Consider the following 72089-nt stretch of genomic DNA (forward strand, 5'->3'; position numbering starts at 1 on the left):
GAGGAAGAAGTATGTCGGTGGATCCCCGGGCTGTCCATGAGGCAGGGGACGCGCCCAGGGGGTGGGCGCACCCCCACCCTTGTGGGCAACCCGGGACTCTCCTGGTCCATCTCCGATACTCCGTGTGCTTCTTCTGGTCCAAAAATAAGTTCCGTGAAGTTTCAGGTCAATTGGACTCCATTTGATTTTCCTTTTCTGCGATACTCTAAAACAAGGAAAAAACAGAAACTGGCACTGGGCTCTGGGTTAATAGGTTAGTCCCAAAAATAATATAAAAGTGCATAATAAAGCCCATAAACATCCAAAACAGATAATATAATAGCATGGAACAATCAAAAGTTATAGATACGTTGGAGACGTATCAAGCGCGGGTTGCCGGAGTCCTGTTAGCCCTGTTGCTACAGCCTAGAGTCACACGCTGATGACCGACACGCTCGATGCTAGTTCATGTATGCTTGTCCCCGTAAGTCAGTGCCACTTTGGGTTCACGGCTAGTCATGTCGGCCCGGGTTCTCTGTCATATGGATGCTAGCGACACTATCATATACGTGAGCCAAAAGGCGCAAACGGTCCCGGGCTAGGTAAGGTGGCACCCGTGGGAATACCGTGCGTGAGGCCGCAAAGTGATATGATGTGTTACATGCTAGATCGGTGTGACTTAGGATCGAGGTCCTGACAGTTCAAAAAAAATTGTCAAACGAGTTTTAGAGTGAGTGATTCTCCCTGTTTGGATATCATTGAAGATTTGCTCAACGGGATGGTCTCGCGAAACTCTTTCTCGAACTCGTGAGAGCTTTTGCTTGGGTCGGGGTGGAACATCTTCTTCATCATCTTGTTCTTCCTCTTGGCCTTCTTCATTGTTGGTGTTTTCATTCTCTTGTCTAGGTGGAGAAGGAGGTTGATGAGGTTCATCTTGGTGTACTTCCTTGTTTTCTTCATCTTGGCGTGTCCCACTTGTGGATGCCTCCGTGTCAACTCTTGGTTCACCTTGTTGTGAGGTAGAAGCTTCCAGTTGGATGGACGAGGTACTCTCCTTCACCTTCGTTGGGTGTATCTTGCCAATAGACAAGTCTTGGATTGCTTCTGAAGGATCTTTGTCTCCTACATCAATTGGCAATTGCTCTACTTGCGAGCCGTTAGATTCATCAAACTTCACATCTACCGTCTCTTCAACCTTTCGGGTGAAGTTGTTGTAGACACGATAGGTGTGAGAGTTTGAGCCATAACCGAGTAGGAAACCCTCATGAGATTTAGGAGCAAATTTAGAACAATGATGCTTATCAAGAATGTAACACTTTGAGCCGAATACTCGAAAGTATCCAACTTTTGGTTCGTTACCGGTGAGAAGCTCGTATGTCGTCTTGCCGAGTAGCTTGTGAAGATACAAGAGATTTGTTGCATGACAAGCTGTCTCAACCGCTTCCGCCCAAAAGTGTTTTGGCGTCTTGTACTCATCAAGCATCATTCTCGCCATCTCAATAAGAGTTCGGTTCTTCCTCTCAACAACTTCATTTTGTTGAGGTGTGTACGTAGCTGAGAAATTGTGTGAAATCCCTTCTTCATCAAGAAAGGTATCCACATTTTTGTTCTTGAACTCCGTTCCATTATCGGTGCGAACGTTCTTGATCTTCACTTCAAATTAATTTTGGGCCTTCCTAGCAAAGTTCTTGAAGATCTTTTGTACCTGCGATTTATCATCAAGAAATAACACCCACGTAAATTTTGAAAAAACTTCGACTATGACTAGACCAAATGAGTTTCCACCGAGACTTTTATAGGCATTGGGACCGAAGAGATCCATATGAAGTAGCTCGAGCGGTCTTCTCGTGGTCATGATGTTCTTCATGGAGTGGCTTCCTCCAACCTGTTTTCCTGCTTGACAAGCACTGCACAATCTATCCTTGTCAAATATAACATCTTTTACTCCAAGGATATGATCACCTTTAATAAGCTTATCAAGATTTCGCATGCCCACATGACCTAACCTTCTATGCCACAACTAGCCTTTAGAAGATTTAGCAATTAAGCAAGTTCTAGGTTGAGCCTTTTAGTGAAATCAATGATGTATAAATCACCTCTACATATACTGGTAAAGACCATTTTATGATTATCTCTACGAAACACTTGGCAATCTACTTCAGTAAATAGGACATTGAAGCCAAAGTCAGCAAGTCTAGATACGGAAAGTAAATTATAGCCAAGGTATTCAACGAGCATAACATTTTGTATGGAGCTATCATGTGAGATGGCCACCTTACCAAGTCCAACCACCTTACCCTTTGAGTTGTCACCAAAAGTGACATACTTTCGAGGGTCGTTGTTTTCAGCAAGCTCATGAAACATATCCTTGTCTTCGGTCATGTGATCGGTACATCCACTATCAAGAACCCATTCCTTTCCTCCAACCATGTAGCCGCGAAGATTTGCCATAAGACCAAAATGTCTCATAGACTCATCAAGATCAAAGTCACTATCATCATCCTCATCATAGTATCCATGTTCAACATCGTCTTGTGATTGATTGATTCCTAGAGAGAGTGATTCATTAGATAAGTGATCATCAAAATGTTCATCTTTATGAATTCTAATGGCTTCGGAGATGATGTTGCTAATGATTCCAACATCTCCTTTGGCACGCATGAGGTTGGTAAGCTCAAATAAACAATCACCAAACTTAGGATCATTGGAATTCATCTTACTCAAAGCAATAGACTTGTGAAGAATCTCATCTAAGTTTTGCAAGGAATAATTTGGAAATCGTTCCTCAAGAAATCACCATCTGGTGTAAGCACAATCAAGAGCATGGAAGCTAGCAATCAAGTTTCTAGGTAATCCTCTAGTGATTAAATTGACAGTTATAAGATTACGGATCATGTCAATAGACTCATTAAGGGTAGGATGCAAGGGGTCAACAAGGTGCGCACAAGGAGTAGTAATGTACTTGTTCAAGTGATATTCATTGAAAATCTCAAGCATCTCAATTTTCCACTCATGAAAGAACTCTCCATAAAGTATAGGCACTCTACGTCTAAGACTTCCCAACGTAGACTCATCCATCTTCCTCCAATAGTGATTAAACCAAAGCAATGGAGACCAATGCTCTGATACCAATTGTAGGATCGAGAAGAGGTGTCTTGAGGGGGCGAGTGATTAGACCCTCAACAAAGAAAAGTTGCAGTTTTTAATTTCTTTAAGTTAAGGTGGAGTTTTAGCACAAGTTTAAACATTCACAATACATTTCAAGCAAGCATGGCAAGAGTATATGAGCAACAGAAAGTAAAGCATACAACTTGCAAGAAAGTAGAGGGATGGGATTGGAGTGTGCAAATGCAATTGAAGACACGGAGATTTTTGGCGTGGTTCTGATAGGTGGTGCTATCATACATCCACGTTGATGGAGACTTCAACCCACGAAGGGTAACGGTGTCGCGTGTCCATGGAGGGCTCCAGCCACGAAGGGTCCACGAAGAAGCAACCTTGTCTATCCCACCATGGCCATCGCCCATGAAGGACTTGCCTCACTTGGGTAGATCTTCATGAAGTAGGCGATTGATACGTCTCTAACATATCTATAATTTTTGATTGCTCCATGCTATATTATCTACTGTTTTGGACTATATTGGGCTTTATTTTCCACTTTTATATTATTTTTGGGACTAACCTATTAACCATAGGCCCAGCCCAGAATTGCTGTTTTTTTGCCTATTTTAGTGTTTCGAAGAAACGGAATATCAAACGGAGTCCAAACGGAATAAAATCTTCGGGAACGTGATTTTCTCACTGAACGTGATCCTGGAGACTTGGACCCTTCTCCAAGGAACAAAAGAGGCGGTCATGAGGGTGGGGGGCGCCCCCCCCCCCCTAGGGCGCGCCCCCTGCCTTGTGGGCCCCTCGTTGCTCCTCCGGCGTACTTCTTCCTCCTATATATACACACGTACCCCCAAACGATCAGAACAGGAGCCAAAAACCTAATTCCACCGCCGCAACTTTCTATATCCACGAGATCCCATCTCGGGGCCTGTTCCGGAGCTCCGCCGAAAGAGGGCCGTCATCACGGAGGGCTTCTACATCATCCTAGCCCCTCCGATGAAGTGTGAGTAGGTTACCTCAGACCTTCGGGTCCATAGTTAGTAGCTAGATGGCTTCTTCTCTCTCTTTGAATCTCAATACAAAGTTCTCCCCCTCTGTTGTGGAGATCTAGTCGATGTAATCTTCTTTTTGCAGTGTGTTTGTTGAGACCGATGAATTGTGGGTTTATGATCAAGTCTATCTATGAATAATATTTGAATCTTCTCTAAATTCTTTTATGTATGATTAGTTATCTTTGCAAGTCTCTTCGAATTATCCGTTTGGTTTGGCTAACTAGATTGGTAGTTCTTGCCATGGGAGAAGTGCTTAGCTTTGGGTTCGATCTTGCGGTGTCCTTACCCAGTGACAGAAGGGGCAGCAAGGCACGTATTGTATCGTTGCCATCGAGGATAACAAGATGGGGTTTATTTCATATTGCATGAATTTATCTCTCTACATCATGTCATCTTGCTTAAGGTGTTACTCTGTTTTTAACTTAATACTCTAGATGCATGCTGGATAGTAGATGCAGAATCATTTCGCTCTACTTGTCACGGATGTGATGCCTATATACATGATCATGCCTAGATATTCTCATAACTATGCTCAATTGTGTCAATTGCTCAACAGTAATTTGTTCACCCACCGTAGAATACTTATGCTCTTGAGAGAAGCCACTAGTGAAACCTATGGCCTCCGGGTCTATTCTCATCATATCAATCTCCATCACTTTAATCTTGCTTTGCTTTTTTTACTTTTCCTTTACTTTTTACTTTGCATCTTTATGCCAAAAATACCAAAAATATTATATCTATCATATCTCACTCTCGTAAGTGACCGTGAAGGGCTTGACAACCCCTAATCGCGTTGGTTGCGAGTAGCTATCGCTTTGTGCAGGTACGAGGGACTTGAGCGCGGACTCCTACTAGATTGATACCTTGGTTCTCAAAAACTAAGGGAAATACTTACGCTACTCTGCTGCATCATCCCTTCCTCTTCGGGGAAAACCAACGCAAGCTCAAGACGTAGCAAGAAGGATTTCTGGCGCCGTTGCCAGGGAGTCTATGCAAAAAGTCAACATACCAAGTACCCATCAAAATCCCTATCTCTCGCATTACATTATTTTCCATTTGCCTCTCATTTTCCTCTCCCCCCAATTCACCCTTGCCGTTTTATTCGCCCTCTCTCTCCCTATCCTCCCTCTCCATTTGCCTCTTTTTGCCCGTTTGCTTTTGTTTGCTCATGTGTGAAGATTGCTTGCTTGTCGCGATGGCTCAAGATACTACTAAATTGTGTGACTTCACCAATACCAACAATAATGATTTCCTTAGCACTCTGATTTCTCCTCTTACCGATGTTGAATCTTGTGAAATTAATACTGCTTTGTTGAATCTTGTTATGAAAGATCAACTCGCCGGCCTTCCTAGTGAAGATGCCGCTACTCATCTGAATAGCTTCGTTCATTTATGTGATATGCAAAATAAAAAATATGTCAATAATGATGTCGTTAAATTGAAGCTATTTCCTTTTTCGGTTAGAGATCATGCTAAAGCTTGGTTTTCGTCTTTGCCTAAGAATAGTATTGATTCATGGAACACGTGCAAAGATGCTTTTATCTCTAAGTATTTTCCTCCCGCTAAGATCATCTCTCTTAGAAACAATATTATGAACTTTAAACAACTTGATCATAAACATGTTGCACAAGCTTGGGAGAGAATGAAATTAATGATACGTAATTGCCCTACTCATGGTTTGAATTTGGGGATGATCATACAAAAATTTTATGCCGGATTGAATTTTGCTTCTAGAAATCTTTTAGATTCGGCCGCTGGAGGCACTTTTATGGAAATCACTTTAGGAGATGCTACTAAACTCCTAGATAATATTATGGTTAATTATTCTCAATGGCATACTGAAAGATCTTCTAATAAAAAAGTGCATGCGATAGAAGAAATTAATGTGTTGAGTGGAAAGATGGATGAACTTATGAAATATTTCTACTAAGAGTGTTTCTTCTGGTCCTAATGATATGCCTTTGTCTACTTTGATTGAGAATAACAATGAATCTATGGATGTGAATTTTGTTGGTAGGAATAATTTTGGTAACAATGCTTATAGACGGAATTTTAATCCTAGGCCATATCCTAGTAATCCTTCTAATAATTATGGTAATTCCTACAACAACTCTTATGGAAATTATAATAAGATGCCCTCTGAATTTGAGAATAGTGTTAAAGAGTTTATGAATTCACAAAAGAATTCTAATGCTTTGCTTGAGGAGAAATTGCTTAAAGTTGATGATTTGGCTAGAAACGTTGATAGAATTTCTCTTGAGGTTGATTCTTTAAAGATTATATCTATTCCTCCTAAGCATGATATCAATTAGTCTCTCAAAGCCATGAGAATTTCCATTGATGAGTGCAAGGAAAGAACCGCTAGGATGCGTGCTTCCAAAGATGCCTTTATTAAAGCGTGTTCTTCCAATACCTATGAAAATCAAGATGAAGATCTAAAAGTTATTGATGTGTCCCCTATTAAATCTTTATTTTGCAATATTAATCTTGATGAAACTGAATATGATCTTCCTTTACCTAGAAGGCGTTCTAAAAATTCGGAGTATTTAGTTCTTAATGGTGAAATTGATGAAAGTGGGATTGAAAGAAATAAAAATCTAGATGCTGCTAAACCCACTATATTGTATTTCAAGGAATTTAATTATGAAAGTTGCTCTTTAATTGATTGTATTTCCTTGTTGCAATCCGTGCTAAATTCTCCACATGCTTATAGTCAAAATAAAGCCTTCACTGAACATATTGTTGATGCCTTGATGCAATGTTATGAAGAAAAACTTGAGTTGAAAGTTTCTATCCCTAGAAAACTCTATGATGAGTGGGAACCAACTATTAAAATTAAAATTAAAGATCATGAGTTTTATGCTTTGTGTGATTTGGGTGCTAGTGTCTCTACTATTCCCAAGACTTTGTGTGATTTACTAGATTTCCGTAACTTTGATGATTGCTCTCTAAACTCGCATCTTGCGGATTACACTATTAAGAAACCTATGGGAAGGATTAATGATGTTCTTATTGTTGCAAATAGCAATTATGTGCCCGTAGATTTCATTGTCCTTGATATAGATTGCAATCCTTCTTGCCCTATTATTCTTGGTAGACCTTTCCTTAGAACGGTTGGTGCAATTATTGATATGAAGGAAGGGAATATTAGATTTCAATTTCCATTAAAAAAGGGCATGTAACACTTTCCAAGAAAGAAAATAAAATTACCATATGAAACTATCATGAGAGCCACTTATGGATTGCCTACCAAAGATGGCAATACCTAGATCTATCCTCGCTTTTATGCCTAGCTAGGGGCGTTAAACGATAGCTCTTGTTGGGAGGCAACCCAATTTTATTTTTATTCCTTGCTTTTTGCTCCTGCTTAGTAATAAATAAATTATTTAGCCTCTGTTTTGGTTGTGTTTTTTGTGTTTAAATAGTGTTTGTGCCAAGTAGAACCGTTGGGAAGACTTGGGGAAAGTCTTGTTGAACTTGCTGTAAAAAACAGAAACTTTAGCGCTCACGAGAAATGCTGTCATTTTTATTTTAAGAGTGCTATTTAGTTAATTATTTTTGAAGATTATTAATATATAAATTCCTCACGTCCAGAAATTTATTTTAGAATTTTTGGGGTTCCAGATCTTGCGCTAGCTACAGATTACTACAGACTGTTCTGTTTTTGACAGATTCTGTTTTTCGTGTGTTGTTTGCTTATTTTGACGAATCTATGGCTAGTAAAATAGTTTATAATCCATATAGAAGTTGGAATACAGTATGTTTAACACCAATATAAATAAAGAATGAGTTCATTACAGTACCTTGAAGTGGTCTTTTGTTTTCTTTCGCTAACGGAGCTCACGAGTTTTCTATTTTGAGTTTTGTGTTGTGAAGTTTTCAAGTTTTGGGTGAATTCTTTTGATGGATCATGGAACAAGGAGTGGCAAGAGCCTAAGATTGGGGATGCCCATGAACCCCAAAGATAATCCAAGGACACCAAGAAGTCAAAGCTTGGGGATGCCCCGGAAGGCATCCCCTCTTTCGTCCACTTCCATCGGTAATTTACTTAGAGCTATATTTTTATTCACCAACATGATATGTGTTTTGCTTGGAGCGTCTTGTATTATTTGTGTCTTTGTGTCTTAGTATGCCACAATAATCCTTGCTGTACACACCTTTTTAGAGATCCATACATGAATTAAAATTTGATAGAATACTCTATGTGCTTCACTTATATCTTTTGAGCGTAGTAGTTTTGCTCTAGGTGCTTCACTTATATCTTTTGAGCGTTATAATTTTGCTCTATGTGCTTCACTTAGATCTTTTAGAGCACGGTGGTGGATTTGTTTTAAAGAAACTATTGATCTCTCATGCTTCACTTAAATTATTTTGAGAGTCTCTTAATAGCATGGTAATTTGCTTAATAATAATATGCTTGGTATTCAAGATTTGTGAAACTTTCTTTTGAGTGTGTTGAATACTAAGAAAAGATTGAAGCATGATAATTGTTTTGAGATATGGAGGTGATAATATTAAATTCATGCTAGTTGAGTAGTTGTGAATTTAAAGAATACTTGTGTTAAGGTTTGTGATTCCCGTAGCATGCACGTATGGTGAACCGTTATGTGATGAAGTCGGAGCATGATTTGTTTATTGATTGTCTTCCTTATGAGTAGCGGTCGGGGACGAGCGATGGTCTTTTCCTACCAATCTATCCCCCCTAGGAGCATGCGCGTAATACTTTGCTTTGATAACTTCTAGATTTTTGCAATAAGTATATGAGTTCTTTATGACTAATGTTGAGTCCATGGATTATACGCACTCTCACCCTTCCACCTTTGCTAGCCTCTCTAATACAGCACACCTTTTGCCGGTATCATACACCTACCATATACCTTCCTCAAAACAGCCACCATACCTACCTATTATGGCATTTCCATAGCCATTCTGAGATATATTGCCATGCAACTTTCCACCATCTAGCTCATCATGACACATTCCATCATTGTCATATTGCATATCCCGGTACACCGCCGGATGCATTCACATAGAGTCATATTTTGTTCTAAGTATCGAGTTGTAATTCTTGAGTTATAAGAAAAATAAAAGTGTGATGATCATCATTATTAGAGCATTGTCCCAGTGAGGAAAGAATGATGGAGACTGTGATTCCCCCATAAGTCGGGATGAGACTCCGGACGAAAAATCAAATAAATAAATAAAAGAGGCCAAAGAAGCCCAAATAAAAATAGGCCATAAAAAAGGAAAAGGCCCAAATAAAAAAATGAGAGAAAAAGAGAGAAGGGACAATGTTGCTATCCTTTTACCACACTTGTGCTTCAAAGTAGCACCATGATCTTCATAGTAGAGAGTCTCTCATGTTATCACTTTCATATACTAGTGGGAATTTTACATTATAAAACGTGGCCTGTATATTCCAATGATGGGCTTCCTCAAAAATTGCCCTAGGTATTCGTGAGCAAGCAAGTTGGATGCACACCCACTTAGTTTCTTTTTGAGCTTTCATATACTTATAGCTCTAGTGCATCCGTTGCATGGCAATCCCTACTCACTCACATTGATATATATTGATGGGCATCTCCATAGCCCGTTGATACGCCTAGTTGATGTGAGACCATCTTCTCCTTTTTGTCTTCTCCACAACCACCATTCTATTCCACCTATAGTGCTATATCCATGGCTCACGCTCATGTATTGCGTGAAGATTGAAAAAGTTTTGAAAAAGTTAGAGTATGAAACAATTGCTTGGCTTGTCATCGGGGTTGTGCATGATTTAAATACTTTGTGTGGTGAAGATGGAGCATAGCCAGACTATATGATTTTGTAGGGATACGCCCCCTGCCTCGTGGTCCCCTCGTTGCTCCTCCGGCGTACTTCTTCCTCCTATATATATACACGTACCCCCAAACGATCAGAACAGGAGCCAAAAACCTAATTCCACCGCTGCAACTTTCTGTATCCACGAGATCCCATCTCAGGGTCTGTTCCAGAGCTCCGCCGGAAGAGGGCCGTCATCACGGAGGGCTTCTACATCATTCTAGCCCCTCCGATAAAGTGTGAATAGTTTACCTCAGACCTTCGGGTCCATAGTTAGTAGCTAGATGGCTTCTTCTCTCTCTTTGAATCTCAATACAAAGTTCTCCCCCTCTCTTCACTACTAGGGAAAACCTTATACACAGAATCTTAGCAGCAGCGCGGCATAAAAACAGGCGCTGCTGCTAAGTAGGAGCAGCGCAGCTACGGAAAGCTCGCTACTGGTGCAAACTTAGCAGTAGCGCGTGACGCTTAAACTGCGCTGCTACAAAAGTCCACCGACAGTACACAACGACATAAGTTTACCAGTAGCGCGGCGCCAGGGAGCTCGCTGCTGCTAATGCCATAGTAGCAGCGCGCTATTTTGTCACCTCACTGCTGCTAATTTTGAAATTGTGCACAGGGTTGGCCCGTTTAGCAGTAGCGCGTGACAGGAAAGCGCGCTGTTGCTACGCTCTTAGTAGCAGCGCGCTTTCTCTCCCGCGTTATTGCTAAGACGCAGCACCCACCACCTTTTCCACCTCCCCCTCCCCATCTCCTCTCCTCCCTTTCCCCTACCTCCCACATCCTCCCTCTCTCACTCTTCTTCTTCCTCAATACTTCTCCCCCCATTACTCTCCCTCTTCTACCTACCTTTCTCTCTCTTCATTACTCCTAGCTATAACTACACCACCTCCATTAATTCATCTCCTTTCTCTTTTTCCTCCCCCCTCCACTAGTTGAAGTTGTCTCCTCCAAAATAAGCTAGCTAGGTAGATGTAGCATTTAGTTAAGTGACCTATTTGCCCCCTAACTAGATCTTTCTTTGTCAAGAAGAGCTTTGTGCACTTTTGACCTCCCTACATCATCATCTCCACCGTGTGCTCGATCACGAGATAGAGGTGTGATTAATATTTCATGCATTTGCAAAATGGAAATATGTTTATGCATGTGTGTGTGATATTTTTATGGAAATTGTGTGTGTGGCATGAGTTGACGCCAAATTGTGCATTTGAGTTGCCTATGTTTTGCCGAAATGTCGATTTATTTCCGTTTCGGCGAATTCCGGGCAAACTCTAGATCTATATATGTACTATTTTTAAGGAAGGTCATGCCGAATTTTTGTATGACTTTGATGAATGCACGCATTTTTATAATCAATTTGTTTATTATTACCGTGCAGAGTTGACGATGGTCAGTGGAACGATGGTGGACAGGTGGTTGCGGTCGGCGGTGCAGGACATGAAGGAAAATAACCTAACAGAGGTTTTATGTCCGTGTCGTAAATGCAAAGGAATAGTTTGGCTTGACCCCCATGTCGATGGTCGTGTCGAAGCGCACGTGCTCATGACTGGTTTCATGGATGGCTATACTCGGTGGATAACTGAAGATGAGGATGACGATGTTGAGGATGCCGACGGGGCAGGCAATGATGATATGGGGCAAGACGAAGAGATGATCGATAATGGCAGCGGGGAAGAGGCCGGACATGGCGGCAGAGAAGGGGCCGGACATGGCGGCGGAGAGAACGACATGGACTCCACGCAGCAGAGTTCATCGGTACTAAGTTCAATCATGCGGGACCCTCATGTTCAAGCATTGCTTCGCAAGGAGACGAGTACTGAGAGAGCTGCTTCTAGAGAGGAGGCTAAGCTGGAGCAACTGGTGGTAGACTCGAACACTCCATTGTATGATGGTTGCAATCCTGAGGTGACCTGCTTGAGTTTCACGCTCCAACTGTTGAAGACGAAGGCTAAAAACAAATGGACCGACACTAGCGTCGATGAGCATCTCAAGTACCTAAAGGATGTTCTTCCCGAGGGTAATCTATGTCCTAGTAGTGTTGATGAGGCCAAGAAGATCGTGTGCCCTCTTGATCTGCCACACGTTAGATACCATGCATGCATCAACGATTACATAATTTATCGGAAGGAGCACGCGGAAAAAACAAGTTGTCCGGTGTGCAATGCTTCTTGATACAAGAAGGCCGGGAAGAAATGTCCCCAGAAAGTGGTATGGTACTTACCGATCACTCCCCGTCTCCAGAGGTATTTTGTAGATCCCAAGGAAGCAAAGCTAATGCGCTGGCACGCGGAGAGGAAGAAGCCCGACGATGGAGATGATCCAAAGCTGAGACACATCAAGGATGGAAGCCAGTGGAGAGCGTTGAATAGCTTCTATTGGTATTTTGAATGTGATGCAAGGAACATCGTGCTCGGCGCGTGTACCAATGGCATGAATCCGTTTGGCAACCAGAGCACCAACCATAGCACATGGCCCGTGTTTGTATGGATGTACAACCTCCCCCTGGTTGTGCATGAAATCGAAGTACATTCACATGAGCATGCTTATTCAAGGGCCGAAACAACCAGGAAATAATATTAATTTGTATCTGGGGCTACTTCAGGAGGAGTTGGACACATTATGGAAAAGACCGGCCAAGACATGGGACGCCAGCAAAGGCGAGTATTTCAACATGAGAGCCGCGCTGATCACGACAGTGCACGACTATCTTGGTTACGGATATGTGGCAGGCCAGGTGTGCCATGGATATTGCGGATGCACGCGGTGCATGGATGATACGACGTCTCAGCAGCTAACGTCAAGGAAAGATGGCGGGTCTAGGAAAATCTTGTACATGGGGCATCGAAGATGGCTCGAACAGGACGACCCGTGGAGAAACCGTGGAGATCTATTCAATGGTCACGCTGAGCATTGAGGACCTCCACGTAAGCGGAGCGGTGCCGAAATCGATGAGCTGTTAAAAAACGGGAAGGAGTGCCCCGCGCCAGGAAAGACCGTGAGAAAGGCGCCGGAGCCGCTGCTGAAGGTATGGAAGACGAGGTCTGTGTTCTGGGACTTGGAGTACTGGCACAAACTCGATACACCTCATTGCCTTGATCAAATGCATATCTGTAAGAATGTCCTTGAGAGCTTGCTCGCCACACTGATGAACATGCCGGATAAGACCAAGGATGGGCCGAAGGCAAGAAAAGACTTGCAAGATTTGAAAATCAGGGAAGATCTGCACATGCCGCCCCGTAAAATGTCAGACGAGACAGAGACGGAGACAGAGGCACGGGAGAAGAAGGGCAAGAAAATAAAGAATGAGGATTATTGCCCCCCTTCTTGCTTCACCTTAAGTCAGGCTGAGATCAATCAATTCTTTAAGTGTCTTACCGGAGTCAAAGTTAGTTCCGGTTACTGTGGCAAGATAAGTAGATATCTAGACACGGACAAGAAAAGGTTCAGCGGGATGAAGTCTCATGACTGTCATGTGATGATGACGCAGATATTACCTGTTGCCCTTAGAGGGATAATGGACAAGCACGTCCATGACACGCTTATTGGTCTCTGCAACTTTTTCGACGTCATCTCTCGAAAGTCGATCAGTGTGAAGCAGCTCCGAAGGCTACAGGAAGAGATCGTTGTGATACTGAATGAGCTTGAGATGTACTTCCCGCCCGCGTTCTTTGACGTGATGGTGCATCTGTGTGTCCATATTGTGGATGACATAATAGACCTGGGGCCGTCATTCCTGCACAACATGATGCCGTTTGAGAGGATGAATGGGATCATCAAAGGATTCGTTCGTAACATGTCCCGTCCGGATGGAAGCATCGTCCAGGGCTATTTGACACAAGAGTGCATCTCTTTCTGTGAGAATTTTCTATATGGCGCAGACCAGCCGCCTGGTGTTAGTGTTGGTTTGCCCGTTAACAAGCACGATGGGAGGCTCGAAGGAGAAGGTCACTGCAACGGTCGCAGGGAACTGCACGTGGCATACTCAGATCGACGCAGCGACTTTGACAGAGCAAACTTGGTAGTGCTACAACACCTAGACGAGGTAGATCCTTTCGTGGCACTGCACAAAGAAATTATCGCAAAGAAGTATCGTGACCGGGGGGTATGCAGGACGGACGCCGAAGTTACTAGAGAGCACAACTCCACTTTCCTGCATTGGTTCAAAGAGCATATTATTGCTAATCCCCCGGAGGAGGGCTCTAAGGACGGATTGCTCATATACGCCTTAGCACATGGCCCCTCGCCCAACCTCGTAACCTATCAGGCATATGATATCAACGGATACACGTTCTACACGGAGGCCAAAGATATGGACAGTGATGAATATCAGAACTCAGGGGTGACGATGGAATGCATGACCGGCAGCGACAACGGCGCAACTGAACGATTTTATGGAAGGGTCGAGGAGATCTGGGAGCTTGACTACTCTGGACTGCACAACACGACGATGTTCCGTGTCAGATGGGCTAAGAATGTCGAAAGAGAAAGCCGGATTTTCACTACCATGACTATACCCGACGCCAAGAGCGCTACCGTGAACGCTATCGCAAAAAACGAGCCATGGGTACACGCTAAGCACGTGACACAATGCTTCTTCATAACCGACCCATGCAATCCCAGTCGTGTTGTCGTGAGGAAAGGCAAAACAAACATCATTGGAATGGATGGAGTCGCCAACGAGGAAGACTATGATCAGTACGGCAACCCAATGAGGGAAGATGACGATGATGATGAAGTATACATCAAAAGAAGAATCAATACTACATTACCAAAGAAAAATCGTACTCCATGGAAAAGGCAAAGTCACAATGAGGGGCTCAATTATTCTTCGACGAACAAGAAGGGAAAGAAGCTGACTCAAAAACGAAAACATCAGCGCCGAGGAATCGGTCAAATGATGTAATATATATATATATATATATGTTCCTATTTTGTATACACACTTAATTAGCCATTATTATGCATGGGTCCAATGATGTAATATATATGTTCCTATTTTGTATACACACTTAGCCATTATTATGCAAGGATCCAATGATGTAATATATATGTTCCTATTATGCTGAGGAAAAGAAAAAAGGGAAACTGGTTATAGCAGTAGCGCTTTAGTGAAAAAGAGCTACAGCTAGTCAAGGTAGCAGTAGCGGTTTCTGCAGAAAATCGCTATAGATGCTCGTAATAGTAGTAGCGCGTTTCGTGTAAACGCGCTACTGCTACGTCCACTTAACCCAAAATTCTCCCTCTCCCTGCTTCATCCCGCCTCTTTTCCCCCAAATCCCCACTCTCTCTTCCCCGGCCCCGTCGCACCGCCGCGCCCGCCCCCGACCTCGGCGCGCTCGCCCCCGACCCCGCCGCCCCCGACCCCGTCGCCCCCGACCCAGGCGCGCTCGCCCCCGGCGCCGGCGCTCGCCCCGACCCGTCCGCCCTCGCCCCCCTCCTCTGCTTCCTCCCCTCCCAACCTTCGGCCGTCGTCGGGCCTGCCTCCTCGCCCTGCACCCTCTGTAAACCACCCCCCTCTCTCTCTCTGCTAGCTAGGGTTAATTTACTTAGGTTTTAGTTATGTTAATTAGGTTATCTATTTAGTTATGAATTTAGATAGGTTTCAAAATTTGCTGAATTTATATGCAAATTTGAACTGGACATGTGATATGTGGATATGTCATGTTTGGCATGTTTTGGTAAATGATCCGAGTTGCCTATGTTACGCCGGAATGTTGATTCATTTCCGTTCCGGTGAATTTCAGGCGCTCGATATGTCCATTTTTTAGCAAAGGTCATGCCGAAATTGTCCTCGTGCCTTATCATCCAAAGTAAGTCAGTTTCGAACAACCCTTTCATACATTTCAATCATTCCTTCTCTCTCTATGGGGAATAATTTGAGGTGTCTTTTCCCCGCAGCAACGGGCGCGCCGTCCTTATCGTTCTTTATCCGCAAGTCTCCCACGCCGTGTATTTTGACCCTTCCAGAGACTACGAGAAAAAAGACTACACCCACATAATGAATATTCTAGATGATGCTCTCCAAGGCTTCAGCTTTAGAGGTGGCCACATGCAGATCAGGAAACAAAGGAACAAGAAGATGGGTTTCGCGCATAAAACTAACTTCTCCTGCATCCAAGTCCCAAAACCAAGCAAGAAGGATGGATTCTACATCCTCCATCTCATGATTCAGTTCAACACGGATCACCAAAAGCTTCGCATGAGAAGCAGAAATGATGATCATATCCACAAGTGGCTAGAATCTCATGGAGAAGCGGATTATAAACTTAGAGATGACTTCTTTCGCATCCAAAGCGACATTGCGACGATCATCATGAAAGAAGTCGTCGATGAGAAGGGGATGTTCCACCACGGCCCTATATCGCGAGCTGACGTCCGAACTCGCATAGGCATGCAACGTCTAGACCTCACGCCGTTCAAGAAGCTAGGGTCCATCCTCGATGATATGGAAGGATGGAACTTCTAGTGATTTATGATGCCGATGATGATGATATGTGTCGGTTGAACTTGTATACTATTTGTAGCGATGCAACTTTGTGATGTCCATGATCCCTGCCGAACTTGCGTAACGCTACTTTGTTAGTTTGCGTACGATGACCTGCGTACCTCTGGTTAATTAATTTGCATACTGTATGTTGCATCTAGTTGCTAACCCTTTCTTTTTCGGTGTTCTCTAGTATATTTTGTTGCATATATATGATTGTACATCCTCTTCATGAACATGCATCTCTAACAGGTACCTAGTTTCTTGATGGCGAGATGGAACTGCTATGTCGTGTACAAAGGGAAGGTTCCGGGGGTGTACAACGAGTGGCATGAGTGTCAGGCGCAAGTGAATGGGTTCTCGGACGCCAGCCATAAAGGCTTCAAAAGAAGACAAGAAGGAGAAGCTAGTTACTTGAGGTTCATGCTAGCGCGAGAGAGGACTCGTAACCGCCATCTCATGTATTGCATAGTTCCGCTCTCACTCATAGTGATAGCTCTTCTCGTGTATACCTTTGTTTAGATGGATGACGTTGTAGTTGCAAGTATTCGAGACTTGCATGTATCGCTATTTTCGAGATGATGACAAGATACCACTTTGTGTTGGATGATGATTATGATGAGACTATTTGTATGTATATGCTATGATTACATTTGTGGTCTCGCAGGCATTTGTATGTGTATCATGATGAAATTTGTATGTGCTAAAGATTCTTCTATAAAGCCTGTTCAAATACAAAACAAATATGCCAAAAAAACAAAAAACTACTAAAATTAGTAGTAGCGAGTGGAGAAAAGTTAGCAGCAGCGCGGTTGTAGCAGTAGCGCGCACAGGGGAAGCGCGCTATAGCTATTAGCAGCAGCGAGGTTCCTTTAAGAGCGCTGCTGCAACACTTGTGTAGCAGTAGCGCGGGTGGACCAGCGCTACTGCTATACGTTAGCTTTAGCGCCTTATTAGTAGCGCTGGCCCCCGCGCTACTAAAAGGCTGAAAACCTGCGCTGCTGGTAGGCTTTTCCCTAGTAGTGCTTGTGGAGATCTATTCGATGTAATCTTCTTTTTGCGGTGTGTTTGTTGAGAACGATGAATTGTGGGTTTATGATCAAGTCTATCTATGAATAATATTTGAATCTTCTCTGAATTCTTTTATGTATGATTGGTTATCTTTGCAAGTCTCTTTGAATTATCCGTTTGGTTTGGCCAACTAGATTGGTAGTTCTTGCCATGGGAGAAGTGCTTAGCTTTGGGTTCGATCTTGCGGTGTCCTTACCCAGTGACAGAAGGGGCAGCAAGGCACGTATTGTATCATTGCCATCGAGGATAACAAGATGGGGTTTATTTCATATTGCATGAATTTATCTCTCTACATCATGTCATCTTGCTTAAGGTGTTACTCTGTTTTTAACTTAATACTCTAGATGCATGCTGGATAGCGGTCGATGAGTGGAGTAATAGTAGTAGATGCAGAATCGTTTCGATCTACTTGTCACAGACGTGATGCCTATATACATGATCATGCCTAGATATTCTCATAACTATGATCAATTCTGTCAATTGCTCAACAGTAATTTGTTCACCCACCATAGAATACTTATGCTCTTGAGAGAAGCCACTAGTGAAACCTATGTCCCCCGGGTCTATTCTCATCATATCAATCTCCATCACTTTAATCTTGCTTTGCTTTTTTACTTTGCCTTTACTTTTTACTTTGCATCTTTATACCAAAAATACCAAAAATATTATATCTATCAGATCTCACTCTCGTAAGTAACCGTGAAGGGCTTGACAACCCCTAATCGCGTTGGTTGCGACTAGCTATCGCTTTGTGCAGGTATGAGGGACTTGAGCGTGGGCTCCTACTGGATTGATACCTTGGTTCTCAAAAACTGAGGGAAATACTTACGCTACTCTGCTGCATCATCCCTTCCTCTTTGGGGAAAACCAACGCAAGCTCAAGACGTAGAAGTGATCTCCTTGCCCTTACAAACTCCTTGGTTCAACTCCACAATCTTGACGGAGGCTCCCAAGTGACACCTAACCAATCTAGGAGACACCACTCTCCAAAAGGTAATAGATGGTGTGTTGATGATGAACTCCTTGCTCTTGTGCTTCAAATGATAGTCTCCCCAATACTCAACTCTCTCACATAGATTTGGATTTGGTGGAAAGATGATTTGAGTGGAAAGCAACTTGGGGAAGGCTAGAGATCAAGATTCTTATGGTTGGAATGGAATATCTTGGTCTCAACACATGAGTAGGTGGTTCTCTCTAAGAAAATGTATGGTGGAAGTGTAGGCACGTTCTGATGGCTTTCTCCACAAATGAAGAGTGGGTGGAGGGGTATATATAGCCTCCACACAAAATCTAGCCGTTACACACAATTCACCAAACTCGGTAGGACCAAATCATGAACTCGGTCAGACCGATTCGGTTCAAAATGTGAATGTTAGAGTTTTCGGTGGGACCGATATGATCAACTTGGTGGGACCTATGTGCTAGGGTTAGGGTAAAACCTCAACTCGGTTTGACCGATTACACAAACTCGGTGGGACCGATTTTGGTAATAAGCAAAATAGAGAGTTGGTCAAGAAAACTCGGTGGGACCAATTGCATATCTCGGTGAGACCGAAATAGATGCAACAGGCAACAGAGAGTTTGCAAGCCCATCTCGGTGAGACCGAGATCCCATTGGTGAGACCGAACTGATTGGGGTTTCTGGCAATGGCTATGTCAAATGAACTCAGTGGCGCCGGATGGATCAAATCGGTGGGGCCGAGTTTGACTTTTGGTTTAGGACATATGTGGAAATGAGAAAGTGGTTGAGGGCTTTGGAGCATATCACTAAGCACTTTGAGCAAGCAAGCCATTAGGCAACACCTCATCCCTTTTTAATAGTATTGGCTTTTCCTATGGACTCAATGTGATCTTGGATCACTAAGATGAAAATGTAGAGTCTTGAGCTTTTTGAGTTTTTGCCAATCTTCTGTCCTTAGCATCATGAAGGGGTCCACATCCTCTTGTCCAAGCCACTCCATTGCTGAACTCATCTGAAATATACTAGATAAAGGTATTAGTCCAACAAGAGATATGTTGACATTAATTACCAAAATCACCCAGGGAGCACTTGTGCTTTCATGTTCCTTTTGTCTGTCGGTATGTTACTTGCCCGAGATTTGATCATCGGTATCTCCATATCTAGTTCAATATCGTTACCGGCAAGTCTCTTTACTCATTCCATAATACATCATCTCTTAACTAACTCCGTAGTCATTTTGCTTGCAAGCTTCTTGTGATGCTGTATTACCGAGAGGGCCCAAAGATACCTCTCTGATACACGGAGCGACAAATCCCAATCTCGATCCATGCCAACTCAATAGACACCTTCGAAGATACCTGTAGAGCATCTTTATGATCACCTAGTTATGTTGTGACGTTTGATAGTGATATGTCTCCAACGTATCTATAATTTTTTATTGTTCCATGCTATATTATATCCTGTTTTGGATATTATTGGGCTTTATTATACACTTATATATTATTTTTGGGACTAACCTATTAACTGGAGGCCCAGCCCAGAATTGCTGTTTTTTTGCCTATTTTAGGGTTTCGCAGAAAAAGAATATCAAATGGAGTCCAAACGGAATGAAACCTTCGGGAACGTGATTTTTGGAACGAACATGATCCAGAGGACTTGGACCCTACATCAACCAATCAACGAGGAAGGCACGAGGTAGGGGGAGCGCCTACCCCCCCCCCCCAGGCGCGCCCTCCACCCTCGTGGGGCCCATGTTGCTCCACCGACGTACTCCTTCCTCCTATATATACCTATGTACCCCCAAACTACCAGATACGCAGCCAAAACCCTAATTCCACCGCCGTAACTTTCTGTATCCACGAGATCCCATCTTGGGGCCTTTTTCGAAGCTCCGCCGGAGGGGGTATCGATCATGGAGGGTTTCTGCATCAACACCATAGCCTCTCCGATGAAGTGTGAGTAGTTTACTTCAGACCTACGGGTCCATAGTTATTAGCTAGATGGCTTCTTCTCTTTTTTTGGATCTCAATACAAAGTTCTCCCCCTCTCTTGTGGAGATCTATTCGATGTAATCTTCTTTTGCGGTGTGTTTGTTGAGATCGATGAATTGTGGGTTTATGATCAAGTTTATATATGAACAATATTTGAATCTTCTCTGAATTCTTTTATGTATGATTGGTTATCTTTGCAAGTCTCTTTGAATTATCATTTTGGTTTGGCCTACTAGATTGATCTTTCTTGCAATGGGAGAAGTGCTTAGCTTTGGGTTCAATTTTGCGGTGTCCTTTCCCAGTGACAGTAGGGGCAGCAAGGCACGTATTGTATTGTTGCCATTGAGGATAACAATATGGGGTTTATATCATATTGCATGAGTTTATCCCTCTACATCATGTCATCTTGCTTAAAGCGTTACTCTGTTCGCTTGAACTTAATACTCTAGATGCATGCTGGATAGCGGTCGATGTGTGGAGTAATAGTAGTAGATGCAGGCAGGAGTCGTTCTACTTGTTTTGGACGTGATGCCTATATACACGATCATACCTAGAAATTCTCATAACTATGCTCAATTCTGTCAATTGCTCAACAATAATTTGTTCACACCACCGTAATACTTATGCTCTCGAGAGAAGCCTCTAGTGAAACCTATGGCCCCCGGGTCTATTTTCCATCATATTAATCTTCCAATACTTAGTTATTTCCTTTGCCATTTATTTTACTTGCATCTTTATTTCTCTTTACCTTAAAAATACCAAAAATATTATCTTATCATATCTATCAGATCTCACTCTCGTAGGTGACCGTGAAGGGATTGACAACCCCTTTATCGCGTTGGTTGCGAGGAGTTTATTTGTTTGTGTAGGTGCGTGCGACTCGTGCGTGGCCTCCTACTGGATTGATACCTTGGTTCTCAAAAACTGAGGGAAATACTTACACTTCTCTACTGCATCACCCTTTCCTCTTCAAGGGAAAACCAACGCAGTGCTCAAGAGGTAGCAAGAAGGATTTCCGGCACCGTTGCCGGGGAATCTACGCAAAAGTCAACATACCAAGTACCCATCACAAACCCTTATGTCCCGTATTACATTATTTGTCATTTGCCCCTCGTTTTCCTCTCCCCCACTTCACCCTTGCCGTTTTATTTGCCCTCTCTCTCTCCGTCCTCCCTCTCTTTCTCTATTCGCCTCTTTTTGCTCGTTTCTTGTTTGCTTGTGTGTCGGATTGCTTGCTTATCGTTATGGCTAGTCCCCTATCTTCTCCGTTGTCTCCCGAAAATGAAGTTCTTAATTTTAAGCAAAGGGGAGGAGAAAACCTAAAAGACGCTTGATATAGAATTTGCAATGCTTAAAATAGATCTACCAGGAAGCAATCTAATTCTATTCTTCTTTGCAATTTTTATGTAGGTGCTATTCCTTGGCACAGATATGTCCTTGATACCATTACCGGAGGGAACTTTTTGGGTATCCACACTTTTGATTCCTATAATGCTATGATAGATTTGTTTGGCTCACCCCCTCTTTTGGTTAATGGAACTATGTTAACTTTGGAGCATGTAATGCAAAAACTTGAAATTATTGAAAATAAAGTTGCTACCGTAGAGTTAATTGAAAATTTCGATAAAAATATCCACAACCAAATTACTCAATATGGATCTAAAGTAGGAGTCACTTTGAAAAATATTAAGGAGAAGGAAACCATAGTTAATGAAAGAATAAATCATGATTCCACTAGAATCGATAAACTTGAGGGTATCATTACCAACTTGGGAACCACTTTTTCTTCCATAAAGAATACCCCAAGTCCTCCAACTAAATTTTCCAAGCTTATGTATGTTCCTAAAAATAAGGGTGAAACCTCTAGCAAAGAAACTGCGGATCTCAAATCTATAAGTATTCACCCTAATCTTTTCACTATCATTAAGGAACCATTTGCTACTAATGATTTTTTCGATTTTGTGCCTAGAAGTTTGATTATTGATAAAAGTAAAGAAACTCCTAAAGGTGATAGATGTCTCATTAAAGAATTACCAACTAAAGATACCTAGATCTATCTTCGCTTTTATGCCTAGCTAGGGGCGTTAAACGATAGCGCTTGTTGGGAGGCAATCCAATTTTATTTTTATTCCTTGCTTTTTGCTCCTGCTTAGTAATAAATAATTTATCTATACTCTGTTTTGGTTGTATTTTTTGTTTTTAATTAGTGTTTGTGCCAAGTAGAACCGTTGGGAAGACTTGGGGAAAGTCTTTTTAATCTTGCTGTAAAAAACAGAAACTTTAGCGCTAACGAGAACTGCTGCCATTTTTATTTGGAAAGTGATATTTAGTTAATTATTTTTGAAGTAGATTAATAGATAAATTAATCACCTCCAGCATTTTATTTTAGAATTTTTGTGTTTCCAGATCTTGCGTTAGCTACAGATTACTACAGACTGTTCTGTTTTTGACAGATTCTGTTTTTCGTGTGTTGTTTGCTTATTTTGATGAATCTATGGCTAGTAAAATAGTTTATAAACCATAGAGAAGTTGGAATACAGTAGGTTTAACACCAATAAAAATAAAGAGTGAGTTCATTACAGTACCTTGAAGTGGTGTTTTGTTTTCTTTCGCTAACGGAGCTCACGAGATTTTCTACTTTAAGTTTTGTGTTGTGAAGTTTTCAAGTTTTGGGTAAAGATTTGATGGATTATGGAACAAGGAGTGGCAAGAGCCTAAGATTTGGGATTCCCATGGCACCCCCAAGATAATCTAAGGACACCTAAAAGCCAAAGCTTGGGATGCCCCGGAAGGCATCCCCTCTTTCGTCTACTTCTATCGGTAACTTTACTTGGAGCTATATTTTTATTTACCACATGATATGTGTTTTTCTTGGAGCGTCTTGTATTATTTGAGTCTTTATCTGTTAGTTTTCCACAATCATCATTGCTGCACACACCTTTTTGAGAGAGACACTCATGATTCGGAAATTGTTAGAATACTCTATGTGCTTCACTTATATCTTTTGAGTTATATAGTTTTTGCTCTAGTGCTTCACTTATATCTTTTAGAGCACGATGGTGGATTTGTTTTATAGAAACTTTTGTTCTTTCATGCTTCACTTAGATTATTTTGATAGTCCTACAAAACAGCATGGTAATTTTATTTAATTATGTTAGGCATTCAAGATTAATAATAAAATTTTCTTATGAGTGTGTTGAATACTATGAGAAGTTTGAAACTTGATAATTGTTTTGAGATATGGAGATGGTGATATTAGAGTCGTGCTAGTTGAGTAGTTGTGAATTTGAGAAATTCTTGTGTTGAAGTTTGTGATTCCCGTAGCATGCACGTATGGTGAACCGTTATGTTAAGAAGTCGGAGCATGATGTATTCATTGATTGTCCTCCTTATGAGTGGCGGTCGGGGACGAGCGATGGTATTTTCCTACAAATCTATCCCCCTAGGAGCATCCGCGTAGTACTTTGCTTCGTTAACTAATAGATTTTTGCAATAAGTATGTGAGTTCTTTATGACTAATGTTGAGTCCATGGATTATACACACTCTCACCCTTCCACCATTGCTAGCCTCTCTAATACCGCGCACCTTTCGTCGGTATCATAAACCCACCATATACCTTCCTCAAAACAGCCACCATACTTACCTATTATGGCATTTCCATAGCCATTCCGAGATATATTTCCATGCAACTTTCCACCGTTTCGTTTACTATGACACGCTCCATCATTGTCATATTGCTTCTCATGATCATGTAGTTGACATTTTAGTTGTGGCAAAGCCACCGTTCATAATTCTTTCATATAAGTCACTCATGCATCATTGCTATCCCGGTACACCGCCGGAGGCATTCATATAGAGTCATACTTTGTTCTAGTATCGAGTTGTAATCATTGAGTTGTAAATAAATAGAAGTGTGATGATCATCATTCATAGAGTATTGTCCCAATAAAAAAAGAGAGAAATGCCAAATAAAAAAAGAAGGCCCAAAAAAGGGCAATACTACTATCCTTTTTTCCACACTTGTGCTTCAAAGTAGCACCATGATCTTCATGATAGAGAGTCTTTTATGCTATCACTTTAATATACTAGTGGGAATCTTTCATTATAGAACTTGGCTTGTATATTCCAACGATGGGCTTCCTCAAATGCCCTAGGTCTTCGTGAGCAAGCAAGTTGGATGCACACCCACTTAGTTTCTTTTGTTGAGCTTTCATACATTTATAGCTCTAGTGCATCCGTTGCATGGCAATCCCTACTCACTCACATTGATATCTATTGATGGGCATCTCCATAGCCAGTTGATATGCCTAGTTGATGTGAGACTATCTTCTCCCTTTTTGTCTTATCCACAACCACCATTATATTCCACCTATAGTGCTATGTCCATGGCTCATGCTCATGTATTGCGTGAAGATTGAAAAAGTTTGAGAACACCAAAAGTATGAAACAATTGCTTGGCTTGTAATCGGGGTTGTGCATGATTTGAATACTTTGTGTGGTGAAGATGGAGCATAGCCAGACTATATGATTTTGTAGGGATGAACTTTCTTTGGCCATGTTATTTTGAGAAGACATAATTGCTTAGTTAGTATGCTTGAAGTATTATCATTTTTGTGTCAATATGAACTTTTGTCTTAAATCTTTCGGATATGAATATTCATACCACAATTAAGAAGAATTACATTAAAATTATGCCAAGTAGCACTCCGCATCAAAAATTTTGTTTTTATCATTTACCTACTCGAGGACGAGCAGGAATTAAGCTTGGGGATGCTTGATACGCCTCCAATATATCTATAATTTTTTATTGTTCCATGCTATATTATATCCTGTTTTGGACATTATTGGGATTTATTATACACTTTTATATTATTTTTGGGACTAACCTATTAACCGGAGGCCCAGCCAAGAATTGCTATTTTTTTGCCTATTTTAGGGTTTCGCAGAAAAAGAATATCAAATGGAGTCCAAACGGAATGAAACCTTCGGGAACATGATTTTTGGAACGAACATGATCCAGAGGACTTGGACCCTACGTCAAGCAATCAACAAGGAAGGCACGAGGTAGGGGGCGCGCCTAACCCCCCCCCCTCCCAGGTGCGCCCTCCACCCTCGTGGGGCCCACGTTGCTCCACCGACGTACTCCTTCCTCCTATATATACCTACGTACCCCCAAACTACCAGATACAGAGCCAAAACCCTAATTCCACCACCGTAACTTTCTGTATCCACGAGATCCCATCTTGCGGCCTTTTTCGGAGCTCCGTCGGAGGGGGTATCGATCACGGAGGGCTTGTACATCAACACCATATCCTCTCCGATGAAGTGTGAGTAGTTTACTTCAGACCTACGGGTCCATAATTATTAGCTAGATGGCTTCTTCTCTCTTTTTGGATCTCAATACAAAGTTCTCCCCCTCTCTTGTGGAGATCTATTCGATGTAATCTTCTTTTGCGGTGTGTTTGTTGAGATCGATGAACTGTGGGTTTATGATCAAGTTTATCTATGAACAATATTTGAATCTTCTCTAAATTATTTTATGTATGATTGGTTATCTTTGCAAGTCTCTTCGAATTATCAGTTTGGTTTGGCCTACTAGATTGATCTTTCTTGCAATGGGAGAAGTGCTTAACTTTGGGTTCAATCTTGCGGTGTCCTTTCCCAGTGACAGTAGGGGCAGCAAGGCACGTATTGTATTGTTGCCATCGAGGATAACAAGATGGGGTTTATATCTTATTGCATGAGTTTATCCCTCTACATCATGTCATCTTGCTTAAAGCGTCACTCTGTTCTCTTGAACTTAATACTCTAGATGCATGCTGGATAGCAGTCGATGTGTGGAGTAATAGTAGTAGATGCAGGCAGGAGTCGGTCTACTTGTTTTGGATGTGATGCCTATATACATGATCATACCTAGATATTCTCATAACTATGCTCAATTCTGTCAATTTCTCAACAGTAATTTGTTCACCCACCATAATACTTATGCTCTCGAGAAAAGCCTCTAGTGAAACCTATGGCCCCCAGGTCTATTTTCCATCATATTAATCTTCCAATACTTAGTTATTTCCTTTGCCATTTATTTTACTTGCATCTTTATTTCTCTTTACCATAAAAATACCAAAAATATTATCTTATCATATCTATCAGATCTCACTCTCGTAGGTGACCATGAAGGGATTGACAACCCCTTTATCGCGTTGGTTGCGAGGAGTTTATTTGTTTGTGTAGGTGCGAGGGACTCGTGCGTGGCCTCCTACTGGATTGATACCTTGGTTCTCAAAAACTGAGAGAAATACTTACGCTGCTCTACTGCATCACCCTTTCCTCTTCAAGGGAAAACCAACGCAGTGCTCAAGAGGTAGCAGATAGCTGATACGTCTCTAATGTATCTATAATTTTTTATTGTTCCATGCTATTATATTATCTGTTTTGGATGTTTTATATGCATTAATATGCTATTTTATATGATTTTTGGGACTAACCTATTAACCTAGAGCCTAGTGCTAGTTCCTGTTTTTTCCTTGTTTTAGAGTTTCGCAGAAAAGGAATACCAAACGGAGTCCAAACAGAATGAAACTTTTGCGATGATTTTTCTTGGACCAAAAGACATCCAGAGGGCTTGGAGTGCACGTCAGGAAAGCCACGAGGCGGCCACAAGGTCGGGAGGTGCGCCCAGGGGGTAGGGTGCGCCCCCACCCTTGTGGGTCCCTCGTGACTCCACCGACCTATTTCTTCCGCCTATATATTCTCAAATATCCCAAAAACTTCCAGGGGAGCCACGAAACCACTTTTCCACCGCCGCAACCTTCTGTACCCGTGAGATCCCATCTAGGGGATTTTTCCGGCGTCCTGCCGGAGGGGGATTCGATCACGGAGGGCTTCTACATCAACACCATTGCCTCTTCGATGAAGCATGAGTAGTTTAGCATAGACCTACGGGTCCATAGCTAGTAGCTAGATGGCTTCTTCTCTCTCTTTGATTCTCAATACAAAGTTCTCCTCTATGTTCTTGGAGATCTATTCGATGTAATACTCTTTTGCGGTGTGTTTGCCGATATCCGATGAACTGTGGATTTATGATCAGCTTATCTATGAATATTATTTGAATCTCCTCTGAATTCTTATATGCATGATTTGATATCTTTGCAAGTCTTGTCGAACTATCGATTTGGTTTGGCCAACTAGATTGGTTTTTCTTGCAATGGGAGAAGTGCTTAGCTTTGGGTTCAATCTTGCGGTGCTCGATCCTAGTGACAGAAGGGAACCGACACGTATTTTATTGTTGCCATCGAGGATAAAAAGATGGGGTTTTCATCATATTGCTTGAGTTTATCCCGTTACATCGTGTCATCTTACTTAATGCGTTACTCTATTCTTATGAACTTAATACTCTAGATGCAGGCGGGAGTCGGTCTACTTGATACAGACGTCCTATATTCATGATCATTGCCTTAGATATCGTCATAACTTTGCGCTTTTCTATCAATTCCTCGGCAGTAATTTGTTCACCCACCATAATATTTTCTATCTTAAGAGAAGCCTCTAGTGAAACGTATGGCCCCCGGGTCTACTTTCCATCATATAAGTTTTAGATCTACAATTTAGTTTCCTATTTACTTTCTTTGCAATCTTTTACTTTCCTTCCATAAACCAAAAATATTACTTTACCGTTTATCCATCTATATCAGATCTCACTTTACAAATAACCGTGAAGGGATTGACAACCCCTTTATCATGTTGGGTGCAAGTTGGTGTTTGTTTGTGCAGGTATTCGGTGGCTTGTGCGTTGTCTCCTACTGGATTGATACATTGGTTCTCAAAACAGAGGGAAATACTTACTCTACTTTGCTGCATCACCATTTCCTCTTCAAGGGAAAAACCCAACGCAAGCTCAAGAGGTAGCAATAGCACACAAGGTATTCCTCTGGTATCCGGGAGTTTCATGACCTCATGGTCGAAGGAATATGTATTTGACATTAAGAAAGCAGTAGCAATAAACTGAACGGTCTTCTGCTAAGCTAACGGATGGGTCTTGTCCATCACATCATTCTCCTAGTGATGTGATCCCGTTATCAAATGTCAACTCATGTCTATGGTTAGGAAACCTTAACCATCTTTGATCAATGAGCTAGTCTAGTAGAGGCTCACTAGGGACACGGTATTTGTTTATGTATTCACATATGTATTTAAGTTTCTGGTCAATACAATTCTAGCATGAATAATAAACCTTTATCATGAATAAGGAAATATAATAATAACAACTTTATTATTGCCTCTACGGCATATGTCCATCAGCATCACCGTGGTGAGCCTCTTGTTCTTATCTTTAAAAAAACCTTACTTGTATGATTTATATAGTTATTTGTATAATTTTCTTACTTGTATTATTGTTTGTTATTATATAGTGCCATGATTTTGATATCAGCCCCCGTCGGCTCTCGTCCGGTCTATGATTCGGATGTGGTATATTATCTTTTATCACTATTTATTTTATTTAGTGTTTATGACAATTATGCCGACCAACTTGACATAGATGTTTTTATCTAGGAGGTATGTGAACCGAAAATTTCAACCGACGCTCTTGTCGAGAGGTTAAATTTAGTTAAAAAGTAAACAATTATTTGAAAGAAAAATTGAAAGGAATTGAAGAAGAGAAGATGAAATTGGAGTTGCATGTTGCCGATGTTGTCGGTCTACACAAGATCCAGATGGATGCAATGCGTTTGAAGATTAGAAAGATTAGAAAATATGTCATTGATAAAGAGGCTTGGTATCATTATGTCGTTGGATCAATTGTTACCTTAGTTACGATTTTGATCGCATTTGTTGTTGCATTTAAATGTTTTACATAGTTGTGTGTTAGCTTCAATGTATGTTTTAGATGCTCTAGATAGTTGTATGTTATTTTATGAGAACTATCTATGAAATTTATGTATTTATTTTTGCAGTAATAACATTTGATCACTACTGTACTATGGACCTGGTTGTAAATTTTATTATCTCTGGTGTTTTTTGTACTATCACAATTGAGAATGAATAGATTGAAAATTTTCTCGCAAAAAAGGACACTTCAAGATCACATGAATGTTTATTAGTCCTGGTGGGAAGGCACTTCGTCGCCACCCGCCATCTTCAAGATTAATATCGTTATTGTCATCATCATGATTTATTTATGGATTAAATCAATTGGAAAATTACGAACTTATCCAATAATAAGTTCACGGTGTGTGTTCATTTAATTATGTAGTTAGTTAGTAATTATTTTCCTTGCAAAAATAAGTTGATTCCTATTCATTCATGAATCACAACACAAATGATAATAATAATAATAATAATCTATCCCTAATAATAAAGCATGGATTGACTCCGTGGGTTCACCGTCACAATACGCTTTCTTCCTGTGAATTTACGCTTTCAGTTTGAATTCTAAGTTTCTAACCAAGGTGGTACTAATTTTTTGTTACTAACTTCTTCTAACCTATTAAAATATTCGTACATAAAGTGGCATCATTACGCTCACCCATCCCGGCTGGGCCATATCGAGCAGCCCATCCGCACTCCAAAATAGGCCCATGCAAGCCTCACATCCTTTGAATCCAGCAGGCCCGGTTGTAATACAAAGGAAACGAGGTAAAAAACATTCAGGTTACCAGAGTTCGAACTCAGGACCTGCAGTTCGTTGCGACCAACCCATCCAGCACACCTTGCGTGTTCAATCCAAAGTTTACTTTCCTACTAAATAGTACCGCCTCGCTGCTTTACATCCAACTCACCCAATTTAAATACGTCTTTGAGTTTTTTTGGGTATTAGGAAGCAGTGAATCATGAGAAAGATATTACAAAAGAAAGAGAGGCTAATTATTACTGCACGCCCATTTAAAAGAGGATTTCCAACGTGATCAAAATAAGGAAGGAAAAAGTAGCTCAGGGAATAAGGAAGGAAAGAGAGACTAATTGGCATTCTATATATGTGATGAGCTATATTATAAACGGGAAAGATAATAGAGGCTAATTCGCATTCTATATATGTGGTCGGCTATAAACGGATCCAAGGAAACATGCAAGAAAGAAATCAAAGGCATCCACCAGGGCCAACCTTTTACACCCATCCGGCCGTGCTCTTAATAATAGATCGCACACACCAATAGAAATAAAAAAAGTTGGCATTCCTAAGGAAACGAGCGGCAGGCACTTCTAAAACATAATACTATAAAACAGTAGACATGAAACATATTTTTGTGGAATTAATGCACTTCTTTGTGAGGAATTAATATGCAAATATACGTACAAGATAATATAGACACTTGGTGCATTGCATCTGAAGTTATATCATGCGTTAATTATTTATTTTATAGCCTCTGTAATCGTGAAATGAGCCTTGGCAAGCTAACTGCTGAGACTGCATGCACGCGAGACGGACAAAGACCAAATTTGCATTTGCATATAGAAGATGGTTGCTGATGGATTGTATTCCTTACACGTAGGCTAGCTGCTGAGAATGCATGCATACGGCTCACAATGGCCTACACAATAAAACGACAAAACGATGGCTTGTGTTGGCTTCATGGTCTTCATCGATTGTAGGTTGCAGTACTGTAAAAGTAAGGAAAATAAAACTGAATATTGCCGCAAGTACGAACTATATTTTTCCTAGATCCACAAACCGTATGATGATTAATTTATCAGGTATGATATCTTTCGTATGCGCTATGTTTAAGCATGACTACAACTAGCAGGCCCTATCTTAACATGTGCAACCGGAACGGTTGAACAGGGCCTCCAAATTCCAGGGATGCCAAAATCAGAGATTGATATTACTAGGTCAAGACATATTGCTCAAAGAAAAACAACTACTGGTCAAGTGATTAGGTGCTAATGGGCTTTTAAGAGCGAAATAAATGAAAAGGACTCGCCCTAAAATACAGGCCAACCTCACGTCTCTCTCTCTCTCTCTGTCTCCCTGTATTTTTGTTTCTCATTCACTGCATGGTTCTTAGTAGAGCGACCCCATCCCATGTAATGCCTGCCATTCATGGTCTCCAAACTTTCACCCCTCTAAAGTTTCTACTGTCATAATTTTTATTCTTTCTGATACATCATTAATTTGGGTAGATTCAAATTTTAAGATAAAATGTGAACTCCCTGAAAAAATATGTAGCACCGCAATAATTTATACAGATATTTTAATTTATATTTTTTAAATATAGGGCCTAATTTTGATTTTGCACAAGGCCCCGAATTTTGAAGGTACGACATCACAACTAGCTTCAGAAGAAAAGTTAGTACATGTCTCCAAACTCCATGGTGTGGACTTTGTTTCAGTTTACAACAATATATATTTATGAGGTAAAATACCATGTTATTTTTTATAAGCACAAATATAATAAGTGGAGCTTATGGCTACACCGGTGCCAAAAAATTGGTCACTCGCAAAGATTAAAAGATAATGCATTGCCAGTTAAAGTAAAGAATTAACACATGCACTTTGATTAATAAATATGGAAAAATGTCCAATAAATTAAAATTAGTAACAGTAATTCAACTATATAATAGACAAATCCAAATGCTCATGTAATGATTTGATTCTTTATTACTGAGGAAATTTATTAATTTTCTTAATAATCTTAAAGTGATTTTGTTAGCCAGCCTAATTTGTTAGTTACATTAAAAGGTCATAAATTTGATGATATGTACTATTAATAATCTTTGTGCTTATTATTAATGATAGGAAGTTATGTTAATAAACATACGGTTAGCAGTATTTGCTTTGCTCTGTACCAAAGCACGGGTGTAGTCTCGGGCACTGCAACCATTGTCGGTGACAGTGGGAAGGAGGACGTCCATTGTCACGGATGGGCGTCATGTTGAGAAAAGGATTTGACCTATGGGGTCTTAAAACAGGAGTGTGCAATTTTTTCTCTCCCGTTGCAACGCACGGGCATTTTTGCTAGTAATAATAATAATATAATAATAATAATAGCACGGATTGACTCCGTGGGTTCACCGTCACAATACGCTTTCTCCCGTGAATTTACGCTTTCAGTTTAAATTTAAAATATATATACACAAGGTGGTACTAATGTTGCCATCAGTATAAATATAATTTCGACAAATTACAATTTTCTGTCCGTCATGGGCTTTGCCCCGCATGGGCCGAGATTATGAGCAGCGCCGTTGCCCTTGCATATGGGCCGAGATTGTAGTGGAGCAGCAGCAAAAATTAGTTGATTTTCATGGTGATCGAACTAATGACCTGCCGTTTCAGCTCAATCTGCACAACCAACTGAGCTAAAGCCATGCATGTGTTAGATTATGAATTGCCTGAAAAATAAGCAGAGCTGCCCCAAGAATCTAAGAAATAAATGACTATCTGCAATTAGAAAGACAAGAATCTAAGGAAGGAATAATGCCAAGGAAAAAAGGCAAATGAAGAAGTTGACTCCACGGGAAGGAAATGATTTAAGTGCAGCTTGATTGCTTTCCTACTTAAAGGCGGAGATGCGGATCTAAAAAAAGTAAGATGCATGCGGGGATAATTATTGTCGCTGATTGCCTTTCTATTTAAAAAGCGGGCATATATATGCATATCACGAAATTAATTAGTAGGAAATCCAACATTAAATTAAATTATTTTATATTTAAACTTTCTGTTATTAATTTGATTTTCAGATAAAATCAAGCTTTTAATTGTATAATTTTGAACAAAAGTTTCTAAGTTTCATAATTTTCTTACTCGGTTCCTGATTTTAGCTCATTTTCCTTTTATTCCCTTTTAGTGAAACTCCGGCAGGCACGACGACAATACATTATGTTTACACTATCATAACAACAATAATTAGAGAGGAAAGTAACCTTTTTTGGCGGGATGAGTAACCATATTTTTGACTTTTTAAGATATGGAGTGTACTAGATTTTTTTTTCAATTTTTTACCTTCCTCTATCGATATAGATATAGAATTTGTCACAGTTGGGCAGAAGAACGGACGCTTTGTCAATGTTGACTAGAAGAAGGTGCGCATCAAGCAAGTTGGTGAAATGAACAAGATCGAACAATTCTCGCTAAATTTGAATCCACACCAAAAGTTTCTCCCGTTGCAACGCACGGGCATCTGTGCTAGTAGTAATAATAATAATAATAATGCTTCCATGCGTGCCTGGGTTTCGAAAGGATTGGAAGAGATGCAGTGTACGCTATGATCAAAATCAGGTGGGCGGTAGAGCTACATGGCTACATATGTATAAACCAGCCTCTCACGGCCCATCAGCGTCGGCATAGTACACCCACCCGCACCGCCACGCTATATCTGCCAACTAGGCCGGCAATGGCCGGCCGGGGTCTCCGCGTCCCCGAAGCCAGCAACCACTTATAAATATACCGCTGCCATTGTTGCGTTCCCAAGATCCAATCACAAGAATCGGAGTTCCTAGGATCCATCGAACCACAACGAGCTCCACGACACTTACTAGAGGCTACTCACACACACACACACACACACACACACACACACAGAGTCAGCTTTCGCCTAGCTAGGTCCGCTGGTCCGATGGAGGGAGGTGGCAGCAAGGTGGGCTCGCCGGAGGACGCCGCGGCGAGGCGGGCGAGGGAGTACCACGAGTGCAGCTTCTGCAACAGAGGCTTCACCAACGCGCAGGCGCTCGGGGGCCACATGAACGTCCACCGCGACGAGCGCCGCCGCCAAGCCGCCGCACCGCCGGCCGACGGCGGCGGCGCGCAGAAGAAAGGTCCCGGGAGCAGCGAGGAGCTGGACTTGGAGCTGAGGCTCTGATGACTGATGATTCATTCACCTGGTGTACCAGCGATCTGGGTTAAGCTATATCTGTACTGATTGATGGGTTAGTAATTAATTCCTCGTTTGCTACTATATCTATATGAGCCTAACGAATCATGCAGAAATGTCTGTATGATCAGGACGTCCAAATCCTTCTTTTATTTTTCGTGTAAAAATACGTGTGGGCGTGGACATATATATATGTGGTGCATCTACATATATTATATAGTCTATACGTACATATATATAGAAATTAGGAAGGTACAATATGCACATATGATTTTCCTCTCCTCTCCAATAGTATGGAAATGGAGCTGTGTGTGCTACATAGCTAAAGAAATTCTTAAGAGGAATGTTATCGATGCTTGGACAAATTGATCCGCTAGAACTATATATCATCTGATTACTACATGCAGCATTGTGAAGAATTATCACGCAACTTATTATTTGATCCAAGACTAACCGTGTGTCATGTATGTTGTCCATCACTTCGTTGATGATATAATCTGTTCGTAGATTGAAGCTATCTCAAACTGATCACATGATTTAAGAATTACAGCATATAAACTTCCCCGCAAAAATGATATAAGAATCGAAGCATATAAACTTTGACCATACAACAGAAGAAATCTAGAAATACTTCGGCATCCAAACTACAAACTCTTCGATTAAGAGCTAGCATAATTTACTACGGAGTGCTCCAATTAATCTGTTACTGTAACAGATTAATTGGAGCAGTCTACGAGAGGCGAAAACCTGCCTGAACCTTTTCATCAGACCACACCAACTCTCTCCAGGCTGACTTTGACCCTCCATCAAATTTACCACAAGTGAGATGGCAACTCAGCATACGAGTATATCTGATGGACGGCCCTTGCATCTTGATTGCCAAACCAGCAACAGCAAGCCATGATGACAGGGCGTGTTGCTCGAACGACAAATCCCTCGCAACGACCATCATCTCGCCTGGATCAGCATGTGCGGTCTGGGAAGTGCAAATGCACCAACAAAGGCAAAAAAAAACTCGCTGTGCAGGGCACAGATCACAACATACATTGAACATAGTTATTCAATTAAACCAACGGCACAGCATGATCGCCGGCCACCGAAACTGATACAGCGTCCGGTGCAGTTTCCAGCCAAATAGACCGGATGCCCGCAACACCACTGACCCCAATCACCGCTACGGCGTGGGCACCTTATTACAAGCCCTAGGGCTGAATAAAACCCGACACTTATTAAATGGTTCATGCTCCATCCACAAGGAGTGCTGATAAAGGTGCCAACGAATGTCAAAGTTCAAAATAAAGGTGCTGAGGTAGCTTCTGAATTTCAGCCCCGTGACAAAAAGAATCAACCAATGGTATTTCTTCACCGGGCATGCTTCCTCGGTCGCCCTCTGGAAGACTTCCGAGGCCTCTTTGCTCGTCCGCTGGAAGATTGCCCGGGGTCTTTCGCTCCAGGAGCATCAGCCTTCTTTGCGCTTCCACTGGAAGATTGACCGGGGTCTTTCGCTCCAGTGGCATCATCAGCCTTCAGAGCCCACGCTGGTGCTTCGTCAGGCGCGTAATGGTAATCATAAAAAATCTCCGTGCCTGCATTAATCCGCTCTTTGGCGAATATGCCCACCCTATGGTCGCCTACTACAAACATAACCTTGGCATAGCAATTCGGATCAGGGGAATGGTTGGCAAACTTCAGCTTGTTGCCCATCCTGAAGGCATCGAGAACAAACTGCATCCAAAGAGTATGCATAAGCAACAGCTAGCGTCTGGATCAGATATAGAATACAGGTTTTTGAATAAACCGAGCTGAGAAGGAGAATAACTCAGCTCATGTAAAAGCACTATAGCTAAATCTAGTGATCAGTCCCACATGTAACCGTGAATGTTTGCATACTGTAACTGGTATATTTCTGCACACGTACCTCAGTATTTAAGTTGAAAAGGAATGATGAATTATCACGGTCATATCTCTGTCCACGCTTGGCTGCTTCCCTATGAGAAATAAGCTCCCCAGTGTACTCCCCAAGACAGTCATCCTTGCCAACAGTATTCTGAAGATTGTGGAAAAGATATTCATGCTTGCCAACATTATTCTGGGGTACTGGAAAAGAATGGTGAAGAGGATGAAAGGAGCAGTTTTACCTTAACGAATGCTCCCCATCCAGAAACATCAGATCTCCCAAGTACAACCTGAAACAAAAGTCACACTAATTCAATACCATCAACAGGCCTAAAAATATGTTTTTTTTTGTTCGAAAGAGGGGCAGGACATTCTAAAAGAAAGTGAGTATTTTATTTCCCTAAGAAAAGTGAATATTTCATAGGGAGGCATGTGTTTTACCGGGTATCCGATGTGTTGTGTCACAACATTAAGTCAATCGTGAACATAAAAATGCAGTTTGCCTCCAATATCTGTTAATGCCTTTTTTTTAAACAAAGGTGGCATTATCCAATTTTCTTTTTCCTTTATTTCAGAAGAAAAAATGCTGTTCTGAAAGGCTACTAATTAAACTTCAATTGATGGTAAGAATAGTTTTTGCTGAAAAAAGTGTCTGGCTTGAATCAAGTTCACGGTATCAGTTTGTTTTAGTATCCTAATTGGCTCATAGCTGGCTCGGAAAACTTACGTTGCACGGATACTTCAGAACGTTGCACGGATACTTCAGAAAGTGCGCGTATCAAGCCGGATACTGCCCCGATACAGCCCGATACGTATCCCGTACGTATCCTGTGATTTATCGATTTAAAAAAATATTTGATACATCTAGGATACCTCTGGGATACGTTTTGGATACAACAACCCCTTCGTTCGGCGTGAAAAACTCCTATTTTCTTTCTAAACTTCTGTGATGTGAACTCCTGTTTTATTTGTGAATTGGTTGTGAACTCTTGTTTTCATTTGTGGCCTGGTTTGTAGTATGAAAACTTGAACCTAAATTATGCTATTATCTATCTATGCGACTATGTGCGTGTGAATGAGATGTGAGAATTGCGAATGTGATTACCATATTTGTTAAGCAATTATGTCGAACCATCAACATCGTCCATCGAAGGAAGAATGGATTAACCGAAGATATTCAGAATTTTGTTAAGCAATTGTGTCAATAAAACAGTACGCTTCCTACCAAAATCTCATTATTTTTTTCATATTTTTAATAATTAATATGTATATACAAATGTATCCCCATATCCTAGTTTTTAGAAAATTGCCTTATCGGGCGTATCCCCGTATCGTGAACCCGATACGTATCTAAGAATCCATGCAACGTAGCAGAAAACCCATAACCAAGAAAAACCATCGCCCATAAGGAATTAGTTCCTAAAGGGCCTATATGGGATACCGGCTTCAACACTAACGAGAGGTAGCTCAAAAGAGATCTAACACTTAAATCATGTTTAAATAGCATATAGCAATTCAGACCATGGTCTGGTGAAACTATCTATAAGTACAACTGTGTAATGGATTGGACATTTGAGCCTGCAGTTATGCACACAAAGTATCTTCTGTCCTTATCTTTATCTTCAGTTTAGTAAGGGATGGGATGAGAAATCATCAATCAAGTATCGACTCAAAGAAATTATAAACAAGATGTCCACAGCATCTGATAAGCATAAGTGCATTGTTGTTTACCTTTTGTTGTTGTCTAAGAAGCAGTTTCATGTTCTGGCATCCATAATTATCACCTCTTTGGTTGGGGACTCCCAATGAACCATCACCACACCTGTAGGTTAGAAAAGGAACAGTTCAATGTTGTTCTAAAAAACTTATGAAGCAAACCACTTCCACAAGGCACTAATGGAACACCCTGTTAAGCAGGACTGGATAACTCTGACGGCCAGTTCTTTTGGGTAGCTTAAAAAATAAGCTGCCTCTCCCCAGCTTAAAAAATAAGCCGCGCCCTAAATTTGTTGAGGCTTCTAAATTAATTATCCCATAACTAGTTCAGAAGCCCCAATGAATGAGAGAGGCGGCTTATGGGGAAAGCTGGGGAGGAGGCACCTTATTTTTTAAGCCGCCAAAAGAACTGGCCCTTCATACATCTGAGATTGCTTTCAAAAATAAGTTACTCAAGTGAAGTTGCTGTCCAAGATTTGCTGCTTAACTCCATATACATGCATAACAAATTAACAATTGAAGTAAACTACAAAGTCAGAAGATTTCCCATCATTGACATGATTTCAGAAAGTAACTTTCGGAGTTCAGGTAAATACCCATCGCAAATAAGATATTGTTCTAATTTATTTACACAGTATATCATTACGTCAGATTTTAGCAGAGTTAAACAAAGTGCATAAACAAATGGGAAACAGATATGTTTTCACCCCCTTTAAACAATGCACTGGTACACATGAGCATTCAATTAACTATGCTAGCAAATGGGCAACATCATATCAAATTAATAGGCATGATGATTGTCGGCTATGGCTGATGGCTACAAATTTATTTTATTAACTTAAATTCAGTCCCATTGTTTAAGCTTTAGTTGCAGAAATGAGTATCTTGAGATAAAAAAATTAGAATGGTAATTTTGAACTACTTTGGTGCAGGTTGGATCATAGAGTGCAAAGAACAAAAATCACAAGTCTGTCTAAACAGATCATTAAAAATTAACTACACAATCTTTCAAAGGTTCCCCAGTTGCAGATACATACCCTACCCCACAGTTTCTGCACACATCAGGATCACATTCCCTGTCAGCAGCAAAGCATGGGCACTGGCGGTTGCGACACTGAGCCTTTGCACACTTACAACCTCGAAAACGATTCTTGCATGCTTTCGGACACCTGGAATGCAAGGAGCATAAAATTCCACACAACAGATAACAATCTCTAAATGATGACATAAGGATGAGGATATCAAATTGTTTGCATGCTACCGTATGTGTGTTCATCCGTCTTTACAGCTCATTACAATAAAAAATGGAATTTCTCAAATGAAGTAATAATAACAAATTATCGAGGACCTAAGAGTAGTGCTCCCTCCGATCCATATTAGTTGTTGCTCAAACGTATGTATCTAGCACTGAAATACGTCTAGATACATCCGTTTCAGCGACAATTAATACGAATAGGAGGGAGTATTTGATTTCATTCTCTTCTGAGAGTTGATCCATCTATTATGCAGCATCGTAAAATCTTTTTTGAATTCTTAGATATTCTCTATAAAGAGTTCAAGGATGGTAACGAGTCATGAGACAGTAACTCAACTACACAGTATTCATTCGGTATATTAAACAATATAACAGGAAGTTAAAGCAAACTACATCTATAAATATAAGATACATCAGCAATGGTATTGATATCCAGGAGGACAGGCAGCCTCAGTTCACCTACAATAGGACTAACCAAGCATAATCTCTACTATTAAAGTGGAGTCTGCGGTCGTGATGGTACGTCGTGGTCTGGTTTGGTTTCATAAGTTTGTTGGTTTCACGTTAATTATGGAGAGTATCATTCTTTGGACGAGAGGATCACATTAATTATGGAGAGTATCATTCTTTGAACGGGAGGATTAGGTTAATTATGGAAAGTATCATCGAGCGCTGGACGGGAAGATCACGTTAATTATAGAGTACCATTCTTTGGTTGGGGGGATCACATTACTTATGGAGAGTATCATTCTTTAGACATGAGGATCATGTTAATTATGAAAGTTCATTGAGCATCGGACGGGAGGATAACTAGAATATGTATCCCCCCGTTGCAATGCCCGCAGTGGCGGAGCTACACACACATAACTGGGCGAGCCAAAAATGGCTAGATTAAGATATACACCTAAAAATTTGCACCCAGGAACGAAAATTAGCATCACTCTACACTGAATTCTTGTTTGGTTGGGCGGGCCATGGCCTTGTTTGGCCTTGCCGTAGCTCCGCCACTGAATGCCCGGGCAATTAGCTAGCCTAAACAAAGGATGAGTACCAAACCAAGCCACACTGCAGCAGACGGCAAACAATATTTCTGGTACCAGCCAAAGTAGATTAGACCATGGGAGAGATCAGCGATACATAGAAGAAAAATATATCTATATACTTCAAATGCATAGAAACTTAAGCATAATGATGCAAAATTTTGTAAAGGAACACAATTAACTCACACACAGAATTTCTCACAGCTTGTATAATTTTCCCGACATGGACACTGTTTCCCACATGCAGATTGACAACCACATGGATTGTAATGCTGACGAAGCTCACCCTTCCTTGCTGCAATCCTTTTCGTTATGAGAGGGTAGACTGCAGATCTTGAGATATGCTTCACCTTTCCTTGCTTTCTAGGACGCCGTGAACCCAGGCCCAACTCATGCCCCTGTGATGTCAACATTGGCAGCACTAACATAAGATACCACCCGGGTGAAAATATAGAGAGTAAACTGAAACCTACTTTTATGAATCCTTTAACAAGAGAAAGAACACCGCTAAAAACCTCAGATGTGCTGCTGTTCTCAATATAATTCATATACTGAAAAACATCACTGCATGATTTCTCTCCATCAAGAAGGTTCCGAGCAATTAAACAACTGCATGAAAAGAAACCCACAGGTTCAGTCTTATGACTATTAAGTCCAGAAAGCAGGGTAACCCTATGACTACAATAATGATAATGGAGAATGATGATTCGGCCCCCGGAGTTAGTAAAATCCCAAGAATAACTTCCGACTGTCAACAATCCAAGAAAAGAAGACAGATGCAAGTGACATGTGCTTGCAAATCTTCATGGAAAATGAGTAGTTTTGCGCCCTATCAAAAAAAATCAGTGCCCTAAAAAATATAAGTGGTAGTGGGACTGTGGAGCTAAAATTTTAAAATTAAATCATTAGTGGAAATATTTTTGTAGTTATGTTTCTAAGCCGATGGTCATAGTCCATGCAACTTCCAATAACAAGAATTTTTAAACATTCCATTCTCCAACGTTTTTCCAATCCCCACTACAGCTTCACACGTCTAGGATGATGATGAGGTAAGTAGAAGGCATGAAGAATTATGGATAAACATTACTCATTAAGGATCCATGATCAAAATCTTCCAAATGGCGGAGCATAACCCTTCACACATAACCTTACTTAGTTCAGAATTATGTTGACAGGTTATTCAAAGCTACATAGGAACTTTGACCTGACTGGTTGTATAATACTCCCTCCGTAAAGAAATATAAGAGCGTTTAGATCACTGAAGTAGTGACCTAAACACTCTTATATTTCTTTACAGAGGGAGTAGTAACACACTAACATTAAGTTCAAGGTATAAATTCAGTCATGAGGAGAAAGGTCCAACCTGTTCCTTCCAAAAATCTCCACACCTTTAACTAGAAGCTCTTGCTCAATCACCATCCAGGATACAAGATTGTCTTCTTGCCTGCATATATTCTTATCGACTAATTCTTCCTTCCTCGAACTATCATGACCATCTGTTGCTGAATGCTCATTATTTGTTTCCACCATCAAATAATTACGATCTTCCACTAAAGCTGAGTTATTCTCCATTTGATGTGCATCCTTCTTCCAAGAACTTGTGCTTGGGGAATTATGTTGTGAGTATGCAACTGAATCTTTGTGTTTGGTGGCCTGTCAATATATGGTTTGAGAACAGTATCAATGCAAGTCGATGCTTATTTTTCATAATCAAAATTGTCAGAGAAGACAAGCAGCTTTTCAGAAGTCATATACACCATAAAATACGAACCAGTTTATAACAATGACTACCACATGGTCCATCATCCATGCTGTCCCAAGGTGATTGCTTTTCTGCCTGTATGAAGAAGGCACAAATAAGAAAAAACACGTAATTTTGGAAATAATTCTGGAACAAAACTTACAGGAAATATTAAATCTTGAGAACACCCATGTAGTTTGCAATAAAAAACCTGCCAATGTCACGATGAGAAGAATATTCATCAGCAACAAGAGGCATTACATATATCACATGATGATTGATAGATGAGCATACTAGGCATCGCCGACAAAAGAGATTATCGAAGGAATCCAATGCTGCAGCCAAATCTTTATCGTGGTAGATATCTTTCAGTTTGGCATTAAGTTTGGGCACTTCTTTGGAAGAACCTTCAGTATTCTCTCCTTGTAAGATCTCATATCTGGCCTGTAAAAATAGGGCTATGTGTGTTATTGTCAATGGTGAAAATGTAAATTGGAAAAGGAAAAGCCCAAATGGCCAGAATGCTATTGAGATTAACTGACTATGAAGAGAAAGCTAACCTTTATATCACCAGCAGTCTTCTCAAAACATTGAGCTAGGGTCTCCAGCACTTCATCAGACATGCCACATCCGTCAATGGTCATCCTAACATGAAAGTAGAGGAGGAACATAAATTATTACACCAGAACATCAAAATGCCCAGCGAGAGAAAGACATCTTATAGCAGAAGCCAAAATATATTGTTGATCTATCAAGTTTAAGAAAGATGTAAACTCATCAACAGACTACTCAGATTAGAGGTAGACAGTGTAAACTCGATAATTTTGTTCCTGAACAATATGGTAAAAGCAAATCCTGCACCCAGTTTGGATAAAACTCAATAACCTTACTTTTCTGGGGGTCCAAGCTAGGCTAGTTTGATTATGTTCCCACAATGAAAAATAATTAGACAGCAGCAGCAACAGAAGAGACCCTAGGTAGAAAAGTAAAAAAGCCACACATGTGTAACTTATTGCTATTGAAGTTCTCTACTACATGAAAATGAAGTGGACCTATGCATGCCACAATAATTACATAAGTGATATTTTGTATTTGCACTACTTTCATACTACTGTATAAATCTTGATATATTATGTCTTGTGAAATAAAGTTGTGACAATCTTTAAATTTAAAGTAAAGTGTGTGCAATCAATAAAGGAAAATACGACAAACTTATTGCTTTAAAGAAAAGTAAGTGCAATAGCGATCATTCAAAAAACTGTGATTCTTAAACCATAGCAGATGTCAGTCACAAATAAGTACAGAAGTTAAACCTAGGTAAGGTAAAGTAATGCAAAAGAAAACAATGGAAACCCCAAGTTTGTTTACCGAATAAAACAATCTTCAGAGCTTTTGAATTCCCTTTTCTCCTCTTCATCCTCAACAACTTCATCTTCACTATCACTGAACATTAAAGCTTTACCACAATCTGCATTATAGTAAATATTTTGTCGATGAAATGCAGATTGGTCTTCGGTCATCCTCTGGTTCCTGCATGAAACCCCCAGAAATCTTTTGTCTCAGAAACAGTACGAGACCTTACTCTTGCAAAAGGAGAAAAGTAAAACTCTTATGTACAAAATATACTATTAAAATCCCTATCAGCAAACACTTCCATTCAAAGCATGCCCTCAATCTAATCATAAGCTGTTGCTGCTGCTCTCTACCTCAACCGTGCAGTAGCAACACACAGAGATTCAATATTTAATACATCTGCATCAGTTTTGGGGAGGTTGGGAAGTGCTTGTGATACGAAACAGACCTGTCCAAAAACACCCATGTTGTATAAGGTGGAAGGCCTGACACTGTTGGTAGTTCAATTGGCTTATTAGCATTCTTTGCAGTGAGAATTCCACCCAAAGTAGCAGTCAATGTGCCATACGGACTATCTTCTTGAGAACTGCCACCATCTTTCTCAGCAAGGCACAGTTCAAGACCAAGCGTTGAGCACGACACATCGTCTTGCCTAGGTGTCAGCAGATTCGTGGCTAAACCTGTACCATCCAATGCACTCATTTGCCAGATTGTTGAAGAACCGCGATTGCTCTGCATAATGGTGCTGAGCTTAATCTTGTTATTCTCTACCATATCCTGGAAAAAAAATTATAACAACCAGACAAATGACACCAGGAATATCTGATTAATAAATGCGTAGGGGAGTACAGAATGTGTGGTTTCAAAGCACCTTAATCTCAGCAGAACGAAGTGTCGCGAACTCATTCTTCAACGAGTTAACATAAGTTGAAACGGAGACCTCTCCTAATTCTCCATCCGGTATAGCCTCATCATCCTGAGGAACCTGCATCTACAGTAACTTCATCAACACATGCGTAACACACTCACACAGAGCCGAAAAGAGAGGCGATATTAGACCCCAACCATTAGTTCCACTCAACATTACAGGGGGTCAGGATTCAGGACACAATGCACAACAGAAATGTGGATTCCACTTTGCAGATAACTCCCAGCTGCTAAGCACAGTAGTGAACTGGGGCATATGATCAGGTACCAACGTTATAAACTGAACTCATAATTTGCTAAGCAAAACTCCAATGGCAGCTCCTGAATTCGAGAGAGGGGGAATACAGGATTAACAACACCCTAAAAAACGAAATTTGAGCACCTCGGCGGCGGCGGCGATGCGCGTTGCAGGCGGAGGGGTTTGGGGCCGTGAGGCGTCCGCGCCGACGGCGAGCTACGGTGCGGCGGCAGCTCTAGCCTCTAGGGCACAGAGAAGGATTGGGGATTCGGCGGCCGCATTGGGTCGGAGCGTCGAATTGCAGCCTACACCACTAGGTCTCTCCGGGCCGGACCCCGAGCGGCCGGCGGTTGGCGCCGAGAACCTGTATGTGGCGGCGGCGGCCATCAGACCGGACGCTGAGATGCTCTGCGGCGGGGACAGCGTGCCCTCGGCGGAGCGCGGCGGCGGGGTGGTGTATTTTTCAACCTTTTGTGCCGAGCGCACAAACGAGACAAAACTCTCCTAAAAAAGAAAAAAACAAGAAAATAGGAAAAACACAAACGAGACAAAATTGTACAAATTGTACACTGATTAAAAGCATCTTTAACAGAAACCGTAAACTCGCGCCCGGAAAAGGCCTTTACAGGCCGCGCAAAATGTGGTTTTTGGGTTAATTTTGCCTCGCGCAAAATAGACCATTCAAACGGCACCCGTAAAACCGAATATTCTCCACCGCAAACGGATATTCCTTGGGTCGTCTTCTACAATCGTTTTCTTGTTCCTCTGATCGCTCAGCCGGCTGCCCGTCATCCTCCCCCGCCGCCCCCGACCCCTCCCCCCCCCCCCCCCCCGTCCGTCGTTCCCCGCCGCTCCTGGCCCCGCCACTACCCCGACCTAGGCCGCGAGGAGCCGCGGGAGGCCAGCCCGATCCAAGCGGCCGACATGAATGACCATGGCAGAAACGATGGAGAAGGGCTGAAAGGGTTGCTGCGATACAAATACGAGAGGAGAAAGTAAAGGAATTAGATTGGGACCTCACCAGATGGACCTGTGTGTGGTTGGACACGACGGAGAAGGACCGGATGCGATGAATTTCGCCAGATCCTGGACTTCGGTGTCGGTCCGGTGACATTTGGGGCAAGAAATCTACCCACAACCAGCGTTGACCGGTATATGGGGCACCCTCAGTTTGGCCTCCGAGCCTTTAAATACAAGGGTCTCGGGTTGCAAAAAGCTAGTTCAAGATCAGTCTCCGTCAAACAGAGTCGTCAAGAACGTCTATGAGGTATTTTGACTTAATAGGAAGTAGGCATCTCATTCATAGGCAAGAGCAGGCCGGCCTGAAGGCATGAACTGAAGGCATTAAATGGCTTTTAAGGATTCGGTGTTGTGGGTTTTTGATGGCCTGGAAAATATTTACGTGTTTGACTATTTTTACTGTGCCTATTCTATACACTTTTTCTATCAAAACTTTCAAAACCAAAAATTATAAGAGTTTGACCGCTTTTACGATGTCTACTAGAGATGCTCTAACATATAATTCACACAAGCTCTCCTAAAAGCATCAAAGACACACAATACGAAAATACTCTCCAGCAACATTGTTTTCTCTCTCAGTGAATGAAAAGGTCGTTCCAGTCGGCCGTTTATAAACTTTTTTTTATCAAAAACTAACTTTTATAATAGATTTGATTTTTTTGGAAAAAGAAAAACGGAAACTAGCACCTCAGGGCATCTCCAGCCGTTGGTCCTCCAGGGGGCGCCTAAAATCGCCGCCTGGGGGTGAGCCGGCGCAAAAATTGGGCCTGGGGCGAGTTGGTCCCCAGCCGCCGGCCCCAGGGCCGCCCCCAGGCACGTTTTAAAATAAAAGAAGTTCGGCGAAGTTCGGCTTAAACACGATAAAATTCGGCCAAACACGATAAATTTCGGCACATTTCGACGAAGTTCGCGGATTTTCATTACATAGCACATATACATAGACTAATCTAAAGGAAAAACTGGCTGAAGTCGCCGTCGTCGCCGCCATCGTCGTCGTCGGCCTTCTCCTCCTTGACGCGGGCGCCCTTGCTGGACCCCTGCCCGGCGTCGCCATGGCGGACTGGTGGTGGCGCATCGTCGTCGTCGTCGTCGCTGTCGCAGATGACGACGACTCCGCCTTTGTCGCGGCCGCGTCGATGCTCCGCGAAGCGAAGCAGGGCGGCGCGCTGGCGCTCCTTCGCCTTCTCCAGGCGCTCCTTCTCCATCGCTATGGAGTCCCTGCATGCCCATTCCAGGGCCGCGTCGTCGTCGTCGAGCTTCGTCGTCACTAGCGCGGCCGACTCCTTCTTCACCGGCGCGAGCCCCGGCTCCGTCTTCACAGGCACGAGCCCCGACTCCGTCTTTGGCTTGACGAAGCGCGGAGGAGGAGCCGACGAGTAGGCACGCTGGCCGCCCTCGTTGATGACGATGCCGGCGCTGCGAGTGCGCCGGCCGAGCGGCGTCTCCGCCGCGGGCTCGGCCTTGACGCCGAGCAGGGCCGGAGTGCCGGAGGAGTGCGATGAAGATCGGGAGGAGGAAGAAGAGGAGGAGGACCCGAACCTCCTTGGCGCCCATGGCCCGGCGCGTCGGTGCTGCGCCGGGGCGGCCGCCCTTGCCGGGTACGCCAACGGCGGGTCGTTGCCGCCTTCGAGGTACGTCAGCACGCCCTCGAGTGTGCGGCCGGGGACACCCCACCACAGGTGGCGCCCCTCGCTGTTCTGTCGGCCGCCAACCACCGGCGTGCCGTTGATGGACGCCAAGCGCTGCTGCTGGCGGCGCTCGAAATACGCCGCCCAAGCCGTGTGGTTGTCGGCAGCGTGCTGGGGAAGGGAGAGTTGGGCGTCGGTGAGGGAGGCGCGCACGACCTCGACTTCCTTGGCGAAGTACTTCGGCTTCGCCACGGCGTCGGGCAACGGGGGAATGGGCACTCCCCCGGCGCTGAGCCTCCACCCTGTCGGCCCGGCGCGCATGTCCGGCGGCGCCGGAATGTTCGCCTGGAACAGGAGTCAGGACTCCTGTTCGCGGAGCGAATGGCGGCCGAAGCCGTTGGCCGCTGCCTCATCTCCGGGGAAGCGTTCTGCCATGGCGACGGGCTCGGGAGAGGTAGAGAGATAAAGGGAGGGGCTGGGCGGCGGTGCTCGGGAGAGGTAGGGAGAGGGAGGAGCTGGGCGGCGGCGAGGGGCGGGGTTGGTGTGGGCACAAGCGAGTGCAGGCCACCGGCTATATAGCCGCACCGCACCCGTGTGTACGCGTGCGAGGGAGGGGAGGCATCGGCGCGCCGTCCCATGACGCGCCGCCCGTGAGGAATCAATGGCAAGGCTGACCGGCGGCAGCCTTGGCATTGATTCCCCGTGGGAACCGAGGCCGTTGGGGGAAGACGAGGCGCCGTGTCGCTGACGCGGCGGGCCCGCGGCTGTTTCGCGTCAAAACAGTTCGCCCCGGCGCCCCCGAGCGCCCCCCAGCGCGCCGGGTTCGGCCTGGGTCCGCCGGCGCTGTTTTCGGCGTAGGCCGGCGAAAATCGGGCTCCTGGGGCGCGACTAGGCCATTTTTTTTTGCGCCGACGCGAAAAAATCGCCTGGGGAGGCCTTCCTGGGGGCGCGGCTGGAGATGCCCTCACCAAGTAGGGGAAATCAGATTCCGCCACCATACATAGAAAGTAGTAAAAAGTATCGTACTCGAAACCAAAATCAAATACATTAACCTATGGGAGAATGGCGGCCAACCAGCATGGCCACGTGGCGCATGCTAGTTGGCCGTGCCAAGAAACTTTTTGATTTCTTTTGAAAGATGAAATTGAGAAACTTTTTGATTTTTTTTGGAAGGCGAAATTGAGACCTTTTTTTTCTTTCGAGAAAAGTTCTTTTTTCGAGATTATTTTTTAAAGACGGAAGTGAGACTTTTGTTTTTTTTTCATTTTAAGAATGTTTTGTAGGCTTTTACTTTTTTTGAGATGGATGTGATGTTCACACATTGTGAGAAAGTTTTCTTTTTAGTTTTGAGATGAAGTTGAGGTTTTTTCTTTGAGAGGAAGAAATACACGCACCACTTTCTCTCAAGAGGCCCGCAAAGGCAGGCCCCAACCACTAGTAGCTAGTAACACCTGAAACTTGAGCTATCGTCCACAACCCATTATAAACATAAAACATAACTATGGATTGAGATATATGCATAAATGAAAGCAAATTAATTGAGATTCAAACCAAAATCCAACGTGCATCACTACGTCCCGATCTAGAATTCTGACATACATCTGTCGTTGCAAAACATATGCATATACTTATTTGTGTTTCCCATATATTAATGGAGACTCCTGATACCATCCCCGTCTCAGACCACAAAAGATATGAAATAATTGAAATAAACATGCAAACCTCAGTTGTGTAGGAAGACGGATGGGAGTCGCTCCCTGATGCGGCGATTGAGAGCAATGCCACGGCCGCACCCACGTCGTGTGGACAAAAGGCTTGGGCTTTGCCCCCTCGCATATCTAGGGCTTGGTCACGCATTCTTTTCCTCCCCGGAATGACGTGTTTTTTCATTGAGAAGAGATGAGAGAGGGTTTCGCTACGGGGATCGACGGGAAAGGAGATTATAAAGGGGGCATGGTTGAATATCTATGGAATTATTTTACTACCCGCCATCCCCGCCACCACCGCACGGCGGGAGCATGAGTAGGTTAGCGAACTCATACGTCCTAAGAGGTGGGACCCAGCTACGTTAATTATTGTGATGTGGTTCGGTATTTTGGTGGAAAATGTAAAATGATGGAGGGTTAACCACAAACCATGTGAGAATTTACAAGTGCAAAAATGTAGTTTGGTGTAACCCCATCGTCTCACCACATGACCAGAGTGCTTCCTTCTAAGAATAATCATTTCCTCAAAAAATGCAAACATCAGTATGGTGTAAAACAAAGGAGGGGTAGGTAAGGATGGTTAGTATACCCATGGAAAATTTACTAACTTTATTGCAATGCCATATTTGTGTGTTTAACATATCCGATTGACTTGTATCTAATAGATACTCCCTCTGGACTATGTAAGGCGAGATGACTATGGTTATGCGGCCAAGGTGGTATTTAATTCCATATCGCACTATTGATTTGGGAAAGTAACCCAACTGGATTCATTGCATAAATAGGGATTGATACCTGTATTAGTGCCTTGATCCTTTCACCTCATCCATGCAACATAACAACACACATCTAACAATGTCCTAGGAAACAAAATCGGAATATCCAACACCTCGGCGGCGGTGATGATGCGCGTTAGAGGTAGAGGGGTTTCAGGACGTGAGGGTTTTGCGGCAACGGCGAGCTAAAGTGCGGCGGCAGCTCTAGGCTCTAGGGAACTGAGAAGGATTGGGGATTCGGCGGTTGCATGGGTCGGAGAGTCGGATTGCAGCCTACACCACTGGTCTCTCCGGGCCGGACCCCCGGCACGAGCGGCCGGCGGTTGGCATCGAGAACCTGTATGTGGCGGTGGCGGCGTCGGCATCGGACCAGACGCCAAGATGTTCTGCGGCCGGGTGCTTTCAACCTTTTGTGTTGATCACACAAACAAAACAAAACTCTCCTCAAAAAAGAAAAGGAACAAGAAAAAGGGGAAAACACAAATAAGACAAACCTGTATAAATTGTAGACTCTAGTGACTACTACCTCCGTCCTGGTTTATGGGACCCCTTAGTATTTTGTGTCAAATTTTAACTATAGATTTAATTTACAAAATAATAATGCATGACACCGAAATTATATTGTTGAATTCGTATTAGAACATAGTTTCTAATGATATTATTTTTTATGTCATGCACTAAAACATTGTTAGTTAAATTTAAGGTCAAAATTTGGCATAAAATGCGAAAGGAATCAATAAACCAGGATGGAGGTAGTAAGATATAATTCGGACGGAGGTAGTAAGATATAATTCACACAGCGCTCTCCTAAGACTACGAAAGACACACAATACCAAAATACTTTTGCATAGTTTCGCAGCAACATCGTTCTCTCTCTCTCTCTCTCTGAATAAAAAGGCCGTTCCAATCGGCCACTTTGCAAAAAATACCTGAAAACTAACTTTTATAATAGATTTAAATTTTTTTTGCAAAAAAGTAGCACCTCACCCATGCAGGGAAATCAGATTCCACCACCATACATAGAAAGTAGTAAAAAGTATCAAAATCAAACCAAAAATAGATAGTAACGCGTGAAACTTGAGCTATCATCCACAACCCATTATAAACAAAATGTAACTATGGATCTAGATACACACATAAATTAAAGCAAATTAATTGAGATTCAAACCGAAATCCAACGCACATCACTAGATCCCGATCTAGAATTCTGACATACATTCGTCGTTTCAAAACAGTTGCATATTCCTATTCGTGTTTCCCATCTATCGATGGTCACCACCAATACCATCTGCACTAGACCAGAAAAGACATGAAACCATTGAAATAAAGATGCAAACCTCGGTTGGGTAGGAAGACGAATGGGAGCCGCTACCAGATGCGGCGATCGAGAGCAACGCCATGGCCGAACCCATGTCATGTGGACAAAAGGCTTGGGCTTTGCCCCTCGCAGATCTAGGGCTTGGTCACGCATTCTTTTCTCCACGAGACGACGTGTTTTTCCATTGAGAAGAGATGAGAGAGGGTTTCGCTGCGGGGATCGGCGGGAGAGGAAATTATAAAGGAGGCAGGGTTGAATATCTATGAAATTATTTTACTACCCTCCGCCGCCGCATAGCGTGAGCCTGACTAGGTTAGCGGAATCATACGTCCTACGAGGTGGGACCTAGCTAGGTTAACTATTGTGATGTGGTTTAGTATTTTGGTGGAAAATGTAAAATGATGGAGGGTTAACCACAAACTATGTGCGACTTACAAGGGCAAAAATGTATTTTTGGTGTAATCCCATTGTCTCACCACATGACCAGAGTGTTTCCTTCTAAGAATAATAGTTTCCTCAAAAAATGCAAACATCAGTACCGTGCAAAACAAAGGATGGGTAGGTAAGGATGGTTAGTATACCCATGGAAAATCTACCAACTTTATTGAAATTCCATATTTGTGTATCTAACATATTCGATTGACTTGTATCTAATAGATACTCCCTCCGGACTATGCAAAGTGAGAGGACTATGGTTATTCAGCCAAGGTGGTGTCTAATTCTCCAGATCGCCCTATTGATTTGGGAAATTAACCCAACTGGATCCATTGCGTAAATAGGGATTGAAACCTGCATTAGTGCCTTTATCCTTTCGCCTCATCCATGCAACATAACAACACACATACAATTCGGGGGGGGGGGGGGGGGGGGTACAGTATTAACAACGCCCTAGAAAATGAAATCGGAATATCAAACACCTCGGCCGGCGGTGGCGGTGAAGCGCGCGGAGGCGGAGGGGTTTGGGGATGTGAGGCGTCTGCGGCCACGGCGAGCTACAGTGCGGCGGCAGCTCTAGCCTCTAGGGCACAGAGAAGAATTAGGGATTCGGTGGCCGCATTGGGTCGGAGCGTTGGATTGCAGCCTACACCACTGGTCTCTCCGGGCCGGACCCCCGGTGCGAGCGGCTGGCAATTGGCGCCGAGAACCAGTATGTGGCGGCGGCGGCCATCAGACCGGAAGCCGAGATGTTCTGCGGCGGGGACATCATGCGTGGCGGCAGGGTGGTTTCAACCTTTTGTGCTGATCACACAAACAAGACAAAACTCTCCTCAAAAAAGATAAAGAACCAGAAAAAAGGAAAGACACAAACGAGACAAAGGTGTATAAATTGTAGACTCTATGAGTACTAACTCTGTCCTGATTTATTGGTCCTTAGTATTTTGTGTCAAATTTTAACCATATATTTAACTAACGAAATAATAATGCATGACACCAGATATTATATCCTTTGGTTCGTATTTGAACATAGTTTCTAATGATATTATTTTTTATGACATGCATTGAAAATTTGTTAGTTAAATTTAAGGTCAAAATTTGGCACAAAATGCGAAGGAAACCAATAAACCAGGATGGAGCTAGTAAGATATAATTCACACAACGCTCTCCTAAAAGCACCAAAGATACTCTTGCATAGTTTCTCAGCAACATTGTTTTCTCTCTCTCTCTCGAATGAATGAAAAGGCCGTTCCAATCGGCCTATTTGTAAAAAAAATAACCGAAAACTAACTTTTTTATAATATATTTGATATTTTTGCAAAAGAAAACAAAAACTAGCACCTCACCCATGCAGGGAAATCAGATTCCGCCAGCACACATAGAAAGTAGTAAAAAGTATCATAAGCAAACCAAAAATAGATACTAACACCTGAAACTTGAGCTATCGTCCACATCCCATTATAACCACAAAACATAACTACAGACCGAGATACATGCATAAATTTAAGCAAATTAATTGAGATTCAAACCGAAATCAAACTTACATCAGTAGATCCCGATCTTGAATTCTGACATACATCCATCGTTGCAAAATAGTTGTATATTCCTATTCGTGTTTCCAATCTATCGATGGAGACCACCGATACCATCCGCGCCTCAGACAACAAAAGACATGAAACCATTGAAATAAAGATGCAAGCCACGGTTGGGTAGGGAGACAGATGGGAGCCGCTCCCAGATGCGGCGATCGAGAGCAACGCCATGGCCACATCCACATCGTGCGGACAAAAGGCTTGGGCTTTGCCCCCTTGCAGGTCTAGGGCTTGGTCACACATTCTTTTCCTCCACGGAACGACGTGCTTTTCCATTGAGAAGATATGAGAGAGGGTTTCACTAAGGGAATCGGCGGGAGAGGAGATTATAAAAGGGGTAGGGTTGAATATCTATGAAATTATTTTACTAACCCCCACCCCCACCCCCGCCACTGCTGCACGACGGGAGCATGAGTAGGTTAGTGAAATCATACGTCCTGAGAGGTGGGACCAAGCTAGGTTAACTATTGTCATGTGGTTCAGTATTTTGGTGGAAAATGTAAAATGGAGGGTTAACCACAAACCGTCTGAGAATTTACAAGGGTAAATTTTACTTTGGTGTAACCCCATTGCCTCACCACATGACCAGAGTGTTTCCTTCTAAGAATAATCATTTTCTCAAAAAATGGAAACATCTGTACCGTGTAAAACAAAGGAGGGGTAGATAAGGATGGTTAGTATACCCATGGAAAATCTACATACTTTATTGCAATGCCATATTTGTGTATCTAACATATTAAATTGACTTGTATCTAATAGATACCCCCTCTGGACTATGTAAGCCGAGATGACTATGGTTATGCGGCCAAGGTGGTGTTTAATTCTCCAGACCACACTATTGATTTGGCAAATTAACCCAACTGGATCCATTGCATAAATAGGGATTGATACCTGTATTAGTGCCTTGATTCACCCGATCCATGCAACATAACAACACCCATCCAATGAGAGGGGGGGACACCTCGGCGGCGGCGGCGATGCGCATTGGAGGCGGAGGGGTTTGGGGACATGAGGCGTCTGCGGCCACGGCGAGCTACAATGCGGCGACAGCCCTAGTCTCTAGGGCACAGAGAAAGATTGGGGATTCAGCGGCTGCATTGGGTCGGAGCGTCAGATTGCAGCCTACACCACTGGTTTCTCCAAGACAGGCCCCGGGCGCGAGTGCTGGCGGTTGGCGCCGATAACCTGTATGTGATGGCGGTGGCCATCGGACCAGACGCCGAGATGTTCTGCGGCAGGGACAGCATGCGTGGCGGTGGGGTGGTTTCAACCTTTTGTGCTGATCACACAAACGAGACAAAACTCTCCTAAAAAAGATAAAGAACAAGAAAAAAAGGAAAAACACAAACAAGACAAATCCTATATAAATTGTAGACTATAGACTACTACCTTCGTCCTGGTTTATTGGTCCCCTTAGTATTTTGTGTCAAATTTTAACCATATATTCAACTAATAAAATAATAATGCATGACACATAACATAGTTTGAACATAGTTATTGGTCCCCTTCGTTGGATTCGTATTTGAACATAGTTTCTAATGATATTATTTTTTGTGACATGCATTAAAAATTTGGTAGTTAAATATAAGGTCAAATTTTGGTAAAAAATGCGAAGGACCAATAAACCAGGACGGAGGTACTTATAATTCACACAACGCTCTCCTAAAAGCACCAAATACACACAATACCAAAATACCCTTGCATACTTTTCAGCAACATCATTCTCTCTCTCTCTATGAATGAAAAGGCCGTTCCAATAGGCCGCTTCGTAAAAAAATAACCAAAAGCTAACTTTTATAATAGATTGATCTTTTTGCCAAAAAACAAAAAACTAGCACCTCACCCATGCATGCAAATCAGATTCCGCCACCATACATAGAAAGTAGTAAAAAATATCATAATCAAACAAAAAATTGATAGGTAGTAACACTTGAAACTCGAGCTATAGTCCATATCCCACTATAAACATAAAACATAACTACCGATTGAGATACATGCATAAATTTAAGCAAATTAATTGAGATTCAAACCAAAATCCAACGCACGTCACTAGATCCCGATCTAGAATTCTAACATACATATGTCATTGCAAAACAGTCGCATATTCCTATTTGTGTTTCCCATCTATCGATGGGGACCACCGATACCATCTGCGCCTCGGACCACAAAAGACATGAAACCATTGACATAAAGATGCAAACCTCGGTTTGGTAGGGAGACGGATAGGAGCCGCTCCCAGATGCGGCGATCGAGAGCAACGACATGGCCGCACCCACGTTGTGTGGACAAAAGGCTTGTGTTTTGCCCCCTGGCAGATCTAGGGCTTGGTCACGCATTCTTTTCCTCCACGAAATGACACATTTTTCCACTGAGAAGAGTTGAGAGAGGGTTTCGCTACGGGATCGGCAGGTGAGGAGATTAATTATAAAGTGGGGAGGGTTGAATATCTATGGAATTATTTTACTACCCCCACCATCGCCACCGCCGCACGGCAGGAGCATGAGTAGGTTAGCGAAATTATACGTCCTAAGAGGTGGGACATAGCTAGGTTAACTATTGTGATGTGGTTCACTATTTTTGTGGAAGTATAAAATGATGGAGGGTTAACCACAGACCATGTGAGAATTTATAAGGGCAAAAATGTACTTTGGTGTAACCCCATTGTCTCACCACATGACGAGAGTGTTCCCTTCTAAGAATAATCATTCCCTCAAAAATGCAAACATCAGTACCGTGTAAAAGAAAGGAGGGGTAGGTAACTTTATTTCAATGTCATATTTGTGTACCTAACATTTTTTGACGATTATATTTGTGTATCTAACATATTCGATTGACTTGTATCTAATAGATACTCCCTCTAGACTATGTAAGCCAAGAGGACTATGGTCATGCGGTCAAGGTGGTCTTTAATTCTCCAGATCGAACTATTGATCTAGGAAATTAACCCAACTGGATCCATTGCATAAATAGGTATTGATACCTCCATTAGTGCCATCATCCCTTCGCCTCATCCATGCAACATAACAACAGACATCCAGTGAGGGGGTGGGATATAGTATTAACAACGCCCTAGAAAATGAAATTGGAATATCGAACTCCTCGGCGGCGGCGGTGATACGCGTTGGAGGCGGAGGGGTTTGGGGACGTGAGGCGTCCGCGGCCACGGAGAGCTACGGTGCGGAAGCAAATCTAGCCTCTAGGGCACAAAGAAGGATTGCGGATTCGGCGGCCGCATTGGATCCAAGCGTCGGTTGCAGCCTACACCACTGGTCTCTCCGGGCCAGACCCCCGGCGCGAGTGGCCGGCGGTTAGAGCCGAGAACCTGTATGTGACGGTGGCGGCCAGACCAGGCACGAGATGTTCTGCGATGGGGACAGCATGCGCACGGTGGAGCGCGTCGGCTGGGTGGTTTCAACCTTTTGTGCTAAGCACACAAACGAGACAAAACACCCCTCAAAAAAGAAAAAGAACAAAAAAAAAGGAAAAACACAAACGAGACAAACCTGTATAAATTGTAGACTCTAGAGGGTGAGATATAATTCACAGAATGCTATCCTAAAAGCACCAAAGACACACAATACGAAAATACTCAAGCATAGTTTCTCAGCAACATCATTTTCTCTCTCTTGATGAATGAAAAGGCCGTTTCAGTCGGCTGCTTTGTAAAAAAATAATGAAAACCAATTTTTATAATAGATTTGATCTTTTTGCAAAAAAAAAAACGAAAACTAGCACCTCACCCATGGAGGGAAAACAAATTCTACCACCATACACAGAAAGTACTAAAAACTATCATAATCAAACCAAAAATAGATAGTAACACATGAAACTTGAGCTATCATCCACAGCCGACTATAAACATAAAACTTAACTACGGATCTAGATGCATGCATAAATTAAAGCAAATTAAATAAGATTCAAACCGAAATCCAACGCGCGTCACTAGATCCCAATCTAGATCTCTGACATACATCCGTCTTTGCAAAATTGTTGCATATTCCTATTCGTGTTTCCCATCTATAGATGGAGACCACCGATACCATCCGCGCCTCGGAGCATAAAAGACATGAAAACATTGAAATAAATATGCAAACCTCAGTTGGGTAGGGAGACGGATGGGAGCCGCTCCCAGATGCGGCCATCGAGAGCAGCGCCATGGCCGCACCCACGTCGTGTGGACAAAAGGCTTGAGCTTTGCCCCCTCGTGGATCTAGGGCTTGGTCACACATTCTTTTCTAGAACGGGAAGATGCGTTTTTCTATTGAGAAGATATGAGAGAGGGTTTCGCTACGGGGATTGGCGGGAGAGGAGATTATAAAGGAGGCATGGTTGAATATCTTTGGAATTATTTTACTATCCCCACCCCCGCCGCCGCTACACGGCGGGAGCGTGAGTAGGTTAGCAAAATCATATGTCCTAAGAGGTGGGACCTAGCTAGTTTAACTATTGTGATGTGGTTCCGTATTTTGGTGGAAAATGTAAAATGATGGAGGGTTAACCACAAACTGTGTGAGAATTTACAAGGGCAAAAAAGTACTTTGGTGTAACCCCATTGGCTCACCACATGACCACAGTGTTTCCTTCTAAGAATAATCAGTCCCTCAAAAAATGCAAACATCAGTACCGTGTAAAACAAAGGAGGGGTAGGTGAGGATGGTTAGTATACCCATGGAAAATCTACTAGCTTTATTGCAATGCCATATTTGTGTATCTAACATATTCGATTGACTTGTATCTAATAGATACTCCCTGTGGACTATGTAAGGCGAGAGGATTATGGTTATGCGGCCAAGGTGGTGTTTAATTCTCCAGATCACACTATTGATTTGGGAAATTAACCCAAGTGGATCCATTGCATAAATAGGGATTGATACCTGCATTAGTGCCTTGATCCTTTCGCCTCATCCATGCAACATAACAACACATATCCAGTGAGTGATTCCCAATATAATGATTAAAATGATGATGAACCAATTGTTGTGGGTGAGGAGAATGAAAGGAGTATGAGGGAAACACTCAAATCTCTCGGAGAGGGGGAGCTCAGACACTACAAACTTTGCACTATTTAGTGACGCTCCGCTTGTGTCACGTATAACCCTTTTTCTTCAGGGAAAATAGACCTGTGTCATTTTCCGGCAGTCACCCCCACCATCACCAAAGTGTCGTCATAGAAAATAATTTTTGATGGTACCACTTTTTTTGTTGTGCAAGAGCACATTTCTTGCTTTCCCAACGGGAACATCGAACTAATAGGAAAGGATCTGTTATTTTGGAGTTCTGTCCCAACCTTCATTCAATTATCAGGGTTCGCCTTCGGCTTGAAGAAGACCGCTTTCCCACATTTTAGGTGACGAACAAAAAAATGTTACCAATGGTTGTTTTCGGTGACGGCCCAGAATGTCACCTACGATAGCTCAATCTGTCGGCTAAGATCTTTTTGGCGGCGATAATCCTATCATTGGTGTTCGGTCCACTGGGTTGATCGGTCAAATATTCTGACAGGTGGGGCCAGCAGTTCCTGACGTGGGTTCTTCCATGTGGGTCCTCCATTGGTTTTATCGCTGACGGTCCAATTAGTAATAGCTCGGCATCTACTTTGACCGGTCAACGCTGCTGACAAATGGGCCCAGAAGATGCTGAGATGTCAGCTTACAAGTGGGATGAGACATTGTTGACATCACAATTATCGTCGCACATAGAAAAAAGATTTAATTCATATATTATTAATTATATGAGAGCATGTATGTATTTAATTTGTAATTTCAGGAAAATGGATTCAAAATTTGATTCACTAGAATATGAGAATTCAAATATTGGCAACATATATTTCATTATAAGTGAATCCTGACATTTTACAAGGAGAAGCAGACACAGTCTCGGACAAAGGAACATTAAGTTGACTATAAGCATGGGGCCATCGGTGTTTTCCCGATGTTGTCTTGTGCTGTATACTCCAGCAATTTTTGGCCTTTTCTAGTCGATCCCCTAAACTTAACGTTGTAAACTTCAATTTTATCAAGTTCAAAGCAGGTTCAACCGAAAGTAGCATGCATTCAAACATAAACATTGATAGTTTTGCATAATCGAACATAAAACATAAATTTAAACTAAGGTAAACTACTTTCGGTCAAAGTAGAGGTCGAGCCAATCCTTCCTCGTCATGTACGGTGTGCGCGAGCCGGGTCAGGGCCGGTGCCATCGTCACGGTCGTTGGGGAAGGCACTCCTTCACTCATCGACGTCGATCTCCTCGTCCTCGGGGCCCACCTTGATGCCCTCCGTGCCATAGTCGCCGCCGCCTTTGACCTCGTCATCAGAGCAGAGCGTAATAACCTCGCCGCCCTCAGCGCTGCCGTCCTTGCCACGTTCAACCTCGTCATCAGAGGAGAGCATGATAACCTCACCGCCCTCCGCGCCGGCAAAGATCGCCCGCTCCGCCTCTACGAGCTCCGGGTGCTGCCGGTAGAGCACTTGCATGCAGGCCTCGTCGGCGGCCTTGGCCTCGAGGCGCTCCCATGCCTCGCGGTCCTCCGTGCCATAGCAGAGCTCACCACCCATGGCTCCGGCGGAACGAGGTCGACCGGACGTGTGACGAAGGGGAATTGAGCCTAGCCACCGCGCCATGGTAGCGGACCTGCCAGCGGTCATACTCCATGGCCGCGAGCTCGGCCGTGTGGAAGCTATCGAGCCACCAGTGGGTGTGGGTCTCCTGATTTGTAATCTCAGCGACCCACGTCCCCCACTGCCGCTACCGGACCCCGAGGTAGGACCTCGTCGGCTGCCGGGTCCGAGGGAGGACGGGGAAGTCCTCGAACCGGCGTAGGGGCGTGGCGGCGGGCGTATCGGGGGAAGGGCGACTGCGGATCGAGCCCGCGGAGGACGACGGGGACACCTCGTCGGCGTCGGGCGAAAAGGCCGCGATAAACCTCTTTTTGGCCATTGGCTCCTCGAGCTCCCCAGCACATGGGTAGAGGTTGAGGATGGAGGCGCCGGCAATGGCGGCGACCTACCAATAGTTTTGGGGGTGGTGTGTGTGTCTGTGTGAGCAGAGGTTTTGGGGAGGGGGTGTGTGGTGTGTGTCGAGGGGGGAGCAAGGTGGTGTTTGAGGAAATACCACGACAACTGAAAATTTTACTAGGCGGGAGTAACAAGGCGGGGCTACTGAAAATTTGGATCAAGTGCGAGCAGATATTTTTGAGATTGCGAGGGATGAAGAGGCGGGAGTAAAATGCCAGGGTTACTGAAAATTTGAAACAAGGGAATGAAGTAGAGCGGGAGTAATAGACATCACAGACGGTCCGCACATACTAATCGTGTGCTATCAAACATTGAAATCTTCCAGGTGGTAGATATTTTCGAGATTACGAGGCCGTAATATATTCGAGATTGCGAGAGATGCAGAGGTGGGAGTATTTGGGGAGCGAGCTAGTGTGCTTGACACGCTGGTTGTGGACTATAGCCGACACACCTTCTCGCGTAAGCCATAGGCGTACTATACACCGACGGTGCTCCAGGATATTTTATGTTGCATCTCACACGGTTGGTGATAATAAACTGTGTGGGATCTACTTGATTTTTCATCTTGATTTGAATGACATAATGGGGTCACAGCGGCAATGGACGATGTTTGAATTGCTAGACCTTTTATCTATAGTGAACATGCAACTATATGTGTGTCGTAAAAGAATTGGAATTATTCAGGGTACGTTTGGACATTTTATACATTAAATTGGTTTTCTAGCCATTTCAGATGCACAATTCAAGATTAAACTACATGCACATGCTCCGGTGCACCAACGTGGGTTGTAAAATCATATATGTGTCCATGGGTTTATGCTTATATCCCATGCAAGAAATGGGGATGAATTTCGAATATCACGGCACCTTTGGAGATGAAACAATATCCATTGCCTCTTATTTCTTTCAAAAAATTTCTAGTGTCAACATAGAACAACAGGAGTGTTGTTTTAAGTTTTGGAATTTTTCGGGGTTCTTTTGGACATTTTTATACATTAACTGAGTTTTCTAGGCATTTTATGTGCATAATTCAAATTTGAAATACATGCACATGCTCCAGTGCATATAAATTGGTTGAAAAATCAAATCTGTGTCCTTGGGTGCATGCTTAGGTCCCATGCAAAAATGGGAATGAATTTCAAACACCAGGGCACTGTTGATTGCCGGCAAAACATTGAGATACATGGTTTTTAAATTCTAGTAAATCCAAAACTTGTCTGAAATTCATGAAACTTGGCATGGTATCATGGAGCGACATCAAATTGCCATGGTAAATTTTTTGTCCTATTTGGGGCAGGTTTGGGTATAAGCACAACAAGCCTGGTGGTTTCGGTAGGGAACGTGCCACCTTTGGGGACGAAACGATATCCGTTGCCTCTTATTGCTTTCAAAAAATGTCTAGTGTCAACATAGAACAACAGGAGTGTTGTGTTACATTTTGGAATTTTTTGGGGTTCTTTTGGACATTTTTATATATTAACTAGGTTTTCTAGGCATTTTATGTGCACAATTCAAATTTGAAATACATGCACATGCTCCAGTGCATATAAATTGATTGAAATATCAAATATGTGTCCTTGGGTGCATGCTTAGGTCCCATACAAGAAATGAGAATGAATTTCAAACACCAGGACACTGTTGATTGCCAGCAAAACATTGAGATAGATGGTTTTTAAATTCTAGTAAATCCAAAATCGTCTGAAATTCATGAAACTTGGCATGGTATCATGGAGAGGCATCAACATGCCATGGTAAATTTTTTGTCCCATTTGGGGAAGGTTTGGGTATAAACTTCTCACAAACCAGAGCTTCTCACAACAAGCCTGGTGGTTTCGGTAGGGAGCGTGCCACCTTTGACTTCCATGGCCGCCCGCCTTGCTCTCACACTCTCCATTAATGGCTCTCAAGCCGTAGTTTAATACGGTTTTTAAATATAAAACACTATCGCAAACGTTTTAGTTAGAACACCCGTATGCAAACCGATAACTTCCCCAGGAAGCCAAGGGAAAGTGTGCCTAGCAGGATTTGTGCAACTCTTGATCGCAATGGTTTTAGTTAGAACACCCGTACGCAAACTGACAGCTTCCCCAGGAAGCTAAGAGAAAATGTGATGAGCAGAATTTCTATAGCTCTTGATCGCAAACGTTTTAGATAGAACACCCGTATGCAAAGTGAGAGATATGGTCTTCCCCCTTAAGTCGAGGGAAAATTCGCAGCGTGGGATTTGTGCATCCCTTCAAAGCAAATGGTTGTTTTGGATGACCCGTGTGCAACCACGTACAAACAATTTGGTAAGATTTGCATCTGTCATATTGGGTATGTTGCCATTTTCAAACTGGAAAGATTGACATTTGTTGATCTAGTAACATTGCCATTTATCAATCCTTGTAACACCGCGATTTGTCAAAATATGCAGCTAAAAATCACTAGCACTATCTAATTTTTGCAACTAAAATTCAGTAATTACGCATAGGTTTCATTCATAGATTAAGTAGTTGTTCTTAATTTATACAAATAGTTCAACTCGACGGTTAAACTGACCAAACTTTTCCACAATTATTGCCAACCACGCATATGCAAATGTACCATTCATTACATACAACAAGTCATCAACACACAACGACAATGAGGATACATGTTGGATTATATATTATTTCCAACAAAACATTCTAGTAAATACTAAAGTTTTTCTCACACAACAAATAACAAAGCAATGAAATAAACTTCAGCTCAACCAATCCTCGGCATTGGAAACGCTTGCTTTGAACCATAACTGATTCTCTTGGAAGGGCCAGCTATTCTCAATCTCGAGACCAACGCATGACTGATCATCCAGGTTGAAGTGGCCTATATCAGGATGCATATTGTGATAGCCAGGGTAGGGAACCATAGCAATGTCCGAGGTATAGATACAGTTGTTTCATAAATGGTAGTAACATTGTGTCAACAGCAGCTGGATCGCCTTTCACCATCATTGGATAGTTTTGTCCAAGGAAGAGCGAGTTCTCTCCAAGACTATTGAGGGAGTCCTGGATTATGGGGTCGTCGAGTGTCTGGGCTATGTGACACGGGCCGGACTGATGGGCCGTGAAGGTACAAGGTAGAAGGCCTTCTCCTGTGTCCGAATGGGACTCTCCTTTGCGTGGATGGCACGATTGACATCCGGGTGTGTACTTTCCTTTCTCTGTAAACCGACCTGTACAACTCTAGGCCCCTCTGGTGTCTATATAAACCGGAGGGGTTAGTCCGTAGAGGCTATCAGAATTCATATAGGCTAAAAATCTTGGGTTTAGCCAATACAATCTTGAGGTAGATCAACTCTTGTAACCACTATACTCATCAAGATCAATCAAGCAGGAAGTAGGGTATTACCTCCATCAAGAGGGCCCGAACCTGGGTAAACATCGTGTCCCCTTTGTCTCCTGTTACCTTCGATCCTCAGACGCACAGTTCGGGACCCCCTACCCGAGATCGGCCGGTTTTGACACCGACATTGGTGCTTTCATTGAGAGTTCCAATGTGTCGTCAGCAGAAGGTTCGATGGCTTGTTCAATCATCAACAACGATGTTGTTTCCAGGGAAACCTTCCTCCCCGGTCAACTTTTTGTGTTCGGAGGCTTCGCTCTACGCGCCAATTCGATTGGTCACCTTGAACAGATCGACAACTACGCCCCTGGTCATCAGATCAGATTCGGGAGCCTGAATTACATCGCCGATGTCCGAGGAGACTTGATCTTTGAAGTGTTCACGACCTCGACCATTGTTCCTCTATTCCAAGAGGGAAACTCATCGGACTCACCATCAGGCACCGCTCGAGGACCAACTATCATCCCTGCCCTGGCCTTAGATGCAAGGCAGACTACTTCTTCCAAAGATGGGTATCTAAAACCTACCAGACCCTCTCCTACTATGGAACTTTTCGTCAGAGACCCGGAGGCAGCTATGCCTTCGGCGAGCCTGGAGTCAAACAAGACTCTCCCGATCATCAGACAACCGAACCCGCCTCAGGATGCAAACTCCGAACTCTCGAGGCACGCATTTGGTGAGCACAACCTGGAATCTACCGTGCCTAGCCCTGCAGGTCCTCGATCCCCCGTCCGGCCTTCGCTCTTAAACGAGGCCTTGGACTTAATGCGATCCCTTACCATTATGGAAGAGTCACCTCCGAACTACGCCCAGCCCGGACTATGGGCTGAGAGCGGGGAATTTTATGTCCCACCCACCACCCACTTAATAGCCACTGTCCAGGATTTGACCGACATGCTAGATTACGCCTCCGAAGACATTGACGGTATGGACGACGATGCCGGAGACAAACAAAGCCAAGACCCGCCATTCACCGGACGCTAGACGGCTACCTCCACATATGATGCATATATGGTGGATACACCCAAAGAGGACGACGATGAACGCAAGAAAGATCCGAGTGAGGACAAGCCCGCGGACGCACCACCAAAACGTCGACGTCAGCGACGCCGCTCAAAATCGTGTCGCGAAAAGGACAGCAATACCGGCACCGGAGACAATAACACTCCAGACAATGCCGAGGATCCCGAAGACCCCGTCGAGCCTACGTCCGAATAGGATGATTGGGAGGACGGACAAGTCAACCCCGACGAGCTAGTTGGGAATGAGGATTCAGAAGATAGTAACTATCTACCGATCTGTGAGGATGATGTCAGCCTCGGCAATGAAGATTTCATCATGCCAGAGGAACCCCTTCAGCAAGAGCGCTTTAAGCGTCAGCTAACCGCAACTGCGTGAAGCCTAAAGAAGAAGCAGCAACAACTCCAAGCCGAACAGGATACCCTCAACGACAGATGGACCCAAGTCCTAGCTGCTCAAGAATACGGCCTCGAGTGCCCAACAAAGAGTTATCCGAAGCGTCGACTACTACCACAATTCGACGGCGAGGCCCTTGAGCTAATACCGTCGAGATATGACCGCGCTGATGAACCAGACCGACCACCACGTGGGCGAGATAAAGCGGCTACTTATGCCGAACACCAGCCCCTACGACATCGCCGTCGAGGCAAAGAGGTAGCAGCTCCGGGCTATACTTATGACTTATGCTAGGACCTAGATAATAGAGCCGGTCAGGCCAGATCAATCTATGGATCAAGGGGGTGCGCCCCAACACGAGACGATGGCCATCAAGCCTGGCGCGACAGGCATAACCTCACTCGGGCCAAAAACTGAATACGGATGTCATTGAACTCCGTCGTGACGTTGCCCGATACAGAGGCGCTGCACGCCCCTTATGCTTCACCGACGGGTTAATGCAACACCAGTCCTAGAAGGGTTTAAACCTGTAAACATTGAAGTATACAATGGAACGACTGATCTCGCGGTATGGATTGAAGACTTTCTCCTCCATATTCACATGGCTCGCGGCGACGATCTCCACGCCATCAAATACCTCCCCTTAAAGCTAAAAGGACCAGCACGACACTGGTTAAACAGCCTCCCAGAGAACTCCATTGGTAGCTGGGAAGTTCTGGAGGATGCCTTTAGAGACAACTTCCAAGGCACCTATGTCCGGCCTCCGGACGCCGATGACCTCAGTCATATAGTCCAGCAACCCGGAGAGTCAGCCCACAAACTCTGGACTAGGTTCTTAATTAAAAAGAACCAAATCGTTGACTGTCCGGACGCCGAAGCCCTCACGACCTTCAAACATAGTGTCCATGACAAATGGCTCGCCCGACACGTTGGCCAAGAAAAGCCAAAGTCCATGGCAGCCCTTATCGCACTTATGACCCGCTTTTGCGTGGGAGAGGACAGTTGGTTAGCTCGTAGAAGCAACGGTACCAGCGACCCCGACACCTCCGAAGCCAGAGATGGCAACGGCAGGCCACGACACAACAAACACAAGCATCAAAACAACAATGAAGATACCAAAGACACGACGGTCAACGCCGGATTTAGTGGCGCTAAATCTGGTCAGCGGAAGAAGCCATTCAAAGGAAATAAAGATTGTCCATCCAATTTGGACAAAATACTCGATCGGCCTTACCTGATTCATGGCACCCCTGATAAGCCTGCCAACCACTCCAACAGAAATTGTTGGGTCTTTAAACAGGCCGGTAAGTTAAACAGCGGACACAAGGGGAAAGTACTGCCAAGCAAGGACGATGAAGAGCCCCGCCCACCAACCATAGGGGGGCAAAGGAAATCCCCCCCTGAGGTAATAGTGAACATGATCTACTTCACGCATATCCCCAAGAGGGAGCGCAAACACGCGCTAAGGGATGCCTACGCCGTAGAGCCTGTCTCCCCTAAATTCAACCCGTGGTCGGCTTATCCGATCACCTTCAATCGTAGGGACCACCCGACTAGTATCCATCACGGAGGTTTGGCGGCTCTGGTCCTTGATCCAATCATTGACGTATACCATCTCACTAGAGTCCTCATGGATGGCGGCAGTAGACTTAACTTGATTTGTCAAGACAAGGTCCGCAAAATGGGTATTGACCCATCAAGAATCAAGCCTACTAACACCACCTTTAAAGGAGTGATACATGGTGTAGAAGCTCGCTGCATGGACTCAATAACATTGGAAGTAGTCTTCGGTTCACCAGATAACTTCCAAAGCGAAGATTTGATCTTCGACATTGTCCCCTTCCGCAGTGGTTATCATGCACTGCTCGGACGAACCACCTTTGCTCGCTTCAATGCGGTCCCGCATTGTGCTTACTTAAAGCTCAAAATGCCCGGACCTCATGACATTATCGCAGTCAATGGAAACACGGAGCGCTCCCTCCATACTGAGGATCATACCACGACCCTTGCAGCCGAAGTGTAGAGCGGCCTCCCTAGGCCGAACACCTCATCGGCCATTAAGCCCCCGGACACTATTAAACGCGTCCGGTCTACTCTGCATGGTGACAGCTCTGTGACTCTAGAGCTAGACTAGCAGTTTTGCCGCCATCGACCGCCGCACACATTCGTGGCATATGTACCGTGTGTGCATAATTACGCACTAGAAATACCCTGGGGAATGACGGAGGCACAATACGGATAGGTCTATAGTGCGGCTCGACCCTATGTGACCTTGACCTTTTTTCCTTTTGATCTTTTTTTCGCATACAACAGGTGCATTAAAACCTAGCTACTCCACGGTCGTGCAAGGACTCTTTCTGGGCCCGTTTTCATATAACAACCGTGGACTGCTCCTCTCAAGGAATCTTTTCCACAAGGGCGAAAGCGACGCAGACGTGCGGCGAGGGCATTAATGAGATATTCAAGACCACTCTTCCTTTTTTAGGCCCCGCATACAGCTTTCCCACGTGTCCAAATGTTGGCATATAAAATAGCCTTGGCACTATCTGTAATAGCACATCTTGACGTATCAAACAAATTATAATGAAAACAGTTTTTTACCAACCCTCGTTCGGTCTTAGTTTGTTTCATAATCTGCATTCCTCGTTTGTGCTAAGATTGCCACATATACATTATGGTACAGATTCAATACCAGGGGCTCTACCCGGCCATACATATTTTCAAAAAAAGGAACTCCGAATACTTTTAGAAGTACACTTCGATGTCCCGAACATTGCATTATATGCATCGGCTTCGAATCATGTCTTTGGTCAATAGTTGGGTTGCCTGGCTCCTGTGGTTGCTACCTTACGTTACGCTTGTTCAGCTAAGGTGGTGAAGGGAGAACTACTGTGATTGTGTTTCTGGCTCGTCCGGTCAAGCACCTCAGTAGATAAAGCCAAAAATTGACTGTCATGATACGGCGGGAGCTGGTCAGTGATTCGACGACTCACCATAAATCTCTTGCGATTTCTTCCGTACTATACGAAGGACTGGCCTTCATCTAGTCATGTGCCTAAGGCATCCAAGTTCGAATAGCCGCACACGCACCAGGGGCTAGTTCCTAGTCCCATTGTCAAACTCCTATGGCTAAGTGAGAATGATAAAGCCGCATAGTCTAATTGCCAAGTTCGCTACGCAGACACCTCCTTTATGGACCAAGACGTTGGGTCAAGTGTGGTTGTGCGCTATACCGAACACCCCCGCAGAATCTACGTGGGGGCTGAAGCCGATGACTAGAAAACTCTCAGGCATAACAACGGCCGCGCAGGAGGACAATAATTTCAGATAAAGGCATAAATATATTACAAAGCCCTGGTTCATAAAACAACACCTGGACAACTCAGATACATTCATACAAACATGATATCCTTCGAGCATTGTCCCTCTACTATCCGGGCACCCTCGAGGACGTCGTCAAAATACCGCTCCGGCTTGCGATGGTCCTTGCCTTCGGGTGGGCCCTCGGTCGCCACAATGGTGGCCTTCATCTTCGCCCATTGCATCTTGACACGGGCAAAGGCCATCCATGCACCCTCGATGCTCGCCGAGTGCTTGACGACTTCAATTCGGGGCAGCGCGTCGGCAATTCACTTCACCAGGCCGAAGTAACTGCTAGGAATGGGTTTGGTTGGCCAGAGCCGGACTATGTCGTCCTTCATGGCCAAACCGGGCATGTTATGCAGCTCCGTCAATTGCATCATCTGGTTGTTCAGCAGCGTCGGACGCTCTGGCGCTAGGTACTGTGACCACAAGAGCTTCCCCATGGTGTTCCCCTCCTAGGCCCAAAAGAATTGTGCGGCATAGGCCTCACTCCTCGGAAGATCCGCAAAGGCGTCTGGAGAACTCCATAGTCGAGTGAGTAAGGCATATTTCTGACTGCCGAATTTACTCTACAAAAGAAAGGGCTTACCAGCCGCTATCTGTTCGACCTACTTGATCTCCTCGCGAGCCGCCCGGGACTCGGTCCGTGCCTCCTTGCCCCCCTGGAGAGCCTTGGCGAGATCGGCCGCTTGGGCCTTATTCTTCTCTTCCAAGGCCTCGCACTTGCCAGCGGCGCCCTTGAGCTCTTGCTCCACTTCGGTCACCCGCTCCTCATATCAGTGGCGGGCGACCTGCTCGGCCTTTAAATCCGCGGCCACTTTGTCAGCGGCCGCCTGGCTCACCCGTGCCTGCTCCTTGTCTTTGGAAAGGCCGCTCTTTAGGGTCTCGACCTCGGCCGCACTACCTGCAATAACGATTAGGGCAACACATGAGCTTAGACTCCGCATTGGCATATTACTTTAGGTGTGTAAACAATTTTTTAAATCATACCTTGCGCCTCGTCGAACCGCTTGTTAATGTGGACGATATCATCCTCGGCTAGCTGCAGCTTCCGCTTGAGTTCGGAAACCTCAGCGGCCTGGGCGGTCGCCGCCAATAGGGAAGCCTATTTACCAATAGACCAGTACGTTACCTCCTGCAATTATTATTTGATCCTCTGTTCGGCCATTTCTTAAAAAACCGAACAAAGTCTCAGGGGCTACTATCTATACATAGGCATATTTTTTATATGAAAAGCGGCTAAGAAAATTACATCACATACCTCGAAGCCTATTAGCAGGCTGATGAAGGCTTCATTTAGCCCGCTCTTGGCAGACAGAACCTTCTCAACCACCATGCCCATCAGGGTGCGGTGCGCCTCCATGATGGAAGCACGTTGCAGTGCCTCCATCAGAGTGTTTGGCGCCTCTGGATTAGTGGAGGTCTCCGTCGGAGTTGGCGCTCTGCCCTCCTTTGAAGGGGGTTGCTCACTCGATTCTGGAGCCACATGGGTCTCCGGAATGGTGTTCGGCTGGGGGCCGGACTAGTCAGTGCCCCCGTTGTTAGTCTCCATGGGGGTTGTGCCCCCCATGGTCTCGGCGGCTGATGCATTACCCTCTGGCGCCATCTTGGTGGCCTCCCGCACCTCTCCGTGGCCCGGAGAGGTCCTTTGGGATAACACCTCGGTGTCATCCGTGGTGGGTGGCAGGGAGTCTTGTGGAGGCGTCTCGCTCTCCACCATCTCCGGCGCCAGAGAGTTCCCCGAAGATGATGATAGTTGCGGGAGTTCACGGGCCGGACTGAAACACGCAATATAATATGTTATCCTACAATCATAAAAGACCGGATATATGTAAATCATCTTGGATACTCACAATGCGGTCTGGGGCTTCACCCTGGGGCGTCCCTCGGGGATGACTTCGGCATCCGAATCTGAGCTGTCCAAGAGGGATATTTTCCCTCTCTTGGATGTCCCCGCCTCCGGGTCTACGGAGGCCGGCCTCTTCTTCTCCTCCCCTTAAGGGAAGAATCGCCCTCAGCCTCCTCCTCCTCTTTGTCTTCATCTCCCTCATGGGAGGAGGGAGCTTCGGTCTCTCTGGACACATCGTCTGAAGTACCTTTATGGAGGAGGCCACCTTTGGCCTCCTTGCTCTTCTTCTTGGCCTTCTTCTTCGGCGCCTGATACGGTGCTGGGACTAGCATCCTTGTTAGTAGGGGAATGGCTGGGTCTTCGGGTAGCGGAGCCGGACACTTGATCCGCTCGGCCTTCTTTGTCCAGCCTTGATTGAAGGATGGAAGGCTCAGCATACCTTTTGATTTACAAACTAAAGTTATGTTCGGAAACTAAATGCTTGCCGGGGTGGCCGGATGTGCGCTGTTGAGGCCAATGTCGTCGGTCGTCTTCGGCCACATCTTCTGGGCCTTGAAGAGCAGCTTCCAGATCTCTTCGTGTGTTGTGCCGAAGGATCGCTGCAGGGTTCATGGACCTTCTAGATTGAACTCCCACATGTGGAGAGGCCGACACTGGCAGGGGAGGATCCGGTGGAAAAGCATCACCTGAATCACATCAGTGAGACTGGTGTTCTTCTCTATCTATTTTTGATGCGCTTTTGCAGCACCATCACTTTGTCGGACGATGCCCAATCCTGACCCTTGTTGATCCACGACGCGAGCTGCATTGGGGGTCCGGATTTAAACTCAGGAGTGGCTGCCCATGTGGCGCCGCGGGGTTCGATGATGTAGAACTCATGTTGCCATATCTTGACAGTCTCCACAAAGGCCCCTTTGGGACAGGTGACGTTGGGGAGCTTGCTCACCATGGCGCCACCACAGTCCGCGTGTTGCCCGTTTACCACCTTCGGCTTCACACTGAAGACCTTAAGCCATAAGCCAAAGTGGGGGGGGGGATGCGGAGGAGCGCCTCGCACACGACGATAAACACCGAGATGTTGAGGAAGGAATTTGGGGCTAGATCGTGGAAATCTAGACCGTAATAGGACATGAGGCCGCGGACAAAAGGGTGGAGAGGAAACCCTAGTCCGCGGAGGAAGTGGCGGATAAACACCACTCTCTCGCCGGGCTCCGGAGTACGGATGATATGCTTTTTGACAGGGAGCCTGTGCACGACACTCGCATCCAGGTACGCCACTTCTCGGAGTTCCTTGACGTCCTTCTCCATCAAAGAGGAAGTCATCCACTTGCCCTACGAGCCGGATCCGGCCATGCCTAGAGAGGTTGGGCGGTGGGAAAGATTGAATCTTCGGCACTGGAGCTCGAGGCTGGGAAGTCAGAGGGAGGAAGAAGGCGTGAGACAAAAAGAAGGGGTCCTTATCCTCTTATATAGGCAGTGAATTTCAAACGCCCCCCCTCAAGCCTTAAAATTCGCCCGTTCCTAAGGGGTCGTGCGAATGGCATGGTTGGATTACCCAAAACCGTTGATGCGAATCCCGCAATAAGGGGACACGATCTCTGCTTTGAAAAGACGTGTCAATAGAGGCTGTGCCTCGAAACGCGAAGCGGGATGCTAAAAAACGGTTCGAAATGATAAAGAGTCTAGACATAATGTTTCGTCGAAAGAGTTAGTAGACAAACTATATTTTGATTAAGTATCTTGCCTTTGTGGTTGAGGGTTGTGGCTGTTATATAGAGCCGGATACAGATCTCATATTCAGAAGACTGCTTTGAAGTATTCGGAGGAGGAACCCGCCTTGCAATGCCGAAGACAATCTACGTACCGAACACATCGTCATCGAAAGACTGGTTCAGGGATACTAAGGGAGTCCTGGATTATGGGGTCCTCGGGTGTCCGAGCTATGTGACATGGGACGGACTGATGGGCCGTGAAGGTACAATGTAGAAGGCCTTCCCCCCGTGTCCGGATGAGACTCTCCTTTGCATGGATGGCACAATTGGCGTGCGGGTGTGTACTTTCCTTTCTCTGTAAACCGACCATGTACAACCCTAGGCCCCTCTGGTGTGTATATAAACCGGAGGTGTTAGTCCATAGACGCTATCAGAATTCATATAGGCTAGACAT

General features: G+C 43.8%; 1 protein-coding gene across 3 annotated transcripts; it reads right to left on the bottom strand.

Moving 5' to 3' along the window:
• Nucleotides 1-35315: 35315 nt before the first annotated feature.
• LOC123154272 (histone-lysine N-methyltransferase CLF) lies at nucleotides 35316-44905 on the bottom strand. Of its 3 annotated transcripts, none has more exons than XM_044573043.1 (15): nucleotides 44583-44905; nucleotides 44145-44258; nucleotides 43722-44050; nucleotides 43289-43450; nucleotides 42481-42565; nucleotides 42215-42364; nucleotides 42084-42131; nucleotides 41951-42016; nucleotides 41543-41832; nucleotides 40366-40788; nucleotides 38922-39053; nucleotides 37900-37990; nucleotides 36411-36458; nucleotides 36191-36319; nucleotides 35371-35997 (listed from the first exon to the last, which is right to left on the bottom strand). In XM_044573043.1, the coding sequence occupies exons 3-15, from the start codon at nucleotides 44045-44047 to the stop codon at nucleotides 35635-35637; spliced, it is 2313 nt and encodes a 770-aa protein (XP_044428978.1). In that variant the 5' UTR covers nucleotides 44048-44050; nucleotides 44145-44258; nucleotides 44583-44905; the 3' UTR covers nucleotides 35371-35634. The 3 variants fall into 3 exon arrangements, with proteins under 3 accessions (XP_044428976.1, XP_044428978.1, XP_044428977.1); XM_044573042.1 differs by having other exon boundaries at nucleotides 35372-35997; nucleotides 40366-40577; nucleotides 40695-40788; nucleotides 44145-44905; XM_044573041.1 differs by having other exon boundaries at nucleotides 35316-35997; nucleotides 44145-44905.
• Between the last annotated feature and the right edge of the window lie 27184 nt (nucleotides 44906-72089).

Source organism: Triticum aestivum, chromosome 7A (genome assembly GCF_018294505.1).
Source record: "Triticum aestivum cultivar Chinese Spring chromosome 7A, IWGSC CS RefSeq v2.1, whole genome shotgun sequence".
NCBI lineage: Eukaryota > Viridiplantae > Streptophyta > Magnoliopsida > Poales > Poaceae > Triticum > Triticum aestivum.

Excerpts from the sequence above, each read along its gene's own strand:
- LOC123154272 (XM_044573041.1), bottom strand. The coding sequence starts at position 44,264 with ATGCAGGTTCCTCAGGATGATGAGGCTATACCGGATGGAGAATTAGGA. Across the intron at positions 36,459-37,899 it reads TTCTTAGACAACAACAAAAG|GTTGTACTTGGGAGATCTGA; the intron begins GTAAACAACAAT and ends CTTTTGTTTCAG. Across the intron at positions 35,998-36,190 it reads TTTTCAACTTAAATACTGAG|TTTGTTCTCGATGCCTTCAG; the intron begins GTACGTGTGCAG and ends CTTTGGATGCAG.